At 39.7% G+C, this 72,089-nt stretch overlaps 1 pseudogene; it reads left to right on the top strand.

Annotated features, from left to right (window-relative positions):
• Window positions 1-30,385: 30,385 nt before the first annotated feature.
• Window positions 30,386-40,593, top strand: LOC119535375 (annotated as a pseudogene).
• The last annotated feature ends 31,496 nt before the right edge of the window (window positions 40,594-72,089 follow it).

Below are 72,089 nucleotides of genomic sequence, written 5' to 3'. Positions count from 1 at the left end.
AGCTGAAGATCAAAAGGAAGAAAGCACTTCAGGGAAGTCTGCTTAGAGGAAGTGACACAGCACTGAAGCTTGAGAGATAGGTAGAGGGCTTCCCAGGAAGATGGGGAGTTGGGGGATGCACAAAGAGGTGTTACAGAAAGTTGGACACGGTGTTAAGAGGAGAAGACAGTCCTTTTGTGGGACCACATACTACAGTGTGTCTGATACTTTGAGTAAGAGGAGCAGTGTAGTGAGATAGAAGAGGCTGGAAAGAAAGGAAGAACCTTATACACCGACCTAGAAGGTTGAACTTTATTCTTTGACCAAGGGGAGCATTCAGGTAAAGAAGAGTAACATGAGCAGAGATTTAGATGCAGAAACCACTGGTTTCTTCCCTGGCTTTGCCAGAGACCTACGAATTTTCCTGGGGCATGGCATTTAATTCCTTTGCCTTACCTCCTCTGTATAATGAGGGTAATTTTCATGTGTTAATTAACATTCGCAGAGGAACTCCCCCCAGATCTGGACTTGGAAATGACGACAAATACGAAGATGTCATAGCCTGATCCAAGAATCGTATCCAGGGGTGGAGAGTGCAGCAGGCTGCCTAGGTCATGTAGCAGGGTTTACATGGAGATTTCAGGATCCAATTTTGAGCCACCTCTATCGTTATTATTCAAAGGGTTTCCATATTTTATTGTCTTCCTGGAAAGCAGAGTACCCCTAAAGATTTATACAGAACTTTCAAGTTTAATATTGTATCATACCCAAGGCTCACTCAAATCATGAGGGAAGCAAAACAAAATGACAACTGTTTCTCTGTGGATGGTTTGTTTACACTATTTGCAAGTGGACAGAGAACTGACTTCCTGCCGTGGAGGAAACAGGATGGGTAGATATTCTGGGACAGTGAACTGAGCAGATGAAGTGTTTTGTTTTTAGCATGCTGGACAGGATCTCCCCGGGTTCTGAATTTCCTGAACCTAAAATGGAAAACCAGGAAAGACACACAGCAGCCCTTGCCTCCTAATTCTGGCCCTGTAGAATTTGTGACAGAACCACCACGCTCTTGTGAGTGACAGAGTAGCAAATATTAAGAGAGAACAGATGACCAAATATGACTACTTTAATGTTGATCAGTCACATGCCCTGGAAGTCTGTAATCTTATCAACAAGAAACATCAATTTTCTTGCATGATAGTAAGGGGAAATACAGAAATGCCTGAGTGGAAGCCAGCCAGGAAAATTCTGGTGCTGATGAAATGATGGCAATGGAAATTTGTTTATAATTTCTCTGTGAGGCAGAAGAAAATACTTATAAACTAGCTGGGTTTCTAGAAAGTTAACTATAAATGTAATTTTTTTAAATAGAATTTTACTTTAAATACACTTTATGAGATCACCATTTAAAGGAATCTTTTGGAGAATCTGCTTGTGATCGTTCTTTGTATTTCAAAGGTTTGTATTTTTTATACTTGGCAACCATCCACTTTTTTTAAAGCAACAATCATCTGTGGTTGTCTTTCAAATTAAATAAATTGGCCTTTGCTTTCTGAAACAGTTTCTTTAGTTAGTTTTGTTATTTTTCTTGAGGGAAAAATAAGACTTTTGTTTGTCTGCTGTATTGTTTCCCTTCATTGTTTTATTGATCTCCTAGTATGACCAAATTGTAAGAAGCCTAGGAATTTATTGACTTTGACTTTGTTATCAGGGCTGGTGACCACCTTTAAGATTAGGCCTGAGAGATGAGGAAATTCCCAACTAACCCATCCTGCCTATGGAAATATATATATGTCACACTGCACTGTCATGCTGATCCTGAAATGCCATCATAACACATTCTCTATCTTGGATTAACAATTTCGTATTTTAAAATACAAACACTCTGGAGAATTATTGTATATTACAAATTGGCTTATTACAAAGTAACACTTTAATGTGAAATCATATGATTATTTTTCTTCCGTCAGTGAGAAAACTGTAGTTTTAATGGCAGTAGGAAGGAAGAGTAACTTTGGGATGTGGGGCACCAACCTAGGAGGAGGAGCTTAACTAAAGGGAAAAGTTCTGGGCTACCAAAAAGCTACAGAAGGGCTACTGAAAGACTGGTAAGTATAGTGGAGAAGCTGCCCAGTATGGAAGAAAAGGAAAATAGGAAGCAGAGCTAAAGGCAAAGGATTCCTGTAGTAGCTAAGAGAAGACTGAATTCTCTTAGCATATTTAATTTCAACTATTGCCAATCATTTGAAGGAAAGCGAGACCTGAACGACTCATACGTTCCTTCTGGTTCTTTTTTTTTTTTTTTTAGCACTTTGCAAAGTGCTGGTCGTACAAAGTGGAACAAGACAAGTTGTGATAAGCACAACAAAGAATACAAAACTTATACTTTTTACATTTTTTTGGTTGTTTTCTGCTCTACAATTTGACTTCCCTGTCTAATCTGTGGTAAAACAGAGAGAGAATTTGGCAATGGCTACAGTCTTCATAACCTACAGAATCAATTATTGATAACTTAGGTCCTATGTAAGCAGACTGCTAGAGATAATCCTACAGCACTCTCAGGGTGGAATTCCAAAGGTGGAATTCAGAAGTCTCAAAATTCTAAAATTTTGAGGGGCTCCTCTGAGCTGATTCTAATACATAATTCAGTAGGTGAGGTTGGTCACTGCCTGTGTGGTTTGATTTGAAGACCATCTTCTATTTGCTTCCTCCTCTTCCAACACAATACCCACCTTCCTGCCATATTTCCAGAAAGTTCAGGGTTGATAATTCTAATAGACTAACCTAAGGAAAAGAAAGATGAGGAAAGTTATTTAGTTATGGAGCGCTGGTGACAAGAGGAAGAAGAGTGGAATAAGAAAGACACCAGAGCCCCAGAAGAAAGCTAACAAGAAAACTGCCTAAAAATGCCCCAAGGAGAAAAGAGAACTCACAACAGACTCAATAACCCAGGTGAAGAGAAGAGTGAGAATGGGGAACAGAATTTCCCCTAAACTTAAGGGTATAGTGTGGAAAGCCTCTGTATGCAGCTACAAAGCAGGCACTTGAGGTCATGCTTACTCAGCTGCTTAGGGGGGCTATAAATATGTACTTTGATAGGCTGCATGCACAGTGTACCAGTTTGGATGTATTATGTCCCCCAAAATGCCATGTTCTTTGATGCATTCTTGTGGGGGCAGATGTATTAGTGTTAATTAGATTGGAATCCTTTGATTGTTTCTATGGAGATGTGAATCAACTGTGAGTGACACATTTGATTGGATAATTTCCATGGAGGTGTTACCCTGCCCATTCGGGGTGGGTGTTAATTGGATCACTGGAGCCATATAAAGGAGTTCACAGACAGAAAGAGCTCAGAGCAGCTAAGAGTGATATTTTGGAGAGCAACCAAGAGTGACATTTAGAGCTGCAGCTGAGAGACACATTTTGAAGACAGCTGTTGACATTTTTGGAGAACACCATTTTAAAACACAACCTGGGAGCAAGCAGATGCTAGCCACATGCCTTCCCAGCTAACAGAGATTTTCGGACACCATCAGCCATCCTTCAGTGAAGGTACCCTGTTGTTGAAGCCTTACCATGGACACTTTATGGCCTTAAGACTGTAACTTTGTAACCAAATAAACCCCCTTTTAAAAGCCAATCCACTTCTGGTATTTTGCATAATGGCAGCTTTAGCAAACTGGAACACACAGTCTTAAACATTCTCTTAGGAAAGCATGTGAATACTAAAGCCATTAGAAGTAGGAAGACAAATAGACAACTTATATATTTTTATATTTCAAGGATAATTGTACTATAGTTAATAGAATACTGAGGGACAGTGTAAAATCCTTGATGTCTTATTCCCCTATACCTACTCGTGGAAGAGGTAATAATATGAGGAGAATGAACTAGAGCAACCAAGTATAATGACTGTCTACTTGGGCCTTTTAGTAGGCACACATCTTTGTGCCTGCCCAGCATACTTTTGGGGGATTCTGTCCAGCTAATTCCAAAGTATTCCTGGTCATATGTCTTGGCCCAGAGATGGGTATGTGATCCAGGCTTAGTCAATCAGAGTAAAAACTCCAGGTGTGCTTGTCAGGCTTACTTGTCCAACAGCAGCAATACTCTGGTTGGTCCCAGTTGGTGTAAGTGGGTTGGCTATGGTGGCAACTGAACCAGAGCTAGTGACCAACAGCCCAGGTGACATAGCATGAAGGGTATCTGAAGAGGAGCATAAGATGTAAACCACACAAGCAGGGATTAGAGTGAGACCCAGGTCTGAATTCCTGTGTGAACCTGGATGTGTTACTTAACTGCCCTGGAGTCTCATGGAGAATACGGGAAGAGTGATAACTATCTCCCAGGATTGTTGGGAGGATTAAAAGGAGATGACGTATATAAAGCAACCAGTACCTAAAAAATTCTCCAAATATGTTATTTCCTTTCAAACCCCCACCCCCTACCCTTGGCCATGAAGCAAAAGGAGACTGTATTGGGGGTGGGGGTCAGGCCTGGCTTCATTCCCATACTCTTTTCTTCCTCTCATCTCCACCCTTTTCCTGGTCCTTGGTGTTTCAAAGGCAGGATGAAAAAGAAAAGACAATTTCAACCCCTTCCCAGGGTTATTAGTTGGGAGGGGGGCGGTGCACCTCTCCTTAGTGTACTCAGTTTGAAAAGCTATTGGGTTTGAAGAAGTATCCCAAACAAAGATGGGTGCCCCAAGCAGGCAAATAATTTGCCACCCCTCAAAATGAAATTTGTCAAATACTTGTCTAATATTTACTTTGGTTGGGGACAGGACTGGACCCAACAGGACCAAGGCACATTTCACCAGTTTTGTCAGGACATTTATGGGGTCCCAAGGTAAGTGATGACAGATTTCCAGTTCATGTCAGGGATGTGTTTGTCCTGTTATGGCTTGCTGCCCTGACCACCTGTCTGCCTGGCTCATTTCTTTACATATCTGTAGCCCCATAAAGGGTAAATAAGTCAGTCAGACATCTTGGTAGCGATAGACTTCACTTTAATTCAGGATTCCTTTTCTTTGTGGTCATTTAAGAAAAGCCATTTCCTGCTTTGCCGGTCATACCTTTGACCATCCCTGCCTTTCATTAACACTACTACAGGTTCTTGTGTTTGAATACTTACTGGGGACTAAAATAAATTCACACTGTTATTTTGCTGGTAAAATGTAGTGTCATGTAAGAGGAGTTTTTGATTTTGTAGCTTTCAATGAGTAACTTAAAACTTTTCTTATTTTTAATTTGTTTTCTAGTGTAGTTATATGGAGGCAGAGGAGCCTAAAAGCTCTCAAAAGGGGTTTTCCTTATCATGGATACATATTTTATACATGCCCCAACTCCAAGGCACTCCTCCTCAGGTCATTTAGAGGACAGAAAACATTCCTAATGGCTAAATTGCCTCTCTTCCCTTACTTAATCCCACAACCTCTGCAAACATGTAAAAAATTCTGGAGGAGTGCTCTCCTGCACACCTTTCACAAACTTTCTTTTGCCTTCCCCTCTTGCTTACTTACTCTGTTCATGGGTCCAGTTGTCCTCATTTTCTAGGGGGCAGCAGTCAAGGGAGTAGGAAGTCATCTAAAGATTTTGCACTTGTGACTTCAAATGTTAATATCTTCTACCTGTACCCCAAAATAACTCTTGGGCCCCTGACAGCAAATCCTGGAACTGTATGGCCAGTACTTCTTTTCTTTGGCTAAAAATTTTGATCTTAAAAGGTAAATATACCGGAAGGCCAGCATTTGAAGCTGTCGCAAGTCATCTGTATCTTTAATGTGAATGACGGGCAGGTGTTCTCGGAGCAGCCTGTGTCACAAGATCTCTGAGGGCAGCTGACGGGATGAAGAGGGAGGAGAACGTGTAATGAGATAGACTCAGGACCCAGAGCCGAGGGCCCTTTTGGTAGGAGCTGCCCTGGTCCTGCATACAGGTGGCAGGTAAGGTTTTGACCGTGAATCCCTCCTCTCTTACCAGCGCTGCTGCTCCTTGCCTTTCACTTTCAAATTAGAAATGTTTATTTATGGGTAGCAATGGAAAATAAAGTTTAAGTTAGAGAAGTCAGCAGAGATTGGAGAAACCATAAAAAACTAACTACCAAAAGAGTGCCACCCAAAATGCAATATGAATAAAAAAAATTAATCATTAAAAAAATCTTGAAAGCCTAGAAAAAAGGCTCTTTGAGGGAAGAAACATGTACCATAATATTTTCTCCCTTCTCTTTTTTTGACCCGTGAATACTCGGGCATCTTTTTTGGAGGTCATCTTTTATGAAAGCCAATAACTTTAATGTTGAGTTGTCTCCTGGGGCAATGTGAGATTATGTGGTAAGGAAGCCTAGTAGGCAGTTGCTGAATCAAAAGAAAGGATCCTTGGGAGCATACTTAGCCGGGCATGCGGTACTCCCTTTTAGTCCGATTCCTCACTCTATGTGGGGCTACCCTTTGGCCTGGACTTATTGAGCCACTGGCTTAAAGGCATGAGAATAGAGCCTCGTTTTTTTCCATTTCTCATCTTACAGAATCTGTTTATTCCTTTTATCAGTTGTCAGGACCAGTCCCAGAGAATATTGAGAATTGGGTGTCAGTAAAAATTACTGATATTATATAGTTCTTTGTAGTTTGCAAAGCACTTGTGTATGTATTATTGCATTTAGTCCTCCCAACAACCCTGTGAAGTATTTTATTATTATTGTTATTGTTATTTTTGCAATTTTATGACTGTGAAAACTGATGTGTCATGGAAAGGTGATGTGACTTGCCTAAGCTCAGACTTTCTGGTCCCAAGTCTTGTTGCTCTACAATCCACATTGGTTCTGAAGAGGTGCCATTTGTCCACAATGTTCCTCTCACTCTTTTGTTTTATTAATAATAACAATGGTAATAATAATGGCCAACATTTTGGGGTTTTCACATGATGTTGGATACATCCCATTTAATTCTCAGAGCAATCCTATGATACAGACTTTACAACTAACCTCATTTTACAGTTGGGTAAACTGAGGCTCATAGAGGCTGGATGGGTCTCAGAGAGGTTTGCTACATTGTCCACAGGCCCATCCCTAATGAGTGTTGGACACTGATTCATATCCAGGCCTGTTTGGTTCTGGTGCCCTTAATTTTACTCTTCTACCTTGCTGTGTCCTTTGGTTTCTTTTCCAAGGTTTCCAGCTCCTTGAAATATCCACAGAGTTTTCTAACGACCAAACTACAGGCTGCAGAAGGACAGAGGATGAATGGTGGGTGTCCCCGGGGCTGAGAAGAGCAGGAGACATGAGTGACCCACAGACAAAGACTGACAGAGCAAAACCACCGGTAATGAATGCATTTGTCAGGAGAGACAAGGAGCCCAGAAGGGGACCGGGAGAAAAACAGACTAACCAAACCCGTATTGAGGCATCAGGGACTTAATGTGGATACTCTCCCCCAAATCATGGTATTTTATAAGAGGAGGGCAGCACTTAACACCAACGCATTCCTTACTAATAATGACCTAAGGTAGAGCAGAAAGCTCAGTGTAGTCAGCTGGGCACGGGCTCCTTGAAACACACAGGAAAGGCAGCAACCTGTTCTGAATATGGGAGGCACAAATAAGAATTGTAAGGCCCTCTGGATCGTTGCAAATGCTCTGGTAGTCAGTAAATCCTAAAAGCTAAACTTCTTTGAAGTAAAGGCCATAATAGAAATTAAGTGCCACTTAGGGTTTTTGCTTCAATGAAAAGCAACAGAAACTCCGCAGCCACCTTTTAAAGATATTTAGCACATTCCTTTGCTAACTGAAGCTGGCAGAGAGGTGGGGGTAGGGATGGGGTGAGGGGAAGTTGGTGACAGCAGGTCTGGGAACAAGACAGTTTATCCCACTCCCATAAAAGGAAACCCTTTGAAGATGTAGCAGCCTTGGGAGCTGTGCCTCTTTCATCTTCCACCATTCCTGAGCAAAGCAGGGAAGAGATTTTTCTGTCATGCTTCCATTCAGTGGTTCTCAGCTCTAGCTGCACATTAGAATCACCTGGGGGAGCTTTGGAACTCTGCCTGTGTCAGTGTCTCACCACTCATCAATTGACTCAGAATCTCTGGGGGTGCAGCCCATCTCTTGTAATGTTTTTTTTTTTTTTTTTTTTTTTTTTTTTTTAATCATCATTTTATTGAGATATATTCACATACCACGCAGTCATACAAAACAAATTGTACTTTCGATTGTTTACAGTACCATTACATAGTTGTACATTCATCACCTAAATCAATCCCTGACACCTTCATTAGCACACACACAAAAATAACAAGAATAATAATTAGAGTGAAAAAGAGCAATTGAAGTAAAAAAGAACACTGGGTACCTTTGTCTGTTTGTTTCCTTCCCCTACTTTTCTACACATCCATCCATAAACTAGACAAAGTGGTGTTTGGTCCTTATGGCTTTCCCAATCCCATTGTCACCCCTCATAAGCTACATTTTTATACAACTGTCTTCGAGATTCATGGGTTCTGGGTTGTAGTTTGATAGTTTCAGGTATCCACCACCAGCTACCCCAATTCTTTAGAACCTAAAAAGGGTTGTCTAAAGTGTGCATAAGAGTGCCCACCAGAGTGACCTCTCGGCTCCTTTTGGAATCTCTCTGCCACTGAAGCTTATTTCATTTCCTTTCACATCCCCCTTTTGGTCAAGAAGATGTTCTCCGTCCCACGGTGCCAGGTCTACATTCCTCCCTGGGAGTCATATTCCACGTTGCCAGGGAGATTCACTTCCCTGGGTGTCTGATCCCACGTAGGGGGGAGGGCAGTGATTTCACCTTTCAAGTTGGCTTAGCCAGAGAGAGAGGGCCACATCTGAGCAACAAAGAGGCATTCAGGAGGAGACTCTTAGGCACAAATACAGGGAGGCCTAGCCTCTCCTTTGCAGCAACCGTCTTCCCAAGGGTAAAACTTATGGTAGAGGGCTCAACCCATCAAACCACCAGTCCCCTATGTCTGTGGTCATGTTAGCAACCATGGAGGTGGGGTAGGCGAATACCCCTGCATTCTCCACAGGCTCCTCAAGGGGGCACTACAACTTTTTTTTTTTTTTTTTTTTTCCCTTGTTTGTCTTTTTTCTTTCTTTTTTTTTTTTTTTTTTAACTTTCCCTTCTTTTTTCAAATCACCTGTATGAAAAAAAAAGTTAAAAAGAAAACAAACATACAATAAAAGAGCATTTCAAAGAGACCATAGCAAGGGAGTAAGAAAAAGACAACTAACCTAAGATAACTGCTTAACTTCCAACATGTTCCTACTTTACCCCAAGAAAGTTACATAATATAGCAACATTTCAGTGAACTTGTTCCTACTACAACCATCAGAAATTAACAGACCATAGTCATTTCTGGGCATCCCCAGAACGTTAAATAGCTTATCTGTTCTTCCTGGATTATTGTTCCCCCTTCCTTAATTGCTCTCTACTGCTAGTTCCCCTACATTCTACATTATAAACCATTTGTTTTACATTTTTCAAAGTTCACATTAGTGGTAGCATATAATATTTCTCTTTTTGTGCCTGGCTTATTTCGCTCAGCATTATGTCTTCAAGGTTCATCCATGTTGTCATATGTTTCACCAGATCGTTCCTTCTTACTGCCGCGTAGTATTCCATCGTGTGTATATACCACATTTTATTTATCCACTCATCTGTTGAAGGACATTTGGGTTGTTTCCATCTCTTGGCAATTGTGAATAATGCTGCTATGAACATTGGCGTGCAGATATCTGTTCGTGTCACTGCTTTCCGATCTTCCGGGTATATACCGAGGAGTGCAATCGCTGGATCGAATGGTAGCTCTATATCTAGTTTTCTAAGGAACTGCCAGACTGACTTCCAGAGTGGCTGAACCATTATACAGTCCCACCAACAATGAATAAGAGTTCCAATTTCTCCACATCCCCTCCAGCATTTGTAGTTTCCTGTTTGTTTAATGGCAGCCATTCTAACCGGTGTTAGATGGTATCTCATTGTGGTCTTAATTTGCATCTCTCTAATAGCTAGTGAAGCTGAACATTTTTTCATGTGTTTCTTGGTCATTTGTATTTCCTCTTCAGAGAACTGTCTTTTCATATCTTTTGCCCATTTTATAATTGGGCTGTCTGTACTATTGTCATTGAGTTGTAGGATTTCTTTGTATATGCAAGATATCAGTCTTTTGTCAGATACATGGTTTCCAAAAATTTTTTCCCATTGAGTTGGCTGCCTCTTTACCTTTTTGAGAAATTCCTTTGAGGTGCAGAAACTTCTAAGCTTGAGGAGTTCCCATTTATCTATTTTCTCTTTTGTTGCTTGTGCTTTGGGTGTAAAGTCTAGGAAGTGGCCTCCTAATACAAGGTCTTGAAGATGTTTTCCTACATTATCTTCTAGGAGTTTTATGGTACTTTCTTTTATATTGAGATCTTTGGTCCATTTTGAGTTAATTTTTGTGTAGGGGGTGAGGTAGGGGTCCTCTTTCATTCTTTTGGATATGGATATCCAACTCTCCCAGCCCCATTTGTTGAAAAGACCATTATGGCTCAGTTCAGTGACTTTGGGGGCCTTATCAAAGATCAGTCGGCCATAGATCTGAGGGTCTATCTCTGAATTCTCAATTCGATTCCATTGATCTATATGTCTGTCTTTGTGCCAGTACCATGCTGTCTTGGCAACTGTGGCTTTATAATAAGCTTCAAAGTCAGGGAGTGTAAGTCCTCCCACTTCGTTTTTCTTTTTTAGAGTGTCTTTAGCAATTCGAGGCATCTTCCCTTTCCAAATAAATTTGATAACTAGCTTTTCCAAGTCTGCAAAGTAGGTTGTTGGAATTTTGATTGGGATTGCATTGAATCTGTAGATGAGTTTGGGTAGAATTGACATCTTAATGACATTTAGCCTTCCTATCCATGAACATGGAATATTTTTCCATCTTTTAAGGTCCCCTTCTATTTCTTTTAGTAGAGTTATGTAGTTTTCTTTGTATAGGTCTTTTACATCTTTGGTTAAGTTGATTCCTAGGTACTTGATTTTTTAGTTGCTATTGAAAATGGTATCTTTTTCTTGAGTGTCTCTTCAGTTTGTTCATTTCTAGCATATAGAAACATTACTGACTTATGTGCATTAATCTTGTATCCCGCTACTTTGCTAAATTTGTTTATTAGCTCTAGTAGGTGTATCGTTGATTTCTCAGGGTTTTCTAGATATAAGATCATATCATCTGCAAACAATGACAGTTTTACTTCTTCTTTTCCAATTTGGATGCCTTTTATTTCTTTGTCTTGCCGGATTGCCCTGGCTAGCACTTCCAGCACAATGTTGAATAACAGTGGTGACAGCGGGCATCCTTGTCTTGTTCCTGATCTTAGAGGGAAGGCTTTCAGTCTCTCACCATTGAGTACTATGCTGGCTGTGGGTTTTTCATATATGCTCTTTATCATGTTGAGGAAGTTTCCTTCAATTCCTACCTTTTGAAGTGTTTTTATCAAAAAGGGATGTTGGATTTTGTCAAATGCTTTTTCAGCATCTATTGAGATGATCAATTGATTTTTCCCTTTCGAGTTTTTAATGTGTTGTAATACATTGATTGTTTTTCTGATGTTGAACCATCCTTGCATGCCTGGAATGAACCCCACTTGGTCATGGTGTATGATTTTTTTAATGTGTCTTTGGATTCGATTTGCAAGTATTTTGTTGAGGATTTTTGCATCTATATTCATTAGGGAGATTGGCCGGTAGTTTTCCTTTTTTGTAGCATCTTTGCCTGGTTTTGGTATTAGATTGATGTTAGCTTCATAAAATGAGTTAGGTAGTGTTCCATTTTTTCAATGCTTTGAAAGAGTTTGAGTAAGATTGGTGTCAGTTCTTTCTGGAAAGTTTGGTAGAATTCCCCTGTGAAGCCATCTGGCCCTGGGCATTTATTTGTGGGAAGATTTTTGATGACTGATTGGATCTCTTTGCTTGTGATGGGTTGGTTGAGGTCTTCTATTTCTTCTCTGGTCAGTCTAGGTTGTTCATATGTTTCCAGGAAATTGTCCATTTCTTCTACATTATCCAGTTTGTTGCCATACAGTTGTTCATAATATCCTCTTATAATTTTTTTAATTTCTTCAGGATCTGCAGTTATGTCACCTTTTTCATTCATTATTTTGTTTAAATGGGTCTTCTCTCTTTTGATTTTGTCAGTCTAGCTAGGGGCTTGTCAATCTTGTTGATCTTCTCAAAGAACCAACTTTTGGTGATATTTATCCTTTCTATTGTTTTTTTGTTCTCTATGTCATTTATTTCTGCTTTAATCCTTGTTATTTCTTTTCTTCTACTTGGTTTAGGATTGGTTTGCTGTTCATTTTCTAGCTTCTTCAGTTGATCCATTAGTTCTTTGATTTTGGCTCTTTCTTCCTTTTTAATATATGCGTTTAGTGCTATAAATTTCCCCCTTAGCACTGCTTTTGCTGCATCCCATAGGTTTTGGTATGTTGTGTTCTCATTTTCATTCGTCTCTATATATTTAGCAATTTCTCTTGCTATTTCTTCTTTAACCCACTGATTGTTTAGGAGTGTGTTGTTTAACCTCCAGGTATTTGTGAATTTTCTAAGTCTCTGATGGTTATTGACTTCTAATTGTATTCCATTGTGGTCAGAGAATGTGCTTTGAATAATTTCAATCTTTTTAAATTTATTGAGGCTTGTTTTATGTCCCAGCATATGATCTATTCTGGAGAAAGTTCCGTGAGCACTAGAAAAGTATGTGTATCCTGGTGATTTGGGATGTAATGTCCTGTAGATGTCTGTTAAAATCTAATTCATTTATCAGATTGTTTAGGTTTTCAATTTCCTTATTGGTCTTCTGTCTGGTTGATCTATCTATAGGAGAGAGTGATGTGTTGAAGTCTCCCACAATTATTGTGGAAACATCAATTGCTTCCTTTAGTTTTGCCAATGTTTCTCTCATGTATTTTGTGGCACCTTGATTGGGTGCATAGACATTTACGATTGTTATTTCTTCTTGCTGAATTGCCCCTTTTATTAGTATGTAGTGGCCTTCTTTGTCTCTCAAAACATCCCTGCATTTGAAGTCTATTTTATCTGAGATTAATATTGCTACACCTGCTTTCTTTTGGCTGTAGCTTGCATGAAATATTTTTTCCATCCTTTCACTTTCAATTTCTTTGTGTCCCTGTGTCTAAGATGAGTCTCTTGTATGCAACATATTGATGGTTCATTTTTTTTGATCCATTCTGCGAATCTATATCTTTTAATTGGGGAGTTTAATCCATTTACATTCAACGTTAAAACCGTGAAGGCATTTCTTGAATCGGCCATCTTATCCTTTGGATTATGTTTGCCATATTTTTCCCTCTCTCTATTAATATCCTTTATTGTACCCATACCGAATCTCTTTAGTACTGAACCTTTCTCCAAGTCTCTCTGTCCTGTCTTTGTTTCTCTGTCTGTAGGGCTCCCTTTAGTATCTCCAGTAGGGCAGGTCTCTTGTTACCAAATTCTCTCAGCATTTGTTTGTCTGTGAAAAATTTAAGCTCTCCCTCAAATTTGAAGGAGAGCTTTGCTGGATAAAGTATTCTTGGCTGGAAATTCCTCTCTCTCAGAATTTTAAATATATCGTGCCATTGCCTTCTCGCCTCCATGGTGGCTGCTGAGTAGTCACTACTTAGTCTTATGCTGTTTCCTTTGTATGTGGTGAATTGCTTTTTCTCTTGCTGCTTTCAGAACTTGCTCCTTCTCTTCTATGTTTGACAGTGTGATCAGTATATGTCTCGGAGTGGGTTTTTTTGGATTTATTCTATTTGGAGTTCGCTGAGCATTTATGATTTGTGTATTTATGTTGTTTAGAAGATTTGGGAAGTTTTCCCCAACAATTTCTTTGAATACTCTTCCTAGACCTTTACCCTTTTCTTCCCCTTCTGGGACACCAATGAGTCTTATATTCGGACGTTTCATATTATCTATCATATCCCTGAGGTCCATTTCGAGTTTTTCAATTTTTTTCCCCATTCTTTCTTTTATGCTTTCATTTTCCATTCTGTCATCTTCCAGGTCACTGATTCGTTGTTCAACTTCCTCTAGTCTTGTACTATGAGTGTCCAGAATCTTTTTAATTTGGTCAACAGTTTCTTTAATTTCCATAAGATCATCCATTTTTTTATTTAGTCTTGCAATGTCTTCTTTATGCTCTTCTAGGGTCTTCTTGATTTCCTTCATATCCCGTACTAGGGTCTCATTGTTCATCTTTAGTTCTTTGAGTAGCTGCTCTAGGTGTGTCTCTTCTGGTCTTTTGATTTGGGTGCTTGAGCTTGGGTTATCCATATCGTCTCGTTTTTTCATATGCTTTATAATTTTCTGTTGTTTTTGGCCTCGTGGCATTTGCTGTCCTTGATAGGGTTCTTTTAGGGTTTGTAGACCAGTTGAAGTCCTTATCTCTAATTTATCAGATCTACAGCTTCGTGGAGTACACTTTCTCTAACTAACCAGCAGGTGGCGTCCACGAGCCACCTGTTCTCCACAAGCCAGATCTCCCCTGCTTAGCCTTTTTGGTGAGTGGGGGAGTGAGTCTTGTGGGGCCCAATTGGTGTCCCAAGCTTGCGTGTGTAGTTGGTGTTGCCTGCCCTGTATGTGGGGCGTGTTTCTGGGCAGTCGGGGAGGGGGGGGTGGCCCTAACAATCAAATCTCCCTGATGATCCTAGAGTTTTAAAGCTACTGCAATAGTCTAATCCTTCAGTTCAGTCCTGCCACAGTTTGTCTCTGCCACTGACCCACAAGTCTTTGGTATTGGCGTATGGCTCCTGAGACTTGCAAGTGGGCCCCTCTTCCAGGCTGTGCACCCCGGGTCCTCTGTTGAGGGATGACTGTGCTATGTCACAGGTGAGTGCCGTCCCCCCAGGGCAGTTCTGGGCTGCTGGGCTGTGTTGGGAGGCTCCCAGTCTGCTCAAATGATGGCTGAATGGGGCTCTGTTAATTCACACTGCTCCCCCTTCCCAGCTCTGGGACATTCAGCTGAGGTTGCAGGGAAGGCTAATGTCCACGCCCAGTTTTGTGGTGTGTGCCTGTTATTTGAAGCACTTCCGTCACACTGGGTTGTCTGGGGCAGCTCTGGGCTATGGGGCTGGCGATGGGCAGGAGTGTTTCCTGTCCACCAGGATGGTGGCTGTGAGCGGACACCCCCCTTTTCTTGGGAAGTTGTGTTGTTTAGTGAATTTTCTCAGCCACTGGATTATTGCCTTTTGTCTCAGAGCTCTCTTAGTTCTGCTCTTGACTTGACGTGCCCAAATTTCAATTCTTTGAAGCTTTCTGTATTGAGCTTCTTAGAGTAATTGTTTTAGAAAAAGCAAAAAGGATTTAAAAAAAAAAAAACAAAAAAAAAAACGGCCCTCCTCAGAGATCTAATGGGTTATTGAAATGCTAATAGACAAAGCAACCAGGGCCATTAAGGAAAGGTGCCCTGGGCAGAGAGATCAGCCTTGCTTCGGGATTTGCATATGCGCCTCAAGGCCTGATCTCCGCCCTTCCCCTTTCTGTGTTCACCAGAACTCCAAAAATCCTCTGCTTTTACTTTGGAGCTTCTCGTGTTGTTTTCCTTCTATGCCCGTCTCCTCTCTGCTGGGCTGGCTGCTCTCAGAGTCTCTGGTGTCTGGCCTCAGTCTATCTATGGTTGGAGTTTGAATCAGTAGAATGAGTTTCCGATGAGAGCAGCCACTGCAATTCTCCCTTCTCCTTCCTGGAGCTGACAGCCCCTCCTCCCCCGGGACTGAGCCTGGCAGGGAGGGGCGCGGGTCCCCTGGCCGCAAAAACTTACAGATTTCGCTGATCTCAGCAGTTCCACGTTTCATGAGTGTTGTATGAAGTATGCCCAAAGACAGATTGCTCTGTGGTGTCCAGTCCACGCAGTTCCTGGCTTTTTACCTACTTTCCTGGAGGAGTAACTAAAACATACAGCTCACCAGTCTGCCATCTTGCCCCGCCTCCTCTTGTAATGTTTTTTAAACCTCCGTAGGTGATTGTGAAGCAAGGTGAGGATTACTTCTTTGGAGCTTTAGAACCAGAAAGAAATAACTGACACAAGTGTCAGTTAATTAATATTCACACCATTTTGGTGAGTTTAGAAGACAATGAGCATTGTAGACCAGTTTTAAAGAGGGGAAGCAGAGGCACAGAGGAAAGAAGCAATTTGCCCACTTCAGATGACTGGTGAGTGGCAGGATTGGGGAAGGAGGCAGTCTCCTGTTTCAGGGAGGGCTTGCTGTTTTCATTTTGGTCTCCACTTTTTTTTTTTTCTGGTAGCATATTACAGTATTAATTGTTCTGGTGGTTTAGCTTTAGATGTACCCAGACATGAGATATCTGCTCCTTTTTTGGGGTGACCTTTCCAATTAGACCTGTATTACAACTTTAAAATGTTTCCTGGTATGGACACCCAAATATTTTCCAGTTCTTAGCTCTTTGCAAATTCAACAGTGGGTCACAAGGCTCTTGCATCCTTCTAGAATGAGCTAGGGACCAGGTTTTGTGCATTCTGTGCGGGGCATTACATGTGAGTATGCAGTGAAAACTCATCGATGAGGATGGAATTCAGACCTAATTCAGCCTCAACTTTGAACCCAGCTACAAATCCAGCATGCCTGCCACTGGATCTACAATGGTTAATTCTTTTAGAACACAGGGCAAAATCCCGGAGGAGGCCCAGGCTGGAGAGACCACCTGAATGGTGGCCTGCTTAAAGGGGCAGTCATGTTTTCTGATTTAACTGGGTCAGTTTGGTTATTTTTGCCACTTGATTGCAGCACAGTATGCTGGCAAGTCCCAGAGAGCTCCCGCCTTGAGTGACTGGGGCAGGTGTTCAGGAACCCCAGTGACTAGTATTTAATCTTGTTCCTCTCTCAGCCTCACGCTTTCTCTATGAGTTGTTATGTGACAGAGTTCTATTTTTAACTGCGAACATGCTCTGTTCAACTGGAATCATGTTCCTTAGACACTGCATTATGCAAGCTGGCTCCAAAGTTTGCCAGGAGCACTAAACTAAACTGTAACAGTTCCCAGCTGTAGTCATTGAAACCCCCACAGTGAACCAAACAGCATGCTTACTTGCTGCAAGATAGTTTCAATTGTGTTAAATAACTGTATGGTGTTACCTGATGAGAAAGCCATGTCTGGCTGTTTCAGTCAGCTTCTCTCATCTTGTCTCCTGTCTAATTCTGGAATAAATCCTTTGGGGTTTGGGGGAAAGCATTAAAAAGGCTTCTGGTGAAGAAGATTAAACTTGAAACAAGTTATCATGAGGCACGAGAAATGTAATTCTCATTGCAATGTGTCTTCCCAGATCCTAGCAGGAAAGAAGGATGGTTTAGATTGAGGGCATCCAATAGTGAAGCTGCCCTGATGCAGGGGTTTCTGCTGAGCCATTCATTATCCTAAAGTGAGTATAACTGGACAGTCCACTAGTGGATCCTCAGGTTTTTTTCTTGGGGCAGGTGATTATAGAGAAGTAGCTCTCAAGAATTGCTCAGACCCAGGGATCTTTCCCTCTGACTTTTTCCAGAGGAATGACATCCAGCTCATCTAAGATGACCCAGAGAAAGGGCAGAGCTAGAAGTCTGGGCAGGGAGAATGATTGAATCAGGATTGCTTGGTGGCAAGCAACAGAAATCAACTCTTAAGAAGAGTTAATTTAAGCAGCAAGGGACTTTATAGAAAATAACTTCCATGAGAACAGGGGCTGGCTGGATCACTCCTGTTTCCCCAGTAGGACAGTGCCTGGAATATAGTAGGTATTCAGTAAATGTTTGTAAACTAAAACAAGATATAGGTGAATCAAAAAATAGATCAGAAGACTGAGAACCAGTTTCAGAAAATAGCAAGAATGAAAGCCTCTCTGGAAAGGTTTAGGTAGTGGGAACTAGGTTCCTATCAGTCTCACCGGGCAACACAGCTAGAGTATGTGTTCGACCATTCTTTGAAGCCTTGAGTGTCTATTCTCAGACTTCAATATCAGAGTGAGGGGTGGGGGTTGGGGGAGGAGAGAGAGCATGCAGTGGGCCTGGCTTGAGTCACAGCTCCATCCATTTGGCCAGTAGAAATCAGGGTATTTTGTTTGGCAATTCCAGAGACTGCACAATGGGGCAGAACTGAATTTCCAAAGGAAAAGTGGAGTACAGGAGGAAGGGGGACAGATACCGAGAAGCCACAGAACAAAACTGATCTTCTCTAAGAAGGGTCTAATTTTGTTACTTGCTTCTGTGTGGGTGAACATCAAAACACAGCTGTCTGCTTGGCCTGCTTTCTTTCGGTTCCTCTTCCCTGTGTGAAAGGAAGGGCAGCTGGGATGGGGAAAGAAGTAATTTCTGTCCCTTTCACTCTTCTCCTCCAATCATGAATATAGATGACTATTTGAGGGTGGGCCATGATTATTCTCAGAGGTTTGTGCCAACAACTATTCAGCACTCAAGTGCTGGCTCACTCTGAAAAGGTACCTACCCCACTGTGAAGGGTATTCACAAGACAAATCTGCCCAGAAGAGTTCAGATATCTTCTACTGTGCCTTATCCTTCTTTTCCCTTCTTCACATGCCAGAGATGTCATGTAGCTGGACCTGCTGATAACCCATACAGCACCTTGGTGGAATTAAAAAGATGGCCTTTCCTCAAGATACTTTAAATCCATCAGTAGGAATTGTCATATGTACTGATTCTGTTAGAACAAGAAACTGCTATCTACCAGAAATTGACGTAGTAAGTATAATCTACAATGTTTACATTGTAGATGACGCCTCCTTAGGAATTGACACTGTTGTCCAGTGCCAAGCTGTCCAGCTGTACCTGGCAGACCTGAGCTGCTGAGGGGGAGGGAGACCACCAGAAGCCAGGAAGGCACAGTAGAGAGGTCGGAGGGAGGTTCCCTTCTTCGGTCTCTGACCAATAGCTGAGCCTCTGATCAAATTCAAGACAGAACAATGGGTCCAAGACTCTTCTAGCATGGCAAATCCACCATACTCCCGGAAAAGCTGCCTGCAAGGAAATTGTGGCCTCTGTCTTCCTAGGAATCATTCATAGATCAGACCAGCAGGAAGTGCAATGGGGCAGATCTTGCCACTCCAGGGTATGTGTGCTGTGAGAGCCTCTTCAGTGGTCTGTGAGCCTGACTTCTGATTGTTATGTTAGATAGCTGGAATGACACACTGCAAATTTCATGGATCCGTGATAGGGTAGGCAAGATCAATAGTCTAAAATGAAAACAGATGAGATTTAAAAATTAAATTCTAATGTTTTCCCTTATCTCAGTGTATCATGTTGTGCACATCCTGGAGTAGGCACAGCTCACTCTATAGATCACCAATCTAGTGCAGAGATGGGAAATACCCTTAGGAACCTGCTAGTTCCCCTTGCAGCACCTGTGCAGACAAGGCTACTTGATTACAGTAATCCCTGAGACGGGGCCTCCCCATGCTCCATCACAACTTAGTGTTTCCTAGACCAGGGGTTGGCAAACTATAGCCTGCAGGGAAAATTTGGCTCCTGTTTTTGTAAACAAAGTTTTATTGGGACACAGCCACCCCCATTCATTTACATATTGTCTGTGGCCGCTTTTGCACTGCAATGGCAGAGCTGAGTAGTTGCCATAGAGACTAAATGGTCTGCAAAGCCTAAAATATTTATTACCTGGCCTTTATAGAAAAAGTTTGCAACCCCTGCTCTACGCAGTCAGTATTGACTTGTTTGCTGTCCCTGCTCTAGTCTTAGGCCCATTGTGCACTCTAGCCTTAGGCCCATTGTGCAACTGAGGCCAAGCTTGGTCTTGCTTTCTCCTGCAGCTAATTCTTGTGAGCTTTCTCAGAAAAGTAATCAGTTGGTTATAAGGGCCCAGGGAAGTGAGTGAGGATGAAACCGGTCACCTGAAGTCTGTGTCCTACACAGCATGGGTCAGCAATGTCGTCTCCTCCCTTCATTCCCTCTCCTCCTTGCCTCCAGGCAAGGATGTGCTCCCTCCTCAGCAGAGTAACACAGTCCCGTGAGGCCTCCACCCCTAGAGGACTACAGCGAGTCTGTACATCACCAAGGTGGCGCTGTGAAAATGTGCTGAGTGTTTGGTTTTCTCAATAGTTTTTTTGTTTGTCTGTTTCTAAATTCAGGGTTTTAAGTGGCAGTTGAGAAAGGAACTGAAATGGTTTATTCCTACCAGCCCAGACAATTCCCAACTCTGATGACACTCCCTTATCCCTTCCTTGCTGGCTTCAGTGTTTGGAAGAAAGAGAGGAGAAAAGGAGTAAGAGCCGAAAAAGGAGGTAAAAAGAAAAGGAAGGCAGATTAAGAGTGGGGAATTATGTTCTGAAAGTATTTGTGTTTAGATATTTTGAGGTACTTGAGTTTAAACCTAACTAAAGTCCACTCCTGTCAAATTTGGGCAATTCCTGCAAACTGTTAGGTACCAGCCTGAGCCTTTACACAAGGGGCCAAGAGCTTCCTGGGAGAGAACTTTCCTGAGCCTGGCAAACAAACCAGGCCTGGTAAGAATGTTCAGTCATCATTGCAGCAGATGAGCCACATGGCACCCAGCAACCTGATGTTTGTCAGCTGGCTTTGCCTCCTGGCCCACGTCCTTCCTCATCCCCTCCTCTTCTCTCACCCCCACAAAGGAAAAAGACTGGGCTTCCTCTTGTGGCTTCAGAGTATCACAGTCTCAGAAGATACAGCCTCTGTGGAATACCTCAAGGACTCCAGGGTTAACAGCTCCTCTGTGGCCCAGCAGACAGCAGCAAGGCACATTATCACAGCTTAGTAGGAGCGAAGGGCTTGGTAGTGGATTTTTCTAGAAAGGGCCAGAGCAGGAAAAAACAAAATTGTGGACACTGTGCTTGCTGATGGGATTTATTTATTAATACATATGAGTGTATGGTTAGGATAATACCCAACTCCAGCTAATGTAAGCCTGGTGGACACCTGCTTAAGGGGTGAAAAGTTTTTGGTTTTGACTTCCTTGCGTCCCTTCTTTTGGGAAATGTTGCTACCCCACTCTGTGCAATTCTGGGGGTGCTGTTAATTATATGGCTTTGTCATCTCAGCCACAGATGTGGTCACTGCTGGGAGAGACAGTCCTCCTTAGGCCTCTTCTGCACCTGCACACATCTTGCTTGGTGTTCCAAGAAGGAGGACCCTGACTGCTCTTTTACCAGGGCCATTTCTCAGGCCCTTCTTATGCAGCTCGTGTCTTTGAGAGATGAAATAAGGTCTGCCCTGGGATGAAGTGCAGGTTTGCTACTGCTTGCTATAAAAACAATGGGTTCCCCAAACTCAGTGTTCCTTTGTTGTGATGCAAACCTGCTGCCTTGTATCCATCTGTGCCCATCGTGTTGCTGATGAAACTTGGGGGAGAGGGAGCCAAACCAAATACCCTGATGCTCATGCTGCTGGCTGTGCTGTGAGTTATAAAGTCCTTTACTCTGACCCAGCCTTTGTCTTCTGCCAGCATCTATGAAACAGTAACAGGCTAAGCTATTAGTTTGTGAGTAGGGTAAAATTAATCTCGGACTTGATAGTCACATGATCTAGGCTGCCAATCAGGGTAGCCCATCCCTTTGGACCAAGTGATTTGGTCTGAGGGTGGACATTCAGCTTTTCCAGACCCCTTTTCAGGGATTGATGTGGATCTAGGAGAGAAAATATTGTGCTCTTTTCTGTGTGTTTGCCAATTGTGCAGACAGTAATCCAGGAGCTATAAATGTAGGTGTTTGATTCACACTTTATACATTTTAATTGCTGCTACTATTACTTGAAGCCCTTAGTGTTAGGGCTTCAGTGTGCTGGCTGATTCAAATTCTAACCTGCTGTATGCTCTTCTCTCTCCACACAGCCCCATTTCTCTCTGATTGCAATGAAAAGCACTCCCCTATTCTCCCAATTTTTACTATTGGTAAGGGCAGTGTATGTGGGTACGAGTGACGGTTTCTCCCTCACTTTCTGGAGCAAGCTGACCAAAGTGTAAAAATGGATGCCGCAATAGAGCTAATAGCTTGGGGCCTGCCTAGTCTAGAGTACACATCCACAGGCACCAAAATCTGCTGTGGATTTGAAATTGTGCCTGAACAGCTTGGCGCGTGCATCTGCCAAGACATCTGTGAACCCATGCCACTAACTTGGGAGTGAACCCACCAAGCCCGTGGGATGCATTGCCTGGGTTTTGTCATTAGATGAAGATCTAAGTATTTCATTCCCAGCAATTAGTGTGGTCTTGCAGGGCAGTCAGATCCTAGGCTTTATAAAATTCAGATTCTTGTACTATATGAAAAACTCTTGAGGTTTCTTTGAGATGTACTGGTTCTCAGAAAAAAACATTGGCGATTATGGTAGTGACTGCTGACTGCCTACCCAATAGCTAGCTACCCGAAGTTTTGTTGGAATGGGTGTGTCCTTTAGTTAATTGTTCACCCAGGGGTGGGAGGGAGTCCTATTGTACTTCATCCGCTCTGAAAGGCACACTTTTGTGCTTTGCACAAAGGTGTCACGTGTCCTAATGCTGGCTCTGATTTGGAACCATGAGGGAAAGGACAAGAAAGCACACAGGTCTTGACCCTCACACTCTTCAGCCACTGAGCCAGCAAACACCTACCTCCAGATCTGTCATTGTCTTACTCCTGGCCCTGAGCCATCACCCCACACCTGTGACTCAGTGTCAAGGAGGGGCCCACGGTGCTCTGGGCTCCCTTCCTCCGAGACTGCCTTCTAATGTGGGCCCTGGGTATAAAAATTATGGGAAATTTTCACCCTCCCTCACAGAGCCTACAGGCTGAAGGAATGAGAACTGACCTTTCTGGCCGGCTGGGCAAATTTCTAGAAAGAAATAAAGTTGAGTTTATTTCATGGACACCGAAGTTCAAATTCTGGCCACAGCCAACCACACCCTCTGCAACGAGGCCAGTGGAAATGTAGAAAGGCTTTTCCCTGAAAGAGCCCTTGAAACCAGCTTGTTTTACTTCCGAGGCCATCTGCCCCAGGCAAACATGGTGGGAAAGAATCCAGCCCAGTGATGTTGAAGGATTTCAGGCCAGAATTTTTTTTTCAAACATTTTTAAAATTTGGAAATAACTTTAAATTACAGGGAAGTTGCAAAAATAATAGAAAAACAATACGGAGAACTCAAATATACCCCCTCTCCCAGATACCCAGATTTACCAAATTTTGGCATTTTGTGATTTATTATATTATTCTTCCGTCCTATCTATCTACCTATCCATCTAAACATTTGAGGGTAGATTGCATGTATCATGTTCCTCTAACATTTAACACTTCCAGGTAAATTTTCTGAGAACAAGGACATTCACTATGTAACCGTCTTAAGTACAACTATCAAGTTCAAGAAATTTGACATTGATATAAAGCATACAGTCCGTATTCCAATTTTTTCAGTTGTCCCAATAATAGCCTTTTTTTCCTCTGGGTTAGAAAATTTTTAATTTTTATTTTAAAAGCATGTATGCAACCTAGAATTTCCCCTTTAGCCCCACTTAGATATATAATACAGTGGTGTTAATTACATTTACAATGTTGTGCTACTTTCACCATCATCCATTATCAAAACTTTTCCGTGACCCTCAACACAAATTCTGTACCAATTAAGTTTTAACTCCCCCATTCCCTACCCCCTCTCCAGCCCCTGGTAACCTGTATTATAGTTTCTGACTCTGTGAATTTGCTTTTTCTGATTGTTTCATATCAGTGAGAGCTTACAATATTTGTCCTTTTGTGTCTGGCTTATTTCACTCAACATGATGTTTTCAAAGTTCATCCATGTTATTGAGTGTATCAGAAGTTCGTTCCTTTTCATGACTGCGTAATATTCCATTGTATGTATATACCACATTTCGTTTATCCATTTGTCAGTTGATGTACACTTGGATTGCTGTCATCTTTTGGCAAATGTAAATAAAGCAGCTAGTAACATCGGTGTGCAAATATCTGTTTGAGTTCCTGCCTTTAATTCTTTTGGGTATGTACCTAGAAGTATAGGATTGCCAGGTCATATGATAATTCTGTTCTTAACTTCTGAGGAACTGCCAACATCTGCATTTATCTGATGTTTTCCACAGTGGCTGCACCATTTTACATTCCCATCAACGATAATGAGTGTTCCTGTTCCTCCATGTCCTCTCCAACACTTGTAAATTTTTTTTTTTTTAGTAGTAGTCATTGTAGTAGGTATGAAATGGTATCTCATCTTGGTTTTGATTTGCATTTCCCTAATGTCTAATGATGTTGAGCATCTTTTCATGTGCTTTTTGGCCATTTGTATATTGTTTTAGTTTCCTGGCCACTAAAGCAAATACCATGCAATGGGTTGGCTTAAACAATGGAAATTTATTGTCTCTTGGTTTTGAGATGAGGAGAAGTCCAAAATCAAGGAATCATTAAGGCTGTGCTTTCCTCCAGAAGACTGTGGCATTCTGGGGCTGGCTGCTGGTGATCATTGGTCCTTGGCTTTTCTGTCATACAACATTGCACATGGCAGCCTCTCCTGGCTTCTCCTTTCTCTCCTGGTTCTGTTGACCTCCAACTTCTGGCTGCTCCCTCTGTGAAAATTTCTCTCTCTCTCTGTGACCTTCTCTATAAGGTCTTCAGTAATAGAGTTAAGACTCACTCTGATTCAGCTGGGTCACTCCTTAACTGAAGTAACCTCATTAAAAGGTTCTGTTTACAAGAGTACACACCCACAAGAATGGATTAAGTTAATGATTTTCTGGGGTGCATAGCTCCAAACCACCACATATATCTTCTTTGGAGAAATGTCTATTCAAATCTTTACCCATTTGTTGATTGGCCCATTTATCGATTGTCTTTTTGTTGTTGAGTTGTGGACTTTCTTTATAAATTCTGGATATTAAACCCTTTCCACTTTTGTGGTTTCCAAATATTTTTGCCCATTCTCCAGGTTGTCTTACTTTCATGATGAAGTCCTTTGATGTTCAAATTTTTTTAATTTTGATGGGGTCCAATGTACCTATTTTTGTTGTTGCTCGTGCTTTTGGTGTAAAATGGAGAGACCATTGCCTAACAGAAGGTCCTGAAGATGTTTCCCTATGTTTCCTTCTAGGAATTTTCTAGTCCTCATTCTTATATTTAGATCTTTTATCCATTTTGAGTTAATTTTTCTATCTGGTGTGAGATGGAGGTCCCCCTTCATTCTTTTGCATATGGATATCCGGTTTTCCCACACCATTTGTTGAAAAGCCTCTTCTATCCCCATTGAGTAGTTTTGGTACCCTTGTCAAAAATCAATTGGCCAACCTTGGCAGGTGGTCTCACTGCCCTCCCCTCTATGGGGGACCTGCCTCCCAGGGGTGTAAATCTCCCTGGCAGTGCAGGATATGACTCCTGGGGATGAATCTGGACCTGGCATCATGGGATTGCGAGCATCTTCTTGACCAAAAGGGGGATGTGAGATGAGGTGAATTAAAGCTTCAGTGACCGAGAGATTTCAAATGGAGTCGAGAGGTCACTCTGGTGGACATTGTTATGCACTGTATGGATAACACTTTATAGGTTTTAATATATTGGAATAGCTAGAAGTAAATACCTGAAACTACCAAACTCCAACTCAGTAGCCTTGACTCTTGAAGACGATTGTGTAACAATGTAGCTTACAAGAGGTGACAGTGTGATTGTGAAAACCTTGTGGATCTCACTCCCTTTATCCAATGTATGCATGGATGAGTAGAAAAATGGGGACAAAACCTAAATGAAAAATAGGGTGGGATGGGGGGTGTGTGATTTGGGTGTTCTTTTTTTATTTTTATTTTTTTATTCTGATTCGGATTCTTTCCGCTGTAAGGAAAATGTTCAAAAATAGATTGGGGTGATGAATGCACAACTGTAAGATGGTACTGTGAACAGTTGACTGTACACCAGGGATGATTGTATGATATGTGAATATATATCAATAAAACTGAATTTAAATCAACTGGCCATAAAAGGTAAAAGATGATACTGACTGTGCTTTAAAACTTCAAATTCCATGTGAGACCAAGGGAAGAGATGTTTAGTTGGTACAGGATCTATATTTTCTAAACAATTTAACTCTTACAGTTTGTTCAAATATCATAATTACATGGAACTTTTAATAGGAAGTGATTACCTGGTAGGTTTGCATAGGTTAGTGTGAAATAGCAACATATCCCAAAGTAATTTGGTTAGAGAATAAAAATATATTTGCAGGCCCCCCCACCCCCACCCCGAGGACCTGGGGGAAAATGCAGGGGTATTGGGCTTCCTCACCTGGATTGTTGCCTGATGTTCTCACAAACATTGAGGACTGGAGGTTTGGTGTGCCAAGCCCTCTATCTCGGGACTTGCCCTTATGAAGCTCATTACTGCAAAGGAGAGGCTAAACCTGCTTATAATTGTGTCTAAGAGTCTCCCCCTGAGTACCTCTTAGTTGCTCAGATGTGGCCCTCTCTCTCTAGCTAAGCCAACTCGGCAGGTGAACTCACTGCCCTCCCCCCATGTGGGATCTGACTCCCAGGGGTGTAAATCTCCCTGGCAACGCAGGATATGATTCCCAGGGATGAATCTGGACCCGACATCATGGGATTGAGAACATCTTCTTGACCAAAAGGGGGATGCAAAATGAAACAAAATAAAGTTTTAGTGGCTGAGAGATTCCAAATGTGGAGTAGAGAGGTCACTCTGGTGGGCATTCTTATGCACTATATAGATAACCCTTTTTAGGTTTTAATGCATTGAAATAGCATCAAACTGCAGCCCGGTAGCTTTGACTCTTGAAGACGATTGTATAGCACTGTAGCTTACAGGGGTGACGGTGTGATTGTGAAAACCTTGTGGATCACACTCCCTTTATCCAGTGTATGGATGGATGAGTAGAAAAATGGGGACAAAAATTAAATGAGAAATAGGGTGGGAGGGGGGCTGATTTGGGTGTTCTTTTTTACTTTTATTTTTTATTCTTATTTTTACTTTTTCTGGTACAAGGAAAATGTTCAAAAAATACATTGGGGTGATGAATGCACAACTATATGATGGTACTGTGAACAATTGGTTGTATACTTCGAATGATTGTATGGTATGTGAATATATCTCAAAAAAATTGAATAAAAAATCAATTGGCCATAAATGTGAGGGTCTATTTCTGAACTCTCAATTTGATTCCACTGGTCTATATATCTGTCCTAAAGCCAATACCATGTTGTTTTGACTACTGTAGCTTTGTAATACTGCAGGCAGATTTTGACATTTAATTTAAACTTCTTTATTGTGAATTATAACACACATATAGAAAAGTATATGAAACATACTGTACAGTTTAATGATTTTTTGATAAAGTAAAATCAGGTTAAGAAACAGTTATCAAGTTAAGGAATAGAACACTGCTAGCTCCCCAGCAGCCTCCCTGCATACCCCTTCTCAGTTGCAATTTGCCTTTTTAAAGGTAACCAATGTCCCTACTCACAACTTTGTTCCTCTTTAAAATTTTACTACATAAATATGCATCTATGGACACTATTGATTGATTTTACCTGTTATTGAAATTTATAGAAATGGAGCCATACTGTGAGTGTTCTTTTTTGTCTGGCTTCTTTCACCAACATGTTTGTGAGATTCAATCAGATAGCTGTAACTATTTCGTTATCACTTGAATAGTATTTTGTTGTATGAGTGATCAACAGATTTTTTTTTTAATCCATTTAATTGTGGCCATTTGACTTATTAACAGTTTGGGAATTTTATAAGTAAATTTGCTCTGAGCATTCTCACACACATTTCATTAGGGTATATACCTTGGAGTAGAACGCCAGATCATAAGGTATACTCCTTCAGTGTTACTAGATTATGCCCCAGACATTCCATTGATTTGCAGTCCTGTCAGCTATATTTGAGAGGTCTGAGTGCATTACATCCTCCCTACCATATGGTATTGTTAGTCTTTGTGAGTTTAGCTCCTCTGGTGGGTGTGCATTGGTATGTGATTGTGTGTATGTGTGTGAATCATATGAAAATGCAGTCATGGTGACCCTTCACTCTGAAATACTTTAGCCTGACTCTCCTAAGAAGAGGGTTATTCTATAGTTAATCACAATAACCAAGAAAATTAATAATTATTCCTTAATATCACGCAATATTTAGTCCATCCTCAAATTTCCCCAATGACCCAAAAATGTCTTTTATAGCTAGTTTTTTGACTTCAGGATCTGCTAAAAGTTTATGCGTTGAATTTAGTTATTACATATCTTTTGTTTAGACTCTCTTATTTTTTAATGTCTTTTGCTTTGTTTTTGTTTTTTCATGACATTGACTTTTTAAAAAGACCCTGTCAGTTGTCTTGAAGAAATGTCACATTCTACATTTATCTGATGTTTCCTTGTGGTATCTCACCTGTTCCTCTCCTGTACTTCCTGTAAATTGGAAGTTGGAGCCAAAGTCTTGATTAGATTAATCTCATTGTGGTTTTAGTTCACACTTGTTTGATTTCTAATGAGGTTGAACACCTCTTCATATATTTATCAGTCATTTGGATTTCTTCTGTGAAGTGCCTGTTCAAGTCTCTTGCCCATTTTTCTACTGTTGTCTTTTTCTTATTTATTTGTAGGAGTTCTTTATTATAGATACATGTTGTAAATAACTTCTCCTCCTCTGTAATTTGCCCTTTTGCTTTTGTGAGGATATCTTTTGATGAGCAGAAGTTCTTAATTTTTAATGTCCAGTTAATCAATATTTCTGTTACCTTTTAAGAAATCTTTCCTAACCTGAGGTCAAAAAGGTATTGTTATGGATTATCTCCTCAACCGCCTCTCCTAATTAGATCTAAAGTCCTCCTGGAAGTGTGTGTGTGTGTGTGTGTGTGTGTGTGTGTGTGGTGTGAGGTAGAAGTTGGGCTTCATTTCCTCCCCTCAACACCATTTATTAAACAGATGGACCTTTCCTAGCACTCTGTAATGCTACCTTCATCATAAGCCAAGGGTCCATATATCCTTGGGTCTGTTTTGGAGATGTCCATTCTATCCATTGGTCTGTTTCCCTATGTTTTCTCCTATACACACTTAGTTACTGTCACTTTGTAAGTCTTGATACCCAACTGTGCAAGTACTCCCACTGTATGTCTTCAGTTATGGCTTGGCTAATATTTTGATATTTTAATAAGAACCAGTTCAAACCTAAAACTTAACTTTTGGAATAAGTATTATTGGTTTATTTCTTCGGGTCTGTGTACCCCCATTTCCCAGTTGGTCCTTTCCTGGGACTCTTCCCAACCGTGGCTTAAATAAAGATTTTATTTGAGTCCATGAGAGACCAAAGTTTGGAATCCTCATATCTGTTAAGTTCTATTTCTTGAAACAGGCAAAACTATAAGAATTTAATCTTAAGGAATTGGTGACCTTGACCTTTTTAAAGACAAATCACCTGATCTTTGGAATTGAGTGACTGAAAAGCTGTTGTGACCCCTCCTTGGGAGGCTGTATGGTGTAGAAAGAGTGGGTTTTAGAGACTGGTTTCTGGGTTTAATTTCTGGGTATACCACCTACTAGCTGTGTGACCCTGGACAAGTTAGCTAACCTCTCTGGCCTCAGGTTCCCTCTTGAATAAAATGGGGATATTAGTAGCATCTACCTCATGGGGTGTTTGTGAGGATTAAGTAGTATAATATATGAAAAGCTCTTAGAATAGGGCCTGAAACAGGAATATCAGTACTTGGCAAATCTTAGCCAATATTATTACTGTTGAAAAGAATTTCTCTTCTCTCCCTCCCAGGAAAATGATAAGGAAACATCCTGCTGCCATTTCTGAGGTGCAGAGGGCTTTACTTGTTGGAGACTCCACATGGGCATATGAGGGGTTGGGTCATAATGTTGTCATCTGCCCCTCAGCAGTCCAAATGGGAAAACATTTGGTTTGGTTCATGGCTAACTAATAATCTAATATACTTGGCTCCTTTAATTCTTTGAACCTAACATTTCCTAGGTCGTAGCAATGACAGGTGGAAAGGGGTGGAGTCACATCATAGGGCCCTGTTCTGCATCTGTTCCACAGCAGTTTGGAATTAGCCCTTTCCTACTAATTGGCCTGCAGACCTCCCCCGAGTCAGGAGCCATGCACAGCTTAAGGAGAGTTGGGGTTGTTAATGGCTGCTATAGACAGGTGGAGCAACAGGTGGACTCAAAATGAAAGGCCCCAGGCAAGTGGAGCAATGAGTTATAACATCGAAAGACTTGAAAGAAATTAGAGAGAGTACCTGCCAGTACCCAGGTTCACTCCCCACACTAGATTAAGGTGAAGGCCTGGGGAGGAGTGGAAAGTTGTGATGTTGGAAGAGCTGGAGATTAGAGTGGGGGAACAGCACAGGATGGAGGGTATCAGCCAGGACAGTCTGCACCCCAAGGGGCAGCCAGGCTGTCCACCACTGCCCCGGCATGCATCCATTGCAGAGAAGTGGCTTTGGCTGTTCTGGCATCAAGGCCATCCCTCTGAAGAGTGCTACCACCATGCAAGCCCATCTAGAATCAGAGAGGGAGGTGGTGGTGTGGGAGGACAGTCCTGTCTCCAGTACCTGGGTGGAGCTGGACAGAGGGAGAGGCCACCCTTGTTCCATTGAAATGGCAGGGTATTGCAATGCACTGTAAAGGACTTGAAATTATACAATTACACAATCGCATCTATAGTATGATCCCATTCAATAATAAATATGTATATATGTATACATACATCTAAAAGGATCAGGAGTAAGTTTTAATAAGTTATCTCTACTGCATTAAAAGTAATTGTCGGTGGTGCTTTTAATGTTCCTCTATTTTCTGTATTTGTATTATGTATCTGCAGATTTTTCTGATTATTCTAAAATGAGTTTTTATATTACTTTTATAAATAGAATAAAAGTGAAAGGAACGTTAATCAGTTGTGTCTCCCTGAACTTCGGATCTAACTAGTTGAAGGGCTGGGGGAGGGTGGTGGATTAGTGGATTCTCGTTAGAATCAGCATTTATGATCAGACCTCACTCTGCTCCCCTACACATAGTTGTCACTGACTAGCTACGAAAATACGAGGCTCCCTCCATTTTGAGGGTAGGGCTGAAAGGTTCCCCTGAACCTCCAATCAGAGGTTCTGGTTAAGGTTATTTCCATGGCAATATGGTAAAACAAACAAACAAACAAACAAAAACCCAAAAGAGACGTCTATCTGGACTGGGGAAAGAAGAGAGGGCATCTATTTTTCTTTCTGTTTTCCTCAGTTCAGTCAGTGACTTAGAGCACTGTTAACAATATATTCACACAGCATCTGTCAGGGTTGCCTCCTGCTACTTAAAGCAAGGACTGATGACAGTGTCTTAAAATTAGGGGTTTATTCTCTCAAGGGAAAGAAGGAGGGAGTTGTCCATGGCTGGTGTCGTGGTTCCAAAGGTCATCAATGCCCCAGGCTTCTTCCGATTTTCTGCCCCCACCCCCTTCTTGGTGGGTGGTTCTCATCACTAAGCTCAGGAGATGATTGCTGGGCCTTTGGGCCTGAGTCCCCATTTCAGTGGGTTGAAGGAATTAGATGAGGAAAGGGACATCTGTGCCTTCCAACAGGCTGCACCCCAAGGCTCACCCTCATAGTCAGTGACACCCAATTTGCACAAGAGGCCCACAATCTAAGTTTTTTGTTTTGTTTTGTAAGCTGGGCACATTGCCCAGAGTTGTTACTAAAGGAGGAGGGAGAAGAGACAGTGGGCATTCATTCATTCTTGAGTATCCAAAAGTGTTGCTTTTTACAACAAATTTTGTAATTTAAAATGCTCCAGAGATTTTAGGATCAAGGTGGATTTTTGAAAAATCAGAAAGCCAAAGGTGCCATAGAGTCCCATTGGAAGAATCTGCCCAACCAGATGGTTCTTTTGCTATGGTTGGTCACCAAGGTTCTTGCTCCACGTTCACCCTAAAGGCCCAGTGTTGCAGAACCGCCACTGGGCTGGTGTCTGTCAGCACACATACAGATCATCTCAGCTTGGACAAGTCATAGAAAGCTAACACAAGAGCAGAAGCATCCTTGTTTGTCAGCCCCACAGTATTTCCCCTGTCCCAATAGAATTGGGCCCACCGGCATTCTTTTGACAGTCACAAAAGTCACAGACATGGCATTGCAGTTTTTAGAGGGGACTCTGTACTCTTCAATGAGGGGAGGCCCTTGAGCAGTAAGACCCAGAGATTCCAATACCCAGAGAAGGACTTCTTATAAGACAAATGCTAAGAGTAAAACTGCAATGAAATCTCTGTTTTAAAACATATACTCCATAAAATTTGGGATAAAATGTATGCTAATAAATGGTATCACAAGAAAGAACCTGGCCATCTTTATTTTTGAAAATTAAGATGGCCATGTTCCAAAAATCTGATAGGTCAGCTCTTCACTGGAAGGTGAGGCAGGGGCTGTCAGTGGAAGAAAAAGTAAGGCCAGCTCCACAAACTAGCTTCACAGAGAGCAGAGGGGAGGCTACCCCTCAGGAGAATTCAGAGGGAGGAGCAGTGTTCAGAAGGAAGGTGGTTTTCCAGGAGGCTGTTTGAGGCAGGGAAAGTTGCTTTAGGACACAGCTTTCATATGCAACTCCATAAAAAGAAATGGAGCCCTCTCACCCTCTCCCAAACCCCAATAGAGTCCCATCTTTGAACAAGTGCACTTCCCATCAGGGCTGGGATCATTTTGAGCTCCAAGGGGCTCGTGGAGCATTCTGGCTTTGCTTATTCTCTTATTCTGGGAATTGACTGCTTTGGAATAGGAGACTTCTCTGGGTCCATCTCCCCTAACTCAACTCATGGGATATGACTTCCCAGTAAGGATCCCTGCTGCATGTTGCTGCCCTTCACTGGGCTCTCTGCTGCCCTCTGCTGAAATTCCGCGGCCTGTGCCACTTTCTGAGGGCTCTTGGCCAATTCTTGGTTCTTTTTTTTTCTTGGTCTGTAACACCTCTCAGAAGAAAGTTACAGACTTGTGTGACTCACAACTAAATTCTAAGTAAAATCAATATTCTGTTAACACAGACTGAGCATGTGGCTTTAAAAAGCAACTGATGAAGACAGTTGCTTTTTAACAGAATTTAATTACTAACCAAGAAAGAAAAGAGAGTAAACTAATGTACTTTTAAAAAAAGCTTATCAATAGGCATATTTGTTTTCTGTATTGTACAAGACATTGTGCTGGTACTTAAAGGGACATGTACGAGTTAGACAGTTTGTTTGCAGTTAGTTTATCGTTTAATCCAGAAGAAGGGGAAGTAATTATAAAACGAGGCAGATCAAGATGAATTCCATGAGACAGTGCCAGATAGTGATGGGGCTCAGATGACCGAGAGCTCAGATACAGTTGGGAAGATCAGAGGTGGTCTTGGAAAAGCAGCAAATGCAGCTAGGCTGTGAGGAGTGTGAGCATTCCACAGAGGGAATATGAAGATCAAGTACTTAGAGGGAGGAACAAATGGGGTGTGTTTGAAAACAGGGAGGGGTTAGGTATGTCTGGAGAAGAGAGTACATGTAGAGCTGCAGTGAAACAGCTGGAAAGACAGGTAGGGGCTTAAGTGCTTTTTCTTTTCCTTTACTCTATATCCTGGTATTGTTTGAAGTTCATGGTGAAGAAAGTAAATTCACTTGCATACACATACAAGTCCATGTACATACAAGATCTATGTATGTCTCTACCCATATGTTTGTAAAAGAGTAGCATGAGGTTTCCTTGGGTTTCTTAGAGACTAATCCTAAAACCTATCAAATGCTTAATGTAGGATTGGATCAATAAAAACTGCGTGATACAGTATTTGATGATACCAATGATTTTTCCCCTCTTTTTATTGTAAAGTAAAACCAGATATAGAAAACCACAGAAAGTATTGCTGAATACATTATTACAAAGCAAACACCCAATTACAACGGCCTCCCTCTTCCCCAAAGTAAACACTCTCTTGACTTTTATAGCTGTTACTTCCTTGCATTTTTTTCGTTTCATTCTAGTTTTGTTATTCAAGTGTGTAATCCTAAACACTATAGTTTAGTCTTGTCTTCCTTTAAAAAATTATTTGATAGGTCCTTTAAGTCACTTTTAATCTATTGGTTTCCCCTCCATCCCTTTCTTTTCCTGAAAATGTGTCTCTTGAAGAACCTGGCCACTTGACCTGTAGAGCTTCCCATGGACTGGCTCTTGTGACTGGCGTGAGCCTGGTCATTCCCACCCCCCCACCGTGTTCCTCTCACCTCTGTGTTCCCAGCAGGCTGGCCGCTAGATTCAGAAGCTGGGTCACACTTGGCAAGACTCTAGGTGGTGAGATTTCCTTTCGTCATATAACCTCTGGCTGTCTCTTTTTGAGTGTGATGTTGGCAGCCACGGATTCTCAACATCTAGATCCATTAATTCATTAGGCATCACAAAATGGTTATATTCTGAAACTGTCATTTATTTTTCATTTCATTTATTAGTTAGAATACATCTATAATGAGATGCTTTCCCATGGCAGTAGTTCTTTATTAAAAGGTATTTCTCAGCATTTTACTGAGTCCTGGGACATGCATACTCTCCTAAGCCTGACCCCTGAACATTCAGTTCTCTCAGGACCCCAGAAACACTTGCCCAGAACTGTTTTAGCTCTGGCCATTTGTGGACCCAGAATCAAAGGACCCCAACTTCCTGGAGAATCCACTTTCCCTTGGGATAGGACAGCTGTTTCTGGCCATTAGATACTCTGAATGATCTTCCAATTGAAAAAAAAGTGAAAATGCTGGGTAAGCAAACACACACACACAAAGTGCTTTTTTTTAAAGTTCGGTTTTATTGAGATATATTCACCTACCATGCAGTCATCCACAGTATACAATCAGCTGTTCACAGTACTATCATATAGTTGTGTATTCATCACCACAATCAATTTTTGAATATTTTCCTTACTCCAAAAAAAAAAGAATAAAAGTAAAAAAAGAACACCCAAAGCATTCCATCCCCCTCATCCCACCCTATTCTTCATTTAGTTTTTGTCCCCATTTTTCTACTCATCTGTCCATACACTGGATAAAAGGAGTATGAGTAATGTGATTTTCACAATCACAGAGTCACACCATGTAAGCTACATAGTTATACAATTGTCTTCAAGAATCAAGGCTACTGGGTTGCAGTTTGACAGTTTCAGCTATTTCCTTCTGGCTATTCCAAACATTAAAACCCAAAAAGGGATATCTATATAGCGCATAAGAATAACCTCCAAAATGATCTCTGGACTCCAACAAATTGTTTTGTTTTTTTTTTTAATTGAGATTGTTCACATACCAAATTGCTTTTTAAATGTATTATTGAGCTTCACTAAAAGAAAGGAACCCCCAGAGGTCAAAAATGAAGGGAAAGCAGGAATCTTTGAGGTAATTGAGTAACAAAGCTAGATTCTACACAGGTTTCTACTGAATTCTGGAGACCTTAAGCTTTCTCTTTGATAGTTGCAGAGTATGGGAGTTTGGAGGTATGTACCCTGGAAAAACATGTTCTTAAATTCAGTTCATTTCTCTGGGTGTGAACCCATTGTAAGTGGGATCTTTTGATGAGCTTTCTTCAGTTGAAATGTGGCTCATCTCAGTCAGGATAGGCCTTAATCCTATTAAAGGAGTCCTTTATAAAAGATTGAAATTCAGACAGAAAAAAAAAGCCACAGGAAGCAAGAGGCTGGAAACTGACAGAACCCAGAAGAGAAGGGAGAGACTGAGAGAAGCTGCCATGTGCCTTGCCATATGGCAAGATAAGGACCCCAGGATCACTGGCAGACAGCCCCAGAATGCCACAGTCTTTAGTGAGAAAGCATCACCTTGGTGGACACCTTGATTTGGACTTTCTTTTAGCCTCAAAACTGTAAGTTAATGAATTCCCATTATTTAAGTGGGCTCATTGCATGGTATTTCTAGAGCAGCCTAGGAAACTAAAACACAAGGGCATAAAGCTAGGGCATTTCCAAAGGGGAAGTCTATGTTAGGAGATAAGCTAGGGCATTTCCAAAGGGGAAGTCTATGTTAGGAGACCCCTCTGCATAAGGATGGGGACCCAAAGTCTACAATCTGAGGGTAAGAATGAGCAAGAAATAAAACTGCTGTGCAGAAGAGGACAGCAAGGAAAAGTGCCTGTTTCAACCTTGACACCAGATGGAAGGGAATAAAAAATATCCCTAGAAAATGTATAATGACAAGCTGGTCCTTATAGAGTTGTGGTCCAAATTTATGCAACTTACATGGTTAAAAAAACTTTAAGCAGATAATTTAATTTAAAATGGTTATGAGTTGAGATTGTCCCCAGGGAAATTGCAGAAGCAAACAAAATCCTTTTTGGAATAATACAAACTTCAATAGCAGTCTCAGAGAATTTCTAGAGAATTTCTTCACTTTAAAGAAAGTGAGCACTTCAGGGTTAAACACTCAAACACACACATAAACATACAAAGAAACAAAGTACATGAGTGATGTTTTAGTTTCCGAGCTGCTAAAACAAGTTCCATACAATGCATTGGCTAAAAAACGAATTTACTGGCTCAAAATTTCAGAGGCTAGAAGGCTTGCTTTCTTCCAGGGTCAGTATCTTCTGGCTTGCCAGCAATCTTTGGGATTTCTTGGCTTTTCCATCACATGGCAACACACATGGCAATGTCTTCTCCTTTCTCCTGGTTCCATTGACTTCTGACTTCTGGCTGCTCCCCAAGTCTTCTCTCTCCATTGACTTTCTCTTGGCTTATAAAGGACTCCAGTAATCTGTATTAAAGCCCAAACTAATTAAGTTGGGCCATGCCCTAATTGAAGTAACATTTTGAAGAGATCTTATTTACAATGAATCCATACGCATCAGAATGCAGACCAAAGACCATGAATATGTCCAAGCTGGGGTGCACAATTCAATCCACCACAAGTAAGGGCCAACTGAAGCAACAGATGTTGGAAACAGACCCTAAGACTTTGGATATTGGAATCCTCAGGTGCAAACTATAAAATGGCCATATTTGGTATGTTTAAATAAATTTTAAAAGTTTGAAAATATGAGTGGGAAAGAGACCATAAGGAATGTCCAGAAAATATGACAAAGAAACAAATAGAATTTCTAGCAATGAAAAATGTAGTAATTGAAAATAAAAACTCCAAGGATGGATTGAATATCAGATTATAGGCAGAGCTGAAGACAGAATTAGTGAACTAGACTATATCCAGGGTGCAGATAAGGACACAGAGACAGGAAATAAGAGAGATAACAGGACATGGAGGAAAGAGAGAGTCTAACAGACGACCAGCCAACACTCCAGAAGTAGAGAATGTCAATGAGGCAACTTCCAAAGAGAAGATGGCTGAGAATTTTCCAAATCTGATAAAAGCAACCAATCCCCAGATTCAGGAAGCCCGAAAAATCTCAAATAGTAGGGATAAAAAGAAGTCTGCTAATATATGTCGGAAGTAAGCCACAAAACACTACTACAAAAGGAGATCTTAAAAAACAGCCATATTGGAAAGGAATAGTGCTTAGAGAAGGCTGATTCTTAATAGCAAGAATGGAAGCCAGAAGACAGCAGCATAATATCTTCAATTTACTAATAGAAAATAACTTTCAAACTAGAATTTTATACTAATAAAATATTTTTCAAGTATTAGGACAAAATGAAGACATTTTTAGAAGAACAAAATTGAGTATGTCAAAAAATCTTCAGTAGAGGAAAATTAAAGGAAGAAAGAAAAGATTCCAGAGATGTAAAAAAGAATGACAAACAAAGACACTTGTAAACAAGTAGGTAAGTATAAACCAATACTGACCCTTTAAAATAATGGTATTACTGTTATTAGTAAATCTATATTTTGGGGGGCAAAATGAAATAGAATGAAAATACAATAAAAATATCACATAAATTGGATGTGTTGATTGAAGTTAAAACATTCTATATTTTTGTATTATTTGGGAGGAGGGTAAGGATATTGAAGGACTTTAGTCTTTGTTAAAATATGCATCTTAAAATGCATCTTGAAACATCTGGTGGAAATGATTGGAAAGAGGTGGGGAGGAGGGAGGGAAAGAAACAACAGTGGGATAAGTAGAAAACTTACTAAGATCATAGAAATAAATTGAAACTTCTCTTTGATCCTAACAAAAGTAAATGGTCCATGTTACAGTTAAAAGACAAAGAATGTCAGAAGGGATTAAAAATCAATAAAAGCATGCTGTTAACCGAGACATTCCTAAAACTTAAGGACACAAAAAGGTGGAAAGTTAAAGAATAGAAAAGTTGATTACTGCATGACAATGAAAAATCTTCTTCATTGGCGGGGTATAATAATCCTTAATATGTATGTATCTGATAACATAGCATCACAATATTTAAAGCAAAATGACATACCTACAAGGAGAAAGAGACAAATCCATTATCACAGTGGACGATTTTAATACATCACTTTCATTAAATTAGGGTCAATCAGACAAAAATCAGTGGGCCCTTGTCCCTTGCAGTTAGTTCTGAGAGTGTGAAGTGTGTGCTCTGGTTCAGAACACACATTATTAAAAAATCCAAAAAAACTTTTAAAATCTTTTTTATAACCCCCACCCCTCAATTTTACAAGAAACCCATGGTCCCCTACCCCAGCCCCAAGACTTCTTCTTCCTCTTTTATAAAATAACCCAATGAAGCAGCCAAGACCAACCCCCTGGCTGCGGCCCTGCAGCGGCTCCTAGAAGGAACCAAGAGGCCGAGGGCCTCCTGCTGCAGGGACCCAACACCACCAGCTAGAGGCAAAGGATTGACCCTGTTGAGTAGTTTTTGATTCCAGATGATTTTTGTCCCTTTGTGCTTGCCCTCTTTCCCCCCAGCTCTGGTCCCCAGTGCCAGCACTCACTCCCCTCTCATGGAAATGTCGGAAATGTCCTGGCCTGTGGCCCTGAAAAGATGAACCTTAACGCCTCAGATGAACCCCTACACCCTGATGTGTCTGAGGCAATGCTTTCTGAGAAGTTCAGCCCGGCCAGGCCCATCCTCTCCATTTGTTCTGCAGGGACATAATCACTCGCCCCTCCTTGGGCTATGGGTATGTGAACTTCCAGCAGCTAGCGGTGGTGGAGCATGCTTTGGCATCGTGAATTTTGGATGTTATAAAGGGCAAGCCTGTATGCATCATGTGGTCTCAGCATGATCCATCTCTCTTTGCAAAAGTGGAGTGTGCAACATATTCATTAGCTGTTATGATACATTTTCTGCTTTTGGTAACATCTTTTCATGAAAGGTGGTTTGTGATGAAAATGGTTCAAAAGGCTATGGATTTATACATTTTGAGACACAGGAAGCAGCTGAAAGAACTACTGAAAAAATGAATGGAATGCTTTTAAATGATCACAAAGTATTTGTTGAATGATTTAAGGCTTGTAAAGAACAAGAAGCAGAGTTTGGAGCCAAGGCAAAAGAATTAGCCAATGTTTACATTATGAATTTTGGAGAAGACATGGATGATAAGCACCTTAAGGATCTCTTTAGCAAGTGTTTTAGTTTCCTCTGCTCAAGCAAGTGCCATGCAATGGTTTGGCTTAAACAATGAGAATTTATTTGTTAATGGTTTGGAGGCTAACAGAAAATACAAATCAAGGCAGCATCAAGGTGATGCTTCCTTCCCAAAGACTGGTGTTCTAGGGCTGGCTGCTGGAAATCCTTGGTCTACAGCTTGTCCCATGGCAAGGTACATGGTAGCCTCTTCTGGCCTTTCCCTTCTTTTCCAGGTTCCATTGATTTCAGCTTCTGGCTGTTCCCTCTGTGGCTTTCTCTCTCCATCTGTCTGAATTTAATGTCACTTCTAAAAGACTCCAGTAATAGGATTAAGACATATCCTGATGGAGGTGGGACACACCTTAACTGAAGTAACCTCATAAAAAGGTCCTACTTACAAAAAGTTGACACACAGTAATGGATTAAATTTAAGAATATGTTTTTCTGGGGTACATACAGCTCCAAACCATCACAGCAAGTTTGGACCTGCCTTAAGTGTGAAAGTGATGACTGATGAAAATGGAAAACCCAAAGGTTTCCATTGAGCTTTGAAAGGCATGAAGGTACACAGACAGTTGTGGATGAGACGAATGGAAAGGAGCTCAATGGAAAACAAGTTTGTGTTGGTTGAGCTCAGAAAAAAAGTGGAACAGCAGATGGAACTTAAAGCACAAATTTGAACAGATGAAGCAAGATAGGATCACCACATACTAGGGTGTTAACCTTTATATGAAAAATCTTGATGATTGTATTGATGATGAACATCTCTGGAGAGTTATAATAGAAAGGTTATAATAGAAAGTGGTTGCAACATAGGGTCTGGTTTTGCATGTTTCTTCTCCCCAGAAGAAGCCACTAAAGCAGTTACAGAAATGAATGGTAGAATTGTGGCCACCAAGCCATTTTATGTAGCTTTAACTCAATGCAAAGAGTACCAGGCTCGCCTCACTAACCAGTATAGGCAGAGAATGGCAAGTGTAAAAACTGTGCCGAACCCTATATGTGATCAACTCCTATCAGCCAGCACCTCCTTCAGGTTATTCCATAGCAGCTACCCCATAGACTCAGAACTGTGCTGTATGTTATCCTTCTAGCCAAATTGTTCAACTAAGACCAACTGTTTGCCGGACTACTCAGGGTGCCAGACCTCATCCATTCCAAAATATGCCTGGTGCTATCTGCCCAGCCACTCCTAGACCACCATTTAATACTATTCAACCAGCTTCTTCACAAGTTCCATGAGTCATGCCAACACAATATGTTGCTAATTCATCAAACAGACAATGGGTCCACGACCTGTAGCTGCTGCTGCTGCTGCTGCTGCTACTCCTGCTGTCCTCACTGTTCCATAGTGCAAATATGCCACGGGAGTTTGCAATCCACAACATTTTAATGCATGGTCACAAGTTACAATGCAGCAGCCTGCTGTTCATGTACAAGTTCAGGAACCTTTGACTGCTTCCATGTTGGCATCTACCCCACCTCAAGAGCAATAGCAGATGTTGGGTGAACAGCTCTTTCTTCTTATTCAAGCCATGCACCCTAGCCTTGCTGGTAGAATTACTGGCATGTAGTTGGAGATTGATAATTCAGAACTTCTTCATATGCCAGAGTATTTGGAGTCACTCTGTTCTAAGACTGATGAAGCTGTAGCTGTATTACAAGCCCACCAGGTAAAGAGGCTGCCCAGAAAGCAATCAACAATGCCACTGGTGTTCTGTTTAAAATTTATTAAGGACCAAGAAAAGAAACAAAACTCATGCTTCACTGATTAAAAATATATAAATGTTGAAAAATTAAATATTGGAAGGAAAACATTGCAAAATATAAAATAAAAAAAGGAAAGGAAACTTTGAACCTTCTGTACCAAAAAAATGCCAGGTCCAGCAAACATAATGCTAGTCTAGATTACTTATTGAATAAAAAAAACAAAACAACAAAAAATAGCAAAACATAAAAAACAAATTATTGTTTTACAGACCTTGGGAAAAAGATTTTCTGCAAAGTACAAAATTTAAGGCATTTCTTTAATTTTGTAATTCTTTACTTTGGAATAGCTCAGAACATCACTGCTGTTTTAGATAACAGAATTGATAACCAAGCAAGGAAACATAATTTGGATTATAAATTCTTGATTAAACAGTAAAAAATTAGGAAAATAGGAGATATGAATAGCACAAATAACAAGCATTATATAAAGAACATATATGAACAATTGTAGAATACACATCTTTTTTTTTTTTAGGATATATAGAACATTAATACAATTGGCTTCATGCTAGTTCATAAATATAGCTTTTACAAATTTCAGAGATTAGGTATCATACAGAACACATTCTCTGACAATAATCTAATTGTGAAATATAAATGGCAAGAAGTAAAAATTCCTCTATATTATTCAGGGTTCATAAATAGAAATCACTCCAGCTATCTTAAGCAGAAAAAGGACATACTATTGTGTACTAGGTGCTCACAAAATTGTTGGAAGGGTTGGAGAAGTGAACAGTAGGCAGGTCTTCCAGAGATGATGCCCTGAACAAAATCCCACAGTGGATCTGCCTTGACCTTTGCCATACATAGGCTGCAAAGTGGGAACCAGGAGGCTAAACGGGCTGTGTGGAAGTCTGTAGGGGCACTGAGAACTGTTGAGTTGAAGAATCCAGGGATCAGGAAGCAGCCACTAGTGCTGTCACAACTATCTCTACATGCCTCCTGCCCCACCAAAGCCCCTGATTGGACATGAAAACTCTGAGTTCAGTTCTACTACTATCACAACTACCTTTCAATACTCAAAAAGGATAGAGACTAGACACTGGAATGCTGCTGAAAAACAAAACAAAACAAAACAAATGTTCCATCACTTTTCTTTTCAGCAAAAACATGACATTTATTTCTCTTCTGTCTTTCAAATCATGTATACGTGCATCCAATGGAAGAACCTAACTGACATTTAGAACTATAGCTGCAAGGGAGTCTGGTATATGAAGTTTTAAATTTTGCAACTCCACAGTACTGGAAGGCAACTAGAAAGAGGTTTGGCATGGATGATTACTGCCAGTTTTCCAGATCCATCCCAACCCATGTATCAAAGAAAAGATCATAATATACATTTTAAATACATAGAATTGAACAATAAAGCACTATGTATCAAAACTTGTGATGCATACCTAAAATGACACTTAGAAATTGATAGCTTCAGTTTTATGGATTGAATTATGTACCCCAGAAAAATATATTCTTATCTGTTCCTATGAATGTGAACCCAATTAAATAGGACGTTTTGAAGATGTTATTTTTAGTAAGGTGAGGCCAACTGAATCAGTTTGGGCTTTAATGCAGATTGCTGGAGTCCTTTATAAGCAAAATGAGATTCTGACATAGAGAAAGGAAGCCAAGGGGCACAGCCAGAAGCTGGAAGTCAACAGAACCCAGAAGAGAAAGGAGAAGATGCCTTCATGTGCATTACCATGTACTTTAGTTTCATAGGCTGCTCAGGCAAATACCATGGGTCAGCTTAAACAATGGGAATTTATTTGCTCACAGTTTTGAGGCTGGATAAATGTCCAAATCAAAGCATCATCAAGGTGATGCTTTCTTCCCAAAGACCAGCTGCCAGTGATTCTTGGCTCCTCTATCACAAGGCAAGGCACACAGTGGCCTCTGCTGGTCTCTCCCTTCTCTTCTGGGTTCTGTCAGTGTCCAGCCTCTTGTTTTCTGTGGCTTTTTTTCTCTTTCTAAATTTCATTCTCTTATAAAAGACTTTGTTGATAGGATTAAGACGCATTCTGATTAAGGTGGGCCACACCTCAACTGAAGTAATCTAATCAAAAGGTCCTACTCACAATGGGTTTATATCCACAGGAATGGATTATCTTTAAGAACATGTTTTTCTGGGGTACATACAGTTTCAAACCATCACACCATGTGATAGAAAAGTCAAGGACCTTGGTTCACTAGCAGTCAGCCCTAGTCTTCAGGGAGAAAGCATTGCCTTTTTGACGTCTTGACTTTAGACTTCTAACCTCGAAACCATGAGCCAATAAATTCCCATTGTTTAAGCCAGCACATTATATTCATTTAAATGAGTATTTGTTTAATGGATGGGAAACTAAAATAATCAGAAAAGAAGAAAGGATCAAAATTAATAAGCTAAGATTCTACCTGTAAAAATTAGGGGAAGAAACTCACTATATCACACCCAAAGAAAATACCTGTGTAGAAATAAGACCAGAATTATTTACACAGAAAATAAAGCTACAACAGAGAAGATAAAACCAAAAATTAGTTAATATAAAAGAATAATAAACTAGATTTCAGGCAAAATTACCCCCCCCCCCAAAAAAGAGAAAAGTTGTAAGTAAACAATAATAGGAATGAAAAGGGAAATATACCTACACATACTACACATTATGATAATAAAAGGGAATTAGCAGGAGGAACCTAAAATAGCAGCTAGGTGAGATAGGGCAAAAAAAACACCTTCGTGAAAAATACTAGATAAAAACCAGAAGGTGACCCAGAATACAGGTTTCAGCAATGCACTGGCTGGACAAGGTCTGCTAGAACCACAGGGGCCATACACTTGGTGAAACTGGGAGTCTGCATTCTGAAACAAGTGAGTAAGCTGGCTGAAAGACCCAAGACCTGTGGCTGCGCTGCGGTGTGGGGAAGCCAAGGGTTGGTGTTTGGAGATGGACTGGTTCTTTAAATAAAAAAAAAAGGGAAAAACCCAGGAGCGGCTGCAGTTGCAATGGTGGGAACATGGCAGGAGTGGGCTGAGCCGGCCTCTCGGTGTCTGGAGTGGAGGATAGCCAGTGGCAGATTCCCTCAGGGCCAGGGGAGTGGAGGGGAGAGCCAGATGGAGAAAGAAACCCCGCTGCTTGCATCTGACTCCCCAGAGGGCTGGATAAATTCCTGCCTGGGGCTGTGCCCACAGCCCAGAGCCCCACCAGTTGTCCCGGCGCTGGGAAGGAGGAACTGTGTGAGGAGGGGGGAGGGGTTGAGAAGCCCCGTTCAGCCATCTTTGCATCAGGCTGAGTGCGCCCCTGCACAGCCCAGTGGCCCGGGGCTTCCCTTGAGGGACGGCATGCACTTGTGACATAGCACAGCATTCCCTCAGCAGAGGTCCTGGAAGATCACAGCTGAGAAGGGGGGCCCGCTTGGAAAACCCAGGGATACTACGTCAATGCCAGTGGTTTGTGGGTCAGCGAAACAGAGAGTCTGGGGCAGAACTGAAATGAAGGCTTAGACTCTTGCAGCAGCCTTGAATCTCCGGGAACACCTGGGGGGTTTGAATATTAAAGCTGCCCTGCCTCCCTAGCCACCCAGACACATGCCCCACATTTAGGGCGGACGGCTCCAGCAATGCACCCAAACTGAGTTCACCAACTGAACCCCACAAGAATCATTTCCCCACATACCACAAGGACAAAGTTGAGGAGAACTGACTTGAGGGGTATAGGTGACTCGCAGATGCCATCTGCTGGATAGTTAGAGAAAGTGTACGCCACCAACTTGTATTTCTGAATAATTAGATTGGTATTTTTTTTTACAACTTGAAAGAACTCTATCAAGCATAGCAAATGCCAAGAGGCCAAAAACAACAGAAAATCTTAATGCATATGATAAAACCAGGCGATATGGAAAACCTAATTCCAAACACCCAACTCAAAATATCAGAAGACACACAGTACTTGGCACAATTAATCAGAGAACTACAATCGAGGAATGAAACCATGGCAAAGGATATAAAGGACATGAAGAAGACCATGGCACAGGATATAAGGGACATAAAAAAGACCCTAGAAGAGCATAAAGAAGACATTGCAAGAGTAAATTAAAAAATAGACGATCTGATGGAAATAAAAGAAACTGTTGGCCAAATAAAAAAGACTCTGGATACTCATAATACAAGATTAGAGGAAGCTGAACAATGACTCAGTGTCCTAGAAGTCCACAGAACAGAAAATGAAAGAACAAAAGAAAGAATGGAGAAAAAATTGAAAAAATCGAAATGGATCTCAGGGATACGATAGATAAAATAAAACGTCCAAACTTAAGAATCATTGGTGTCCCAGAAGGGGAAGAGAAGGGTAAAGGTCTACAAAGAGTATTCAAAGAAATTGTTGGGGAAAACTTCCCAAACCTTCTACACAATATAAATACACGAAGCATAAATGCCCAGTGAACCCCAAATAGAATAAATCCAAATAAACTCACTCCGAGACATATTCTGATCAGACTGTCAAATACTGAAGAGAAGGAGCAAGTTCTGAAAGCAGCAAGAGAAAAGCAATTCACCACATACAAAGGAAACAACATAAGACTAAGTAGTGACTACTCAGCGGCCACCATGGAGGCGAGAAGGCAGTGGCATGACATATTTAAAATTCTGAGAGAGAAAAATTTCCAACCAAGAATACTTTATCCAGAAAAACTCTCCTTCAAATTTGAGGGAGAGCTTAAATTCTTCACAGACAAACAAATGCTGAGAGAGTTTGCCAATAAAAGACCTACCCTACTTCAGATACTAAAGGGAGCCCTACTGACAGAGAAACAAAGAAAGGAGAGAGAGATATAGAGAATTTTAACAGACATATATAGAACCTTACATCCCAAATCACCAGGACACTCATCTTTCTCTAGTGATTGTGGATCTTTCCCCAGAATGGACCATATTCAGGGACAAAACAAGCCTCAATAAATTAAAAAAAAAAAAAATTGAATATATTCAAAGCACATTCTCTGACCACAAGGGAATACAAATAGAAGTCAATTGTTTTTGAATCATAACTCCACTATATACTTCCTACATGATATAAAATACACAAACTCTAATGACAAATCAGTGGTTTTGAACTCAATGTAAAATATGTAATTTTTGACAAGAACTATATAAAAGTGGAGGAATGGAGGAGTATAGGAACATAGTTTATGTGTCCTATTGAAGTTAAGTTGGTATCAAAGAAAAACTAGAGTGTTGTGGATTTAAGAAGTTAATTTTAAGCCCCACAGTAAACACAAAGAAATTATCAGAGAATATGACCATAGAGATGAAAGATAGAGTATGGGTTAAGAGAAATGGGGAAGGGGCAATGGGGAGTTAAGAAATGAGTGTAGGGTTGCTGTTTGAGGTGAAGGGAAATTTCTAGTAATGGATGATGGGAAGGTGATAGCATTACAACATTCTAAATGTGATTAATCCCACTAATGGAATGCTAGGGAGGGGGTGGAATGGGAAGATTTAGGCTCTATATATGTTTCCACAATTGAAAAAAAAAAAAAGTCTAAATAGATGACAATTGAATGCCAACGATGATCCTGGATGGGATCTGAGGATGGAGGAGAGGAGGCTCAAAGGGACACAGTTGAGACATGAGAAAAAAAAAAGGAAATATAGAATGTAAGCTTTGTATCAATGTTGAATCTCTTGTACTTCTTAGCTGTGTTTAATGGGATTGCATAAAAGAATGTTCTTGTTCATGGGAATTGTATATGTGAATTATATTGTTTGTTCAAGGATATGTACAGCTAGCTCTCATATGTTTAGAAGACGGAGCAATAGATAATGGATGATAGGGAGGGAGGGAAAGAAATGGTGGTGTGACAGCATGTTAAAGTTGGTGGAGTGGGGTATCAGGGGAGGAGGATCAGGGTATGCTGGAGTTCTGTGTATGGAGTTTGTATTGTTTTTGCAACTGTTCCTATAGCTTTGAATTTATTTCAAAATAAAATTTAAAAAAAGGGAATTACGAACAACTTTTGCCAGTACTTTTGAAGACAGATGGAATAATTACAGTCTTAGAAAAAATATAACTTAATTAAATTTACTCAAGAATAAATAGAAAAAGGAATAATCTTATGACACTTAAATAAATTGGATCAGTTGTTAACATCAACCTTCAAAGACAACACCAAGGTTTTAAAGGTGACTTCTACCAACCTTTCAAGGAATAGATAATTCAGATCATAAACAAATTCTTTCAGGGAACTTATTGTTTGAGATTAGTATAAACTTGACAACAAATCAGATGAAGACAGTAGAATAAAGGAGAAAACTACAGGGCATTCTCACAACCATGGAAAAGTCCTGAATAAAACAAACACACTGAATTCAGTGATGTGTATATAAGGTCACATATAATGAGAAAGTAGGCTTTCATATCAGGAATGCAAGATTTGTTTACTATTATAAACTTGATTAATGTGATTCATCACATTAACCAATTAAAGGAGAAAAACCATATAATCATTTTGTTAAAGAATAACTAGACATTTAACTTATCTGTAAGAATTTACTGGTTGAGAGAGGCCATCAATAGACTGATGTCAAGGAGAGGCAAAAACAAGATTTATGAGATTGGAGAGATTGGGAAAAAGGAAAAGACTGTTGTCAGTCTGGCAACCGTGAGTCATGTTTGCAGATTATTTAGGGGTAAGTGACTAGTTGCCAACTAGAAAAGAGATCAGTCAGTCTGGTCACTGTGCTTCAGTAGGATAACTAGGGCATTAAATATAAAAATTTCAGTTATTTATGTTTTCTCAAAAAAATGAGGATTTCATTGTGGTGTATAAGTAACAGGCTATCTCTGGGCAACTTCTGCAATGGTCCTTCTGTTGGCACCCCCACATTAGTTAATCTGGGTTTGTACCATTTCTCCATCAAGATTTTCTGTCTTAACAAATGCATAAAGAGCATTTGACAAAACTGATGAAACTTGACATTTGGTAAAACAAAACTCTTAGCAAATTAGAAATACACAGGAATTTCTTTAATTCAATACAGCGCATCAACAAAAAATATGCAAATGCATATTTAAAGGTGAAATGTTAAATTAATTCCCTTTAAGACAAAGATAACTTCCTACTATCACTACTTGTATTTAAAATGTAATGAAGGTCCCAGCCAGTGCAATAAAAAATGAAGAAATTATATGAATTAGAAAAGAAGAAGCAAGTATGTCAATATTTGCATATATTATAGTCTACATAGTAGATCCCAAAAGAACTACAGATAAATTATTGGTATTAATAGGTGAGTTTAGAAGGTTTGCTGGATATTATGTCAATATACAAAAGTCAATTGCATTTCTTTCTTTTCTTTTCTTTTTGGAGGGGGAGATGATTTATTTTTTTTTAATTTTTTAATTTTTTTAATTAAATTCAGTTTTACTGAAATACACTCACACACCATACAATCATCCATGGTATACAATCCACCGTCCACAGTATGACAACATTGTTATGCGTTCATCACCACAATCCATCTCTGAACACCTTCCCCACATCAGAAAGAGCCAGAACAAGAATAAAAAATAAAAGTGAAAAAAGAACACCCAGATCATCCCCCCATCCCACCCCATTTGTCCTCCAGTCTTTATCCCCATTTCTCCACTCATCCACACACTAGATAAAGGGGGTGCGATCCACAGGGTCCCCACAATCACACTGTCACCCCTTGTAATCCACATTATTATATAATTGTCTTCAGGAGTCCAGACTGCTGGGTTGGACTTTGGCAGCCTCAGGTATCCACCTCTAGCCATTCCAACACACCAAAACCCAAGAGGTGCCATCCATACAGTGCATAAGAATGTCCACCAGAGTGACCCCTCGACCCCACCTGAAATCCCTCAGCCACTGAAACTATTTCATCTCATTTTGCATCCCCCTTTTGGTCAAGAAGATACTCTCAGTCCCACGATGCCGGGTCCATATTCATCCTCGGGAGTCATATTCTGCATTGCCAGGGAGATTTACAACCCTGGGAGTCAGGTTCCACGTAGGGGGGAGGGCAGTGAGTCCACCCTCCGAGATGGCTCAGTTAGAGAGAGAGGGCCACATCCGAGCAACAAAGAGGCACTCGGGGGGAGACTCTCAGGCACAATTACATGCAAGTTTAGACTCTCCTTTGCAGTAACGAGCCCCACAAAGGCAAGTCCCATGATCGAGGGCTCAGCACATCAAACCGCCAGTCCCAATGTTTGTGACAACATCAACCCCAGTCCAGGTGAGGATGTCCAGCACATCTGCACCTTCCCCCAGATCCTTGGGGCTGGGGAGGGGGAGGCTATAAATATATTTTTTATTATCTGCCCAAATTACTCTGGGATGTGTCACTACCCCACTCCAGCCTATACTAACCTACCGTATCTCACTTCCTATTCAAAGCTCCATGGAATTGTGGTGTTTGAACAAATCGTCTGTAGAGTTGTACCGTTTAGAAAATTTAGATCCTGTACCAAATAGATATCTCTTCCCTTGGTCTCATATGGAAGTTGAAGTTTTAAAACACAATCAGTTTCAACCTTTACCCTTTGGCCTGTCTTGCCCTGGTCTTAACCAGACCTACTTCATTCATATCACTAATTGAAGTCTGGGCTCTTTTTCAGCTTTTTTTTTTTTTTTTTTTTGACAGTGGCTGTATGCACTAATACTGACATTCATATCTGCTGAGCTCTAGCTCTGAGTTTCAGGTGTCTCAGAGATATGCATTGTTCCAGAGACCAATCAGATTATATGCTAGGGGATCAGCATCTCAGAGTTTAGAGATAGGCATTACAATTCAGGGATAGAGTTAACTGCTGTAAGAGCTTACAATCTAGGGACTATTACAATTATTATGTCCACGTTAGGCTATGTTCTAAGATTCAATTCTGAGTTTACACATTGTACTTAGTCCATATTGGTGAGGCATCATCCCTCTCACCATGTTTTCTCCAACACTTTTACTCCTATATATATATTTTCCTACAATTTTATAGAGTTATATTCACATACCATACATTTATCCACAATGTACAATCAGTTGTTCATGGTATCATCATAAAGTTGTACATTTATGACCACAATCAGCACTTGAACATATTGATTACTACAAGAAAAATTGTTTTCTTTTTTTTTTTTTTAGCAATAAGAAAAAAATGATAAAAAGAAAAATAACGTCATACAATACAATATACTAGTAAGGACAGCAAATAACACCACTACGAAGAATCCCATATTCCTCCCCTATATCCCCCTCTCATATACATTTATCTTTGGCATATTGCCTTTGTTACATTTAATGGAGGTATATTACAATGTTACTGTTGACCATAGACTCCAGTTTGCTTTGATTATGTTTTTTCCTGAATACCATCCCCTTTTCAACTCTCTACATGGTTGACATTCATTTGCTTTCCCACATGCAAAAACATTTTTATATTTGTATATTTATTAACAGTCATTGGCCACTCCAGTTTTTGCCACGTTATACAGTCCCAGTCTTTATCATCTAGCTTTACGTCTGGTGTCATACATTCTCCTATCCCACCTCTTTCAGCTTTACTCACAGACATCTTTGTTCAGTGTACTTACAATACCATGCTACCATCACACAGTATTATGCTATCTATTTCTGGATCTATGCAGTCAATCCTAAACATTCTGTAGTCCAGCATCAAATGGCTGGTCTCTGCCCTCTTTCTATCTCCTGGTCACCTGTGTTGTCAGCTTTTAACTCCCAAAGTTTGTTCATTAATGTCTGTTCATATTAGTGAAACCATACAGAATCTGTCCTTTTGTTTCTGGCTAACTTCACTCAACATAATGTCCTCAAGGTTCATCCACATTATTACATGATCCATGTCTTTGTTCTGTCTTACAGCTGCATAATATTCCATCATGTGTATATACCACAGTGTGTTTATCCACTCGTCCTTTAATGGACATTTGGGCTGTTTCCATCTCTTGGCAATTGTGAATAATGCTGCAATAAACATCGGTTTACAAATGTCTGTCTGTGTCTTAAGTTTCAGTTCGTCTGAGTATATACGTAGCAATGGAATAGCTGGGTCATATGGCAAATCTATATTTAGCTTCCTGAGGAACCTCCACACTGTCTTCCAGAGTGGTTGCACCATTCTACATTCCCACCAACAATGAATAAGTGTGCCTCTTTCTCCACATCCTCTCCAGCACTTGTCATTTTCTGTTTTTTGGATAATGGCTATTCTGGTAGGTGTGAGATGATATCTCATTGTGGTTTTGATTTGCATTTCCTTAATAGCCAGTGAAGTTGAGCATTTTTCCATATGTTTTTGAGCCATTTGTATTTCCTCTTCAGAAAAATGTCTGTTCATGTCTTTTTCCCATTTTTTAATTGGATTGTTTGTCTTTCTGTTATTGAGATGCAGGATTCCTTTATATATTCAGGATATTAAACCCTTATCTGATATGTGGTTTCCAAATATCATCTCCCATTGTGTAGGTTGCCTTTTGACTTTTCTGACAAAGTCCGTTGATGTACAAAAGTGTTTAATTTTGAGGAGATCCCATTTGTCTATTTGTTCTTTGGTTGCTCGTGCCTTGGGTGTGTGGTCTAAGAAACCACCTCCTATCACAAGATCTTTAAGATATTGCCCTACATTTTCTTCTAAGAGTTTTATGGTCTTGGTGCTAATGTTTAGGTCTTTGATCCACTTTGAGTTAATTTTGGTATAAGGTGTGAGATGGACATCCTCTTTCATTCTTTTGGAAATGGATATCCAGTTCTCCAAACACCATTTATTGAACAGGCTGCTCTTTTCCAGTTGCTTCGGCTTCACTGCCTTGTCAAAGATCAGTTGTCTGTAGATGTGAGGGTCTACTTCTGAACACTCAATTCGATTCCATTGATCAGTATATCTGTCCTTATGCCAGTACCAAGCTGTTTTGAGCACCGTAGCTTTGTAATATGCTTCAAAGTCAGGTAGTGTGAGACCTCCCACTTCATTCCTCTTTCTCAAGATATTTTTGGCTATTTGGGGCACCTTACCCTTCCAAATAAATTTAGTTATTGGTTTTTCTATTTCTGTAAAGTAAGTTGCTGGGATTTGAATTGGTATTGCATTAAATCTGTAAATCAGTTTAGGTAAAATTGCCATCTTAACTATATTTAGTCTTCCAATCCATGATCATGGTATGTTCTTCCATTTTCTTAGGTCTTGTTCAATTTCTTTTAGCAGTTTATTATAGTTTTCTATGTAAAGGTCTTTTGTGTCCTTGGTTAAGTTTATTCCTAAATACTTGATTCTTTTGGTTGCTATTGTAAATGGGATTTTTTTCTTGATTTCCTCCTCTTGTTGCACATTACTTGTGTATAGGAACACTACAGATTTTTGTATGTTGATCTTGTAGCCTGCTACTTTGCTGTATTCATTGACTAGTTCTAGTAGCTTTGCTGTAGATTTTTCGGATTTCCTACATATAGAATCATGTCATCTGCAAATAGTGAAAGTTTTACTTCTTCCTCTCCAATTTGGATGCCTTTTATTTCTTTTTCTTGCCTAATTGCTCTAGCTAGAACTTCTAGCACAATGCTGAATAACAGTGGTGATAGTGGGCATTCCTGTCTTGTTCCTGATCTTAGAGGAAAAGCTTTCAGTCTCTCCCCATTGAGTGTGATGTTAGCTGTGGGTTTTTCATATATTGTCTTTATAATATTGAAAAAGTTCCCTTCTATTCCTATCCTTTGAAGTGTTTTCATCAAGAAAGGATGTTGAATTTCGTCAAATGCCTTTTCTGCATCAATTGAGATGATTATGTGGTTCTTCTGCTTTGATTTATTGATGTGGTGTATTACATTAATTGATTTTCTTGTGTTGAACCAGCCTTGCATACCTGGAATAAATCCCACCTGGTCGTGGTGTATAATTCTTTTAATGTGCTGCTGGATTCGATTTGCGAGTATTTTGTTGAGGATTTTTGCATCTATATTCATTAAAGAAATTGGTCTATAATTTTCTTTTTTTGTAGTATCTTTGTCTGGTTTTGGTATTAGGGTGATGTTGGCTTCATAGAAAGAGTTAGGTAGCTTTCCCTCTTCTTCAATTTTTTTGAAGAGTTTGAGCAGGATTGGTACTAATTCATTCTTGAATGCTTGGTAGAAGTCACATGTGAAACCATCTGGTCCTGGGCTTTTCCTTTTTGGGAGCTTTTTGATGACTGACTCAATCTCTTCACTTGTGATTGGTTTGTTGAGGTCATCTATTTCTTCTTGAGTTAATGTTGTTTATGCTTTTCTAGGAAGTTGTCCATTTCATCTAAGTTGTCTAGTTTATTAGCATATAGTTGCTTATAGTATCTTCTCATTATCTCCTTAATTTCTGTAGGGTCAGTAGTTATATTTCCTTTCCCATTTCTGATTGCGTTTATTTGCATCTGCTCTCTCTCTTTTTTTTTGTTAGCCTAGCCAGTGGTCCATCAATTTTATTGATTTTCTCAAAGAACCAACTTCTGGTTTTGTTGATTCTCTCCATTGTTTTCCTGTACTCAACTGCATTTATTTCTGCTCTAATCTTTGTTATTTCTTCCCTTCTGCTTGCTTTGGGGTTAGTTTCCTGTTCTACCTCTAATTCCTCCAGGTGAGCAGTTAACTCTTCAATTTTTGCTCTCTCTTCTCTTTTAATGTAGGCATTTAAGGCAATAAATTTCCCTCTCAGTACTGCCTTTGCTGCATCCCATAAGTTTTGATAAGTTGCGTTTTCATTGTCATTTGCCTCGAGGTATTTACTAATTTCTCTTGTAATTTCTTCCTTTACCCACTGGTTTTCTAAGAGGGTGTTGTTTAGCCTCCATATGTTTGTGAATTTTATGACCTTCTGCCTTTTATTTATTTCCAACTTCATTCCATTGTGGTCTGAGAAAGTGTTTTGTATAATATCAATATTTTTAAATTTGTTGAGACTTGCTTTGTGACCCAACATGTGGTCTATCCTAGAGAATGTTCCATGAGCACTTGAGAAAAAAGTGTATCCTGCTGTTGTTGGATGTAGTGTTCTATGAATGTCTGTTAAGTCTAGTTCATTTATCATACAATTCAACATCTCTGTTTCTTTAGTGATCCTCTGTCTAGATGTTCTATCCATTGATGAGAGTGGTGTATTGAAGTCTCCTATATAGAGGTATCTATTTCTCCTTTCAGTGATCGCAGTGTTTGCCTCATGAATTTTGGGGCATTCTGACTTGGTGCATAAATATTTATGATTGTTATGTTTTCTTGATGAATTGACCCTTTTATGAATATATAGTGTCCTTCTTTGTCTCTTAATTATTTCGCTTTTGAAGTCTAACTTGTCTGATATTAATATATCTACTCCTGCTTTTTTTCTGGTTGTTGTTTACATGAAATATCTTTTTCCAACCTTTCACTTTCAGTCTATTTTTGTCCTTGTGTCTAAAGTGAGTTTCTTGTAGACAGCATATAGATTGGTCCTGTTTTTTAATCCATTCTGCCAGTCTGTGTCTTTTTATGGGGAGTTTAATCCATTTATGTTTAGTGTTATTACTGTAAGGGCAGTACTTTCTACTACCATTTTGTTTTTTGGAATTTATATGTCATATCTTATTTTTTCCTCTCCTTTTACCTTTCCTGATAATCTTCATTTCTGCACTCTTCTCCAACTCTCTCTCTCCTGTCTTTTCCTATCAGCCTGTAGCACTCCCGTTAGTATTTCTTGTAGTGCTGGTCTCTTATACACAAACTCTCTCAGTGTCTGTTTGTCTGAAAATGTTTTAATCTCTCCCTCATTTTGAAGGAAAGTTTTGCTGGATATAGAATTCTTGGTTGGCAGTTTTTCTCTTTCAGTATCTTAAATATATCATGCCACTGTCTTCTTGCCTCCATGGTTTCTGCAGAGAAATCTGTACATAGTCTTATTGACCTTCCCTTGTATGTTATGGATCGCTTTTCTCTTGCTGCTTTCAGAATCCTCTTTGTCTTTGACATTGGACAATCTGACCAGTAAGTGTCTTGGAGTAGATCTATTGGGATCTATTCTATTTGGGGTACGTTGTACTTCTTGTGTCTCTAATTTTCTGTCTTTTATAAGAGTTGGGAAATTTTCAGTGAATATGTCTTCTATTACTCTTTCTGCCCCTTTTCCCCTCTCTTCTCCTTCTGGGATACCCATAACACATATATTTGTGTGTTTCATGTTGTCACTCAGCTCCCTAAGACCCTGCTCATATTTTTCCATTTTTTTCACCGTCTGTTCTTTTGTGTGTAGGAATTCGAATGATCTGTCTCCCAGTTCACTGATCCTTTCTTCTGCCTGTTCAAATCTACTGTTGTGTCCCTCCATTGTGTTTTTCATCTCCTCCATTGTGGCCTTCATTCCCATGAGTTCTGCCATTTGTTTTTTTTTTTTTTTTTTTTTTTTGTTTTTTTTTTTTGTTTTTTTTTTTTTAATCATCATTTTATTGAGATATATTCACATACCACACAGTCATACAAAACAAATTGTACTTTCGATTGTTTACAGTACCATTACATAGTTGTACATTCATCACCTAAATCAATCCCTGACACCTTCATTAGCACACACACAAAAATAACAAGAATAATAATTAGAGTGAAAAAGAGCAATTGAAGTAAAAAAGAACACTGGGTACCTTTGTCTGTTTGTTTCCTTCCCCTACTTTTCTACACATCCATCCATAAACTAGACAAAGTGGTGTTTGGTCCTTAGGGCTTTCCCAATCCCATTGTCACCCCTCATAAGCTACATTTTTATACAACTGTCTTCGAGATTCATGGGTTCTGGGTTGTAGTTTGATAGTTTCAGGTATCCACCACCAGCTACCCCAATTCTTTAGAACCTAAAAAGGGTTGTCTAAAGTGTGCATAAGAGTGCCCACCAGAGTGACCTCTCGGCTCCTTTTGGAATCTCTCTGCCACTGAAGCTTATTTCATTTCCTTTCACATCCCCCTTTTGGTCAAGAAGATGTTCTCTGTCCCACGGTGCCAGGTCTACATTCCTCCCTGGGAGTCATATTCCACGTTGCCAGGGAGATTCACTCCCCTGGGTGTCTGATCCCACGTAGGGGGGAGGGCAGTGATTTCACCTTTCAAGTTGGCTTAGCCAGAGAGAGAGGGCCACATCTGAGCAACAAAGAGGCATTCAGGAGGAGACTCCTAGGCACAAATACAGGGAGGCCTAGCCTCTCCTTTGCAGCAACCGTCTTCCCAAGGGTAAAACTTATGGTAGAGGGTTCAACCCATCAAACCACCAGTCCCCTATGTCTGTGGTCATGTTAGCAACCATGGAGGTGGGGTAGGCGAATACCCCTGCATTCTCCACAGGCTCCTCAAGGGGGCACTACAACCCATTTTTTTTTTTTTTTTCCTTGTTTGTCTTTTTTCTTTTTTTCTTTTTTTTTTTTTAACTTTCCCTTCTTTTTTCAAATCACCTGTATGAAAAAAAAAGTTAAAAAGAAAACAAACATACAATAAAAGAACATTTCAAAGAGACCATAGCAAGGGAGTAAGAAAAAGACAACTAACCTAAGATAACTGCTTAACTTCCAACATGTTCCTACTTTACCCCAAGAAAGTTACATAATATAGCAACATTTCAGTGAACTTGTTCCTACTACATCCATCAGAAATTAACAGACCATAGTCATTTCTGGGCATCCCCAGAACGTTAAATAGCTTATCTGTTCTTCTTGGATTATTGTTCCCCCTTCCTTAATTGCTCTCTACTGCTAGTTCCCCTACATTCTACATTATAAACCATTTGTTTTACATTTTTCAAAGTTCACATTAGTGGTAGCATATAATATTTCTCTTTTTGTGCCTGGCTTATTTCGCTCAGCATTATGTCTTCAAGGTTCATCCATGTTGTCATATGTTTCACCAGATCGTTCCTTCTTACTGCTGCGTAGTATTCCATCGTGTGTATATACCACATTTTATTTATCCACTCATCTGTTGAAGGACATTTGGGTTGTTTCCATCTCTTGGCAATTGTGAATAATGCTGCTATGAACATTGGCGTGCAGATATCTGTTCGTGTCACTGCTTTCCGATCTTCCGGGTATATACCGAGGAGTGCAATCGCTGGATCGAATGGTAGCTCTATATCTAGTTTTCTAAGGAACTGCCAGACTGACTTCCAGAGTGGCTGAACCATTATACAGTCCCACCAACAATGAATAAGAGTTCCAATTTCTCCACATCCCCTCCAGCATTTGTAGTTTCCTGTTTGTTTAATGGTAGCCATTCTAACCGGTGTTAGATGGTATCTCATTGTGGTCTTAATTTGCATCTCTCTAATAGCTAGTGAAGCTGAACATTTTTTCATGTGTTTCTTGGCCATTTGTATTTCCTCTTCAGAGAACTGTCTTTTCATATCTTTTGCCCATTTTATAATTGGGCTGTCTGTACTATTGTCATTGAGTTGTAGGATTTCTTTGTATATGCAAGATATCAGTCTTTTGTCAGATACATGGTTTCCAAAAATTTTTTCCCATTGAGTTGGCTGCCTCTTTACCTTTTTGAGAAATTCCTTTGAGGTGCAGAAACTTCTAAGCTTGAGGAGTTCCCATTTATCTATTTTCTCTTTTGTTGCTTGTGCTTTGGGTGTAAAGTCTAGGAAGTGGCCTCCTAATACAAGGTCTTGAAGATGTTTTCCTACATTATCTTCTAGGAGTTTTATGGTACTTTCTTTTATATTGAGATCTTTGGTCCATTTTGAGTTAATTTTTGTGTAGGGGGTGAGGTAGGGGTCCTCTTTCATTCTTTTGGATATGGATATCCAACTCTCCCAGCCCCATTTGTTGAAAAGACCATTATGGCTCAGTTCACTGACTTTGGGGGCCTTATCAAAGATCAGTCGGCCATAGATCTGAGGGTCTATCTCTGAATTCTCAATTCGATTCCATTGATCTATATGTCTATCTTTGTGCCAGTACCATGCTGTTTTGGCAACTGTGGCTTTATAATAAGCTTCAAAGTCAGGGAGTGTAAGTCCTCCCACTTCGTTTTTCTTTTTTAAAGTGTCTTTAGCAATTCGAGGCATCTTCCCTTTCCAAATAAATTGGATAACTAGCTTTTCCAAGTCTGCAAAGTAGGTTGTTGGAATTTTGATTGGGATTGCATTGAATCTGTAGATGAGTTTGGGTAGAATTGACATCTTAAAGACATTTAGCCTTCCTATCCATGAACATGGAAAATTTTTCCATCTTTTAAGGTCCCCTTCTATTTCTTTTAGTAGAGTTATGTAGTTTTCTTTGTATAGGTCTTTTACATCTTTGGTTAAGTTGATTCCTAGGTACTTGATTTTTTTAGTTGCTATTGAAAATGGTATCTTTTTCTTGAGTGTCTCTTCAGTTTGTTCATTTCTAGCATATAGAAAGATTACTGACTTATGTGCATTAATCTTGTATCCCGCTACTTTGCTAAATTTGTTTATTAGCTCTAGTAGGTGTATCGTTGATTTCTCAGGGTTTTCTAGATATAAGATCATATCATCTGCAAACAATGACAGTTTTACTTCTTCTTTTCCAATTTGGATGCCTTTTATTTCTTTGTCTTGCCGGATTGCCCTGGCTAGCACTTCCAGCACAATGTTGAATAACAGTGGTGACAGCGGGCATCCTTGTCTTGTTCCTGATCTTAGAGGGAAGGCTTTCAGTCTCTCACCATTGCCATTTGTTTTTTTAAGTTTATGAATTCTTCTTTATGGTCATACAGTGTCTTCTTTATATCCTTCAGCTCTTTTGCTATATCTTCCCTCATTTCATCGAATTTATTTAGCATTAGTTGCCTCCTCTCCTGTATCTCTGCTGAGCTATTAGTTTGTTCCTTTTGCTGGTCCATGTTTTCATGTTTCCTGGTATGGCTTGTTATCTTAAGTTGTCTAGGCATCTGATTTTCTTGATTAGTTTATTTTGGAGCTTGTTTTCTATCTTTTACTTAGTGGTTTTCTTGTTGGTTGGCTTTGTTCTCTGGCCTCTGTTATTCAGTTGAACTTATTCTAGACCTCTAACTTAGGTTCTATTTGGTTGATCAGAATTTTTCCCCTCTTGTTTATTCTGTTTCTTGCTCTGCCTCTATGTAACCTTTTTGTGAGTGGGTCTCCTCAGATATGGTCGACCCTAGACAGATTTTCCCAGTCTAGTGAGGCCCAGGTCTCATTGGGAGGGTATGGAGTTTTCCTGAGAATGAGATCCTCCTATGAGGCCTTTAGAATTGGTGCTTTTCCTCTCCTGTCCAGCAGGTGGCGCTTGCCAGCCCGCAGCTCCCCCACCAGTGTAAGGAGGTATGTAGACTTTAGTTCTGGTGACTCTGATCCTGTCGGGGGCGTGGCTGACTGAAGCCAGAATTAGAATTCCAGCCCCTGGGGTCTGAGTTCCCAAAAGGAGGACTGCCAGTTGAGCTGGACCTTCCGCCACTCTCCCAATCCTCAGAACTCCAGTTGTCTCTCAGGGGCACTATTCCCTTCTCCCCTCTCCTCTTTGGGGCTTCTCCAGGTAGATTCCTTGGTCAGCCTGAGTTGCCAATTAAAGATGGGGGTGGAGACCTTCAGTAGTGAATACGGAACTCAAAGACACTGTGGGTACTCTGTCTCCCCCCAAGCCCAGCCTAGTCCCTCAACCTGGGCTTTCCGATAGAAAATAGCCGCATATATTACTTTTAGATTAAAAAAAAAAAATAGAAAAGAAAAACAAAAAAAAAAAGAAAAAAGAAAAAAAAAAGAGTCTCTTTTAAAAGTATTTCCCCAGCCTGGAAGTTTTGTCAGTGTCAGAATAGAGCATTTAAAGATATGCTTTGGGCTGTTGTCTGATAATTAGTCTCCAACAGCTTTAGTTCCACCCCTGCGGGGGGGGGGGGGGGGGCGCTATTGAAATGCAAAAAGATAAGGGATCAGTGAGAAGCCAGAAGGGACAAAATGTAGGGAAAAAAAAAGTGGCTTTTTTGGAGTCTGGGAATGGGTGCTTGCTTTTACGTGCCCCCACTTCTCGGAGCCCAGCCCTTCTTTAGCACCCCAGCTCCCAAAATTAGTTAATTAATTTGTTAATTAATTGTGCAGTTGAGGCTGGGTTGAGCCTCCCTTCTTGCCCTCAGCACATTGCTGTTTTTTGTTTTTTTTTTCCGCCTTTCAGGGAGCCGGCAGCAAGACAGTCTGTGAGGTCTGGGTGGGGAGGGGCGCCAGACCCCTGGTCCAGGGAACTTACAATGTTCGCGAACTTACAATGTTCGCGCGGTCTCAGCTTTTCCTCCAATTCCACACTTGCGTCCGATGTGTGACTGGTTACTGGAGACCCCGAAAACACTGTTTCATATAGTTCTTGGGTAATTGCCAGCTGCTCTAGGGGAGAGACGAAATTCTGCTCCTCACCACTCCACCGTCTTGCAGCCTGATTTATTTTTTATTGTGGATTTTAGGTTGTAGAATTCACATATCATCTGGACCCAAAGTGATCTACGCTCTGATTGTAGGGGAAAACATAAAATGGAATCGAGAAATTAGGTCATTTTTTTTGTTTTTGATTTAAATATGATAAACTCCTTTGAAAGACTTGTCTGTGTTGCAGATTGTTTTTTGTAAAATTCTGCAGGTTATATAAGCACTTGAATAGGTATTTAAAATTTTTTTTTTGTTAGAGCAGTTGTTGGTTTACAGAAAAATCATGCAGATAGTAGAGTTCCTATATACACCCCCCCACAGTTGTCCCTATTATTAACATTTTTTATTAGTGTGTTAACTTAGCTACAATTGATGAAACAATATTATTATAATTATACTATTTACTATTATCCATAGTTTACATTAGGATTTATTCTGTGTTGTACAGTTCTTTGGTTTTTTTTTTTTTTTAATTTTCATTCTGGTAATATATATTCAACATAAAATTTCCCATTTTGTCCACAACCAAATATACAATTCAGTCATGTTAATTACATTCACAATGTTGTGCCACCATCACCACCATCCATTACCAAAACTTTTTCATCACCCCAAACAGAAAACCCATACCCATTAAGCATTATTGCCCCAATCCCCACCGATACCTGGCTGCAGGTACCCTGCTGTTTTAGTTTGCTAATGCTGCTGGAATGCAAAACACCAGAAATGGATTGGATTTTATAAAGGGGGTTTATTTGGTTATAAAGTTACAGGCTTAAGGCCATAAAGTGTCCAAGGTAATGCATCAACAATTGGGTACCTTCACTGGAGGATGGCCAATGGTGTCCGGAAAACCTCTGTTAGCTGGAAAGGCACGTGGCTGGTGTTTGCTCCAAGTTCTGGTTTCAAAATGGCTTTCTCCCAGGACGTTCCTCTCTAGGCTTCAGCTTCTCTCCAAAATGCCATTCTCTGTTGCTCTTGGGGTGTTTGTCCTCTCTTAGAAAAGTCTGCTTTCAAAGGCCGTCTCCAAAATGTCTCTGTAAACTGCAGTTCCTCTCTCAGCTCCTGTGCATTCTTCAAAGAGTCCCTCTTGGCTGTAGCAAGCTTGCTCCTTCTGTCTGAGCTTATATTGCTCTAGTAAACTAACCAAGGCCCACGCTGAATGGGTGGGGCCACACCTCCATGGAAACTATCCAATCAGAGTTATCACCCACAGTTGGGTGGGGCACATTTCCATGGAAACAACCTAATCCAAATGTTCCAACTTAATCCCCGCTAATATGTCTGCCCCTACAACATTGCATCAAAGAACATGGCTTTTTCTGGGGGACATAATATATACAAACCGGTATACCTGTATTCTAGTTCCTGACTTCATGAACTTGCATATTCTAATCATTTTATCAGTGAGATCATGGAATATTTATCCTTTTGTGTCTGGTTTATTTCACTCAACGTGATGTCTTCAAGGTTATTCCATGTTGTAGAATGTATCTGAACTTCATTCCTTTTTACAGCCTAGTAATATTTAACATATATGGATATCCCATGTTTTATTTATCCAATCATCTGTTCATAGGCACTTGGGTTATTCTCACCTTTTGGCTATTGTGAACAAACTGCTGTGAACATCAGTGTGCAAATATCTCTTTGAGTCCCTGCTTTCAAGTCTTTTGGACACATGTCTAAAAGTAGGATTGCTGGGTCATATGATAATTCTATACTTAACATTTGAGAAACTGCCAGACAATTATCCAGAGTGGTTGCATTATTTTCACAGTTGTGTGAGCCAATTCCTATAATAAATCTCATAATATATACATATACTTGTAAAATATATGTATCTCCTATTGGTTTTATTTCCCTGGAGAACTCTGACTAATACAGACATCATAACAATAGTTAGCCTTCCAGTCCATAAGCATGGAATGTCCTTCAATTTATTTAGGGCTTCATTAATTTCTTTCAGCAGTATTTTTAAGTTTTTTTTCCAAGTACAAGTCCTTTACATATTGGTTAAATTTATTCCTAGATATTTGATTATTTTATTTGCTATTGTAAATAGATTTTTTCTGGATTTCTTCTTCAAGTTGTTCATTACTAGTGTATAAAAACACCACTGATTTTTGCATATTGATTTTGTACCCTACAACTTTGCTCTAGTAGCTTTTTTGTGGATTGTTCATGATTTTTTTATATATAAGATCATGTCATTCATCTGCAAATATGGAAAGTTTTTCCTTTCCAATTTGGATGCTTTTTATTTCCTTTTCTTGCCTAGTTGCTCTGGCCAGAGATTCCAGTACAGTGTTGAATAACAGTGGTGACAGTGGGTATCCTTGTCTTGTTCCTGATCTTAGGGGAAAGCTTTCAGTCTTTTACCATTGAGAACAATGTTAGCTGTGGGTTCTTCGTATATGCCCTTTATCATGTTGAGGAAGTTTCCTTCTAGTCTTAGTTTTCTAAGTTTTTAACAAGGATGCCAGATTTTGTCAAATGCCTTTTCTACATCAATGGAAATGATCACTTGTTGTTTTCCTCTTCTGTTAATGTGGTATATTACATTATTGATTTTCTTATATTGAACCACACTTGCATAATTGGGATAAATTCCACTTGATCATGGTGTATAATTCTTTTTATATGCTGTTCTTTTCAGTTTCCTAGTATTTTGGTGAGGGCATTTGCATCTATTTTCATAAGGGATATTGGTCTGTGGTAATCTTTATCTGGCCTTGGTATGAGGGTGATGTTGGCCTCATAGAATGAATTAGGGAGTGTTCCCTCCTCTTCTTTTTTGGGGGAAGAATTTGAGCAGGATTGCTGTTAATTCTTCTTGAAATGTTTACTCAAATTCCCTTGTGAAGCCAACTGGTCCTAGACTTTTCTTTGTTGGGAAATTGATGACTGATTTAGTCTCTTTACTAGTTATTGGTTTGCTGAGATCTATTATTTCTTCTCCTTCTTCTTCCTCCTCCTCCTCTTTTTCCCCTCCTCCTCCTTCTCCTTTTTCTTCTTCAGGAATTTCTTTTTTTTTTTTTTTTTTAGAGAATTTGCTGGTTACAGAACAATCATGCATAAAATACAGGATTTGCATGTACCACCCTAATATTAGCAACTGCATTGGTGTGGAACATTTGTTGATGAAAGCACATTTTTATAATTGAATTATTATCTGTAGTCCATGGTTTAAGTTAGGATTCACTGTTTGTGTTGTGCAGCTGCATGGATTTTTTTTTTACTTTAAAATCTAGTACCATATATTCAAACTAAAGTGTCCCCTTTTCACCACATTCAAACATATAATTCAGTGCTGTTAATTGTGTTCACAATGTTGTGCTACCAACAACACCATATATTACCAAAATTTTCCATTATCCCAAATAGAGACTCTATACATGTTAAGCCTTAAGTCCCTATTCCCTACCTCTACATCATTCCCTGGTAACCTATATTCTAGATTCTCACTTTATGAATTTGCTATTCTAAAAATACTTCATATCGGTGAGATCATACAATATTTGTCTTTTTGTGTCTAGCTTATTTTACTCAACATGATGTCTTCAATTTTCACCCATGCTGTCACATGCATCAGAACTTCATTCCTTCTTATAGCTGAATAATATTCCTTTGTGTGTATATACCACATTGTTCACCCATTCATCAGTTAATGGACACATGGATTGCTTCCATCTTTTGACAGTTGTGAATAATGCAGCTAGTGTGCAAATAACTGTTTGACTCCTGTTTTAAGTATTGTGAAGTGGGATTACCAAGTGTTTTGATTTGCTAAAGCTACTGAAATGAAATATACCAGAAATGGGTTGGCTTTTTCAATGGGGATTTATTATGTTACAAATTTACAGTGCTAAGGCCATGAAAATGTCCAAATTAAGACTTCAAAAGGAAGATACCTTCTTTGAGGACAGCTGCTGGCATTGGGGTGCTTCTGTCACATGGGACAGCACATGGTGATGTCTGCTGGTCCTTCTCTCCTGGGTTCTGGTTTCAATGACTTTCTCCAAAATATCTCTGGGCATCTCTCTCTGCTCTCTGGGCTTGTACTGTCTTTTATCCTCTTCACAAAGGACTCCAGTAAAGGATTAAGACCCATCTTCAGTGGACTGGGTCACATCTCAATTGAAATAGCCTAACCAAAGGTCCCACCCACAATAGGTCTGCCCCTACAAGAATGGATTAAAAGAACATGGCATTTTCTAGGGTACATAACAGCTCTAAAACAGTACACTACATCATATGGTAATTTTATACTTAACATTCTGAGGAATGGCCAAACTGTCTTCCACAGAGGCTGCACCATTTTACAGACCCAGCGGCAATGAATGAGTGTTCCTATTTCTCTACATCTTTTCCAACACTTGTGATTTTCGGTTTTTAAAATAGAAGCCATTGTAGTGGGTGTGAAATGGTATCTCATTTTGGTTTTGATTTGCATTTTCCTAAGGGATAATGATGTTGAGCATCTTTTCATGTGCCTTTTGGTCATTTGTATATCTCCTTTGGAGAAATATCTATTCAAGTATTTTGCCCATTTTTAAATTAGGTTTTTTGTCTTTTTTGTTGTTGTTGAGTTTGAAGGATTTCTTTGTATATTCTGGGTACTAATCCTTTATTGGATATGGGGTTTCCAAATATTTCCTCCCATTGTGTAGTTTGTTTTACTTTCATGATAAACTTCTTTGAGGCACAAAAGTTTTTAGTTTTGATGAGGTCTCATTTATCTATTTTTTCTTTTTTCTTGTACTTGGGTATAAAGTCTAGGAAAGCACTGCCTAACACAGGTCCTGAAGATGTTTCTCTGTGTATTCTTCTAGGAGTTTGATAGTTCCGGCTCTTATATTTAGGCCTTTGATCCATTTTTAGTCAAATTGTTTTTATTTGAGGTAGGGTTCTACCTTCATTCCTTTGCAAATGGAGGTCTAGTTTTCCCAGCTCCATTTGTTGAGGAGATTATTCTCTCCCAATTGAGTGGTTTTTACCCCCATGTCAAAAATCAGTTGGCCATAATGTGACGGTTGATTTCTGAGTTCTCAATTCAATTTCATTGGCCTATACGTCTGTCCTTGTGCCAGTATCATGCTGCAGTTTTCTAATAAGTTTTAGTATCAGGAAGTGTGAGTCCTCTAACTCTGTTCTTCTTTTTCAGGAGGGCTTTGGCTATTTGGGGCTCCTTACCCTTCCAGATAAATTTGATGATTGACTTTTTCATTTCTGCAAAGAAGGTTGTTGGAATTTTGATTGATATTGTGTTGAATCTCTAAATAACTTTGGGTAGAATTGATATCTCAACAATATTTAGTCTTCAAATCCATGAACATCAAACGTCCTTCCATTTTCCTAGGTATTCTTTGATTTCTTTTAGCAATGTTTTATAGTTTTCTGTTTTCAAAGCTTTACATCCGTATTCCTAGATATTTGATTCTTCTAGCTGCTATTGTGAATTGAACTTTTCTCTCTATTTCTTCTTCTGATTGTTCATTACTAGTGTATGAAACACTACTGATTTTTGCATGTTGATCTTGTACCACAAAACTTTGCTGAATTCATTTCTTAGCTCTATTAGATTTATTTGTGTGGATTTTTAAAATAGTTGACAGTAACATTGCAATACACTTCCATGAAGTGTAACAAAGGCAATACACAAAAACCAAATATCAATAAGTGTGGTATACAAAGGAGGGGCACAGAACCCCCAGTGCTATTGTTGCTGTCTCTCCCTTCTACCTCATTTTATTTTTATATTTTTATTCTTTTACTTTTTTTCATTTCTTCATTTTTTTTTCCTCCTCCTCCCTCCCTGCAGAAGAAATGGAAATGTCCCCACACAGATTGTGGTGGTGAATGCACAACCATGCGACCACACTTGGAACCACTAATCGTCCACCCAGGATGGACTGCATGGTGTATGAACAAAACCGTCCAAAAAACATGCAGTATCCTTCAAACAGTTCCATTTGCATAGCACACAATCTACCCTGAGCAAACAATCAATCGCCCTGGTACAATCACATAATTATGCCCTCACCACCACAATCCACACAAGAACACCTCCATTTCCTCCACAAAAAAGGAAGAGGAAGAAAAAAAATAAAAGAAAAAAGAATAAAGAACAAAAAAATAAATAAAAAAGGAGAAATAACAACAACAGCAAGAATCCCACACTCTTCCCCCACATCACCCTCTGTCAACATTAGCTTTGGTGCATTGCTCCGCCACAATTAACGGAAGAACATCGCAATGCCACTGCTAACCATAGACCCTAGTTTTCACTGGTTGTATTTTTTCCCCATATAGCATCCCATTTTCAACATGTTGCAATGTAGACATTCACTTGTTCTCCTTCATGTGAAAACTTTCTTATATTTTTATGTTTAATCACTGTCATTGTCCACCCTAGTTTTTGCTAAGTTATATTGTCCCAGTTTTATCCTCTATCTTTCTGGTGTCATACTTGCCCCTAGCCTTCCTTTTTCAGCCATACACAAACTTGGCTTTGTTCATTATACTTATAAAATTGTGTTACCCTCACATAGTATTGCTCTATCCATTTCTGGACCTTTACAATATTCCTGTTACATATTCTGTACTCCATCAGCATCAAATGCCCAATCTCTACCTTCTTTCTACCTCATGATAACCTGTGTTCTTAACTTGAACTCTCTGAGTTTGCTCATTATAGTTAGTTCATATTAGTGAGACCATACAGTATTTGTCCTTTTGTTTCTGGCTAATTTTGCTTATCATATTGTCCTCAAGGCTTATCCACCTTGTTGCATGTGTCATGACTTTATTCTGTCTTACAGCTGCATAATATTTCATCTCATGTAGATACCACAGTTTGTTTATCCACTCTTCTGTTGATGGACATTTGGGTTGTTCCCACCTCTTGGCAATCGTGAATAATACCACTATAAACATCAGTGTACAAATACCTGTTTGTGTCCTAGCCTTCAGTTCCTCTGAGTATATACATAGTAATGGGATTGCTGGATCATACGGCAATTCTGTATTAGCCTCCTGAGGAACTGCAAAACTGCCTTCCAGAGCAGTTGCACCATTCTACATTCCCACTAACAGTGAATAAGTGTACCTCTTTCTACACATCCTCTCCAACACTTGTAGTTTTCTGTTTTTTTGATAATGGCCATTCTAGTAGGTGTGAGATGATATTTCATTGTGGTTTTGATTTGCATTTCCCTAATAAGTAGTGAAGTTAAGCATCTTTTCATATATTTTTGAGCCATTTTTTTTTCCTCTTTGGAAAATTGTCTGTCCATGTCTTTTGCCCATTTTTTAAATTGGGTTGTTTATCTTTTTGTGGTTGTGTTGTAGGATCTCTTTTTATATTCTGGATAGTAAACCTGTATCTGGTATGTGGTTTCCAAATATTATCTCCCTTTGTGTAGGCTGTCTTTTAATTTTCCTGACAAAGTCCTTTGATGCGCAAAAGTTTTCAGTTTTGATGAGATCCCATTTATCTGTTTCTTCTTTCATTGCTTACACTTTGGGTGTAAGGTTTAGGAAATTTTCTCCTATCACAAGATCTTTAAGATCTTTCCCTACATTTTCTACTAAAAGTTTCATGAACTTAACTCTAATGTTTGGTCTTTGATCCAGTTTGAGTTAATTTTGTATAACGTAGTATGAGATGGGGTCCTTTTTCATTCTTCTGGATGTGGATATCCAGTTCTCCAAGCACCATTTGTTGAAGAGGATGCTCTGTCCCAGTTTAGTCAACTTGACTGCTTTATCAAAGACCAATTTATAGATGAAAGGGCCTATCTCTGAACACTCAGTTTAATTCCATTGGTCAGTATACCTATCTTTATGCCAGTACCATGCTTTTTTTTTTTTTAATTGAGATTGTTCAGATACCACACAACTATCCAAAGATCCAAAGTATACCATCAATTGCCCACAGCACCACCATACAGCTGGGCATCCATCAATACAATTTTTTTTTTCAATTTTTAGAACATTTTTACTACTCTGGAAAAGAAACAAAGACAAAAAAAAAAGGAAACTCACATCCTCCCATACCCCTAACCACACCTCCCCCCCATTATTGATTCATAGTTTTGGTGTAGTACATTTGTTACTGTTGATGAAAGAATGTTAAAATACTACTAACTGTAGTATCTAGTTTGCAATAGGTATATGTTTTTTTTTTTTTTTTTTTTTGTTTTTTTTTTTTTTTTTTTTTAGGATATAGCATAAGAGTTTATTTTCTGGCCTGTGTAGGCAAATATTGTTCAAACAAGATTCAGAAACATTGGTTTAAAAAGACTGATAAATTGATCTTCATTAAAATTAAGGACTCTCCAGAAAATATTGCAAACCATACATTGGATAAGAGCATAATATACAGAATATATAAAGAACTTTTGCAATGCAACAACAAGAAGACAACCAACCCAATTTAAAAATTAGACAATTCATGAAGATAAAGAAATGGCCAATAAGTATGTGAAAAGATGCTCAATGCCATTAGCCATTAGGGAAAGACAATAAAACCACAATGAGATACTACTTCGCACTCACAAAGATGACTATTATTTTAAAAAGGAAAATAAGTGTTGGAGAGGATGCAGAGAAATTGGAATTCTGGTGCAGTGTTGGTGGGAATGTAAAATGGTGCAGGGTCTATAGAAAGCAATATGGTAGTTCCTCAAAAAGTTAAATATAGAATTTCCATATGACCCTGCAATTCCACTGCTAGGTGTATAACCAAAGAAAGTGAAAGCAGGGTCTCAAACAGATACTTGTACACCCATGCTTATAACAGCATTATTTTTACAATAGCCAAAAGGTGGAAACAACTCAAGTGTCCATTAACAAATGGTAGATAAACAAAATGTGGTACATACACAAAATGGAATATTATTTGACAACAAGAAAGACTGAAGTTATGTATGCATCCAACAGAAATGATATATATGTGTACCACGTGATATGTACAAGATTGTTCATAGCAAAATTTTTCATACTAGCCTCTTATCAATCAATAGAAGAATGGATAAGCTGTGATATATTCATACAATGGAATACAATACTATACAGCAATGAAAATGGACTACTGCTACTCACAACAATAAAGATGAATTTCACTATCACTCAAATAATTCTGAATGGATAAAACAAATACAAAGATCACATATTTGATTTAAATAAAACCTTAAAAATAAGCAAAACAAATCTATGGTAACAATAGATCCAATTTTGGATCACCGTAATCTGATTTATGGACTGAGATATTTGAGACGCCTGGAAGCTGGGCTGGAGTCAGTAGGAGGGCAGGCCGACTTCCCGTTCTTCCTTACTCCTGGATTACAGTTCTTCACGGTATCACCCTAAGCACAAGGTGTTTTGCCAAGAAACCTGCCCTTGGTGTACAGATGTATTTGAGATGGACCATGTTCTTGAGTAAAAAAATAGTTTAACTGGCTTAATCAAGATTAGTTTAATTTTTATCTGAAAATCAATTTAATAGTTCAAGTGTAAAATAACATGCAACATGGAACCATACTTTAGAAATGAAATTAGCTTTGGTGAGTACATGAAATCAGAGGCTGTCTAGAGGAAAAGGCCCCCTTTCCACAGCCAATACCAAAGATGTGCTAATTCCAGTTTCTCTCCAAGTTCCTCTTTTCAGCATTCCAACTGATATATTTAAATTAAATCATTTATAAGAGGAAGCTATATACTCTACATAATATTCTATAAATAGTAGGTATTACTTTAGAAATATCTCTAATGTGAAAGCTCAGTTGATATATTCCTCTATGAATATCTGTGTAACCCATTATTGGGTAAAAGCTATGTAACTTTTGATCCAGTTTTTTTTTTTTTTTTTTTTTTTTTTTTTTAAAATCATTTTATTGAGATATATTCACATACCACGCAGTCATACAAAACAAATCGTACTTTCGATTGTTTACAGTACCATTACATAGTTGTACATTCATCACCTAAATCAATCCCTGACACCTTCATTAGCACAGACACAAAAATAACAAGAATAATAATTAGAGTGAAAAAGAGCAATTGAAGTAAAAAAGAACACTAGGTACCTTTGTCTGTTTGTTTGCTTCCCCTACTTTTCTACACATCGATCCATAAACTAGACAAAGTGGAGTTTGGTCCTTATGGCATTCCCAATCCCACTGTCACCCCTCATAAGCTACATTTTTATACAACTGTCTTCGAGATTCATGGGTTCTGGGTTGTAGTTTAATAGTTTCAGGTATCCACCACCAGCTACCCCAATTCTTTAGAACCTAAAAAAGGTTGTCTAAAGTGTGCGTAAGAGTGCCCACCAGAGTGATCTCTCGGCTCGTTTTGGAATCTCTCTGCCACTGAAGCTTATTTCATTTCCTTTCACATCCCCCTTTTGGTCAAGAAGATGTTCTCCATCCCACGATGCCGGGTCTACATTCCTCCCCGGGAGTCATATTCCACGTTGCCAGGGAGATTCACTTCCCTGGGTGTCTGATCCCACGTAGGGGGGAGGGCAGTGATTTCACCTTTCAAGTTGGCTTAGCCAGAGAGAGAGGGCCACATCTGAGCAACAAAGAGGCATTCAGGAGGAGACTCTTAGGCACAAATACAGGGAGGCCTAGCCTCTCCTTTGCAGCAACCGTCTTCCCAAGGGTAAAACTTATGGTAGAGGGCTCAACCCATCAAACCACCAGTCCCCTATGTCTGTGGTCATGTTAGCAACCATGGAGGTGGGGTAGGCGAATACCCCTGCATTCTCCACAGGCTCCTCAAGGGGGCACTACATCTTTTTTTTTTTTTTTTTTTTTTCCTTTTTTGTATTTTTTTATTATTTTTTTTTTTTTTTTAACTTTCCCTTCTTTTTTGAAATCAACTGTATGAAAAAAAAAGTTAAAAAGAAAACAAACATACAATAAAAGAACATTTCAAAGAGACCATAGCAAGGGAGTAAGAAAAAGACAACTAACCTAAGATAACTGCTTAACTTCCAACATGTTCCTACTTTACCCCAAGAAAGTTACATAATATAGCAACATTTCAGTGAACTTGTTCCTACTACATCCATCAGAAATTAACAGACCATAGTCATTTCTGGGCATCCCCAGAACGTTAAATAGCTTATCTGTTCTTCTTGGATTATTGTTCCCCCTTCCTTAATTGCTCTCTACTGCTAGTTCCCCTACATTCTACATTATAAACCATTTGTTTTACATTTTTCAAAGTTCACATTAGTGGTAGCATATAATATTTCTCTTTTTGTGCCTGGCTTATTTCGCTCAGCATTATGTCTTCAAGGTTCATCCATGTTGTCATATGTTTCACCAGATCGTTCCTTCTTACTGCCGCGTAGTATTCCATCGTGTGTATATACCACATTTTATTTATCCACTCATCTGTTGATGGACATTTGGGTTGTTTCCATCTCTTGGCAATTGTGAATAATGCTGCTATGAACA

The sequence above is a fragment of the Choloepus didactylus genome, chromosome 5 (genome assembly GCF_015220235.1).
Source record: "Choloepus didactylus isolate mChoDid1 chromosome 5, mChoDid1.pri, whole genome shotgun sequence".
Classification (NCBI taxonomy): Eukaryota; Metazoa; Chordata; class Mammalia; order Pilosa; family Megalonychidae; genus Choloepus; species Choloepus didactylus.
Note: the sequence above shows the minus strand (reverse complement) of the source record. Positions and strands in the feature narration are given on the sequence as shown.